Here is a 72,089-nt window from a genome sequence, read left to right on the forward strand (position 1 = left end):
GATTAAAAGATCACATAAACTTCGCTGAAAAACACGTAATATAAGATGTAACTGACTGAAATGGGAATTACATTTCCTTCTCAATGTGGCAATAATTTTACGTTACCTCTTCCCTCCCTTTGAAGGTAATGCAACTGACAGTAAGCTGAACATCAAAAGACTGTGTTGTTGTTTTTCTAGGTTCTATATCTATATACGTACGTATACTTTGTCGTATCTGTCCACGAGGTACCCTGCTGCTGTTGTACCATCATGAAAATTCGTATATGAAAGACGACATGTGAGAGCGTTAATGTCGTACAGGAAGATCCTACAGAACTGGTATTGGATACACTTGACATTGCACATCTTGATACCGATTCTACGGATCACTGGATGTTCCTTTGCTGCTGCACACATAAGGTAGGTCCAGCTAAGGAGAAGAGACAGGAAGAGTCGTTTCATTGTTGGGTACACCTCAGCGGTCCCAGCGTCATTCACTGTGTGTGATGCTCCTTTGGCAATGTTACAAGGTGGTTGGAAGTGACAACCTTATCTTAGTCATCTTTTATACGTATTTACGATGTCTCCTTTCTGGTACCTAGTCATATCATCACGTATCATTAGAACAGACAGGAAAGAAGCAACAATTCTGGCATGCAACTCTTGAAATATTCAGGCACTGCCCATCCTGAAAGCTCGCATCAAAGTTTATCTGACGCTGCCTTGATAAGATCACAATCACAATATGGAGCGAGGACAGAATCTAGGGTACACACACACACACACACACACACACACACACACACACACACACACACACACACACACACATATATATATATATGTACGAACATTACGCCTCCAAAGTGATATCCTCACATATCATAACTGATTATTTGTTACACAACCCATCTATCAGAAACTTTTGTCCCAATATTGTCAACATCCAGCAACTGTCGAGTCTAAATTCTCAGATCAAGTTGTGCGTAATATTCCCCAGACATCAATAATAAAATAATCTGGACTCAGTCATAATTCATGGAAGAAGTGATATCTCCGGAGATTATCTTTTAGTCGTATCACCAACATCATAAATGATGTTCTATTAAATCAGTTCATCATTACAAAAGTGATAATATTCATCAATATTTCAAATGGTAGTCATTATACATTATCAAAGCTTATTTTTGCGTCATCGGTGTCTGTCAGTGTGGGAGTTTTTGAGTGAGTTAAGATTTTAAGTCACATCGGTAGTATTTCAGCAACGTCTTGATGAGTAGTATATGTAATGAAATACTTCAGTACGAGAGATATGGGTTTCTAAATCGACTGTTTATATCAGGGCTTGGTGTAACTTGAAGCACCTGACTACGAGATACAATCGATAAGCCGCTATTGTTTCTACAGTTGTGTATTATGTTCGTCGTATTGTTCCCTAACCAAACACAGCACCGTGTAAAGGCGTCTGGGAACGTCCACTGACAGCTGCCACATCACATTACACTCATCAGCAAATCTTATAATGTTCCATATTACTGTAAAGCGAGCTCGTCCTCTTCGTGTTTTATTCATTTCAGAGTTTCTTGTTTCATGCTGTAAAACCCAAGTTGTGTGTGCTACTTAGGGCATATTTGAAGTCAGTATACGTGTATCACTTTAAGTCAGAATACCAGCATCATGTTAAGTCCTCTGGGGGGTATCCAATCGTGAGATGTCAGGCGTTGCTTAATGAATTAATTACTTAAGTTCTCTGTGTATATCAACAGTTACTGTTGCAGACCTGCTGTTCTGACAAAAGTTTTGAAACATGGGTTATAATCATGATTACCGCAAATATAGTGAATCTACACTGAATGGGCTGAGAGAAGACATAAAGTGTGGAACTCACCCATTCATTTGAGTGGCATTCTCATAAAAGAAATATATAATATTGTAACAGCAACACGATGAACCAGCAGAACACGTGAGTGTTATATTACTACATTAGAAGTGTATGAGACTGGGCTGTTAGTATCTGCCGATAGTTGCTTAGAGGAGTTGAGAGATTAACATCATGACATTATTGTACTGTATTATTCACAGTGTTCTGTGATGGTAAACTCAGATATCCAGAGTCAGTCCCGCACGCAGTAATATACCCGCCACAACACCTGCCACAAACACACAGGGTCTGATTTATTTCGTTTGTCATGTTTAAGTACCCTGGTCAGACGGTATCATATGACACGTATTTTAATATATTTCCTCCCCGATATCCAAATACAGTTCTTATGGATTGAAACACGTGTCAGGTGGTTGATACCATGCATATCCAGATATCTGGTTCAGTCACTTAGGCTGGTGTTTGAATGAATGTTCTGTTGTTCCAGCATGAAACTTAAAGGGGGAAAGAGGTTGGTCATTATTGTGATGGCGTTTGGAGTTGTGTTTCTGCGAGGCAGTATTAAGAACATGATGAAGACGTTCACGCCGTCCAAACTGGAACAGATTCAAGTGGTTCACCGACACATGTCACAACTGGTCACACGCATGCAGAGCGCCGAAGATCGAGTACCACCACACTTACAGATGCGACCCCGAGACCCATCCCGAACCTGGGGATACCATGATAGAGACATAGCATTCCGGAAAGCTGTGACCTATCTGACACGTGCTCGCTACAATAACACGTTATGGCGCGACCTTGACCCCATGGCGATGGTGAGTGATTACTGACCTTGCTTCCAACCGTTTTGTTCGTGGAGAGGTACAACGATTTGATATTAACTTATTAAAATGACACTGTGGCAAAAATGTCAACAGCTCACTGTAGTATTGCAAACCACTGAGTGTCTAATAACTCACAAAGCTTTGTCTCACTGAAACAGTAGAGGTGAGCGATCTCAGATGTTCCTTCTTACAGTATATTTTATTTACTGGAAGAGGTGACGGCAGTGCATTATTTTATACAGTTATTGCTGTGAGAGGTGACTGCATTACAATACTGCACACTTTCGACGCTGCAAGAGGTGACTGTAGTACTGTGCACGGACCCTGAGCTGATGATGAGCCTTACCAGCCTGACTGTCCCAGGATCACGCAAACCCCCTCGGGTTCCATTGATATTAATGGAAACAATGACATTTTATTTACCAAACCTTTTCGGTATCCAAATTCTGTAGATGGCTGAACATCATGAACGTCTAAGATAGTCATTATTAAGATGTTTAAATTGCCAGCACACATGCTAACATATAAGCTAACAACCATTTCAACAGCTAGATCGTTTTATTTGTCGCTGATGTTGTTTACTACACTCTACCGCATGAAGTGATTGATATGGTAATATTACCCCCAATTTCAACTCCAGAGTGTGCCACAGCCTTTGTCTGAGTTTACAAACCCATGCTGGTGGGTATACAATGTCCCACAGAACCACTGCCTTTGGGGGATGGATCAAAGCAGGAAATCTCTAGCCGAGATAGCCAGGAGAAGGAAGCGGGAAAACAAGAAGGTGCTGCGCTGTCTCCCGTACTTCTACATCATAGGGCAAGGCAAGAGTGGGACCACCGATCTGTTCAACAGGCTGACTAAACACCCCAACGTTGCTCCCCACGCCATGAAGGAGACGCAATGGGTGTGTCGAATCCGACTACGTAAGTCAAAGTGTAAACAGATTAGTGGGAAGACTGACGGGAACGAAGTTTAGTGAGAGTGTGTATTGACTGGATGATACTCACCGGTGTCCGCCATGCATATGCATAGCATACACATATAGGCACGTTGTGTGTAGGTTCTTCATTAGTTATCCAAACCTTAGATTCGGTGCAAGTCTTCGTTCTGTGTTAGGCAATCTGACAAGGTCCGTGAAGATCTGGATTCGAATTGGCCTCTAGTAACCCATGATTGTTGTAAGAGGGGACTAACGGATTTAGGTGTCAGGCTCGCTGAAATGGATGAAGCATGTCATAGTATCCCAGCTGCGTACACTGATGCTCATGTTGTTGATCAATGGATTGTCCAGGCTCGATTATTTACATACCTAGGATATTGCTGAGCCCAGCGTTGGATAACAAACCATCAGGATGAGTCGACAATGTAGCAACTAGCATACTTTACTCAGCTTCATGTTGGTCAGGTGCACGTAGACACGTGCATTACACGCAGTTTTAGGATCCAGGGTCTTCTTCTAATTGTTAAACATTAGGTCTGAGAAACGTTCTAGGTAGTTCTGATGATTCTTGATGTTTCAGTTATGGCAAAGAATGTGTATGGGTATGGTATTGTATTCATGATTTCTAAGGAGATGACCTTGGTAACCTGCCTCATTTCTGGCTATGTCAGTGTCATCCTTCTATCACGCTCTCATATGTCCGGAATGTCACTCTAAAGAACAGTTAACCTAAACTCACTTGGTGCTTGCGGGGTGAAATGATCACTGCAATTTGCTCCTATGTAATTGAATTACAAGATTTTAGTCAGAAGTAACTAGTGGATGTTTGTGAACCATTGAAAACATTTGTGAAAGGGGTAACTGACTGTATATATTGTACTGGTTATTACAAATATGACTCACGAACCGGTACCAGAGTTATTCATGTCATGAAGTCACTGGCACTCCCTATAATTTCAGGTGAATCCTGTTCCTCCTTCGAAACGTATCTGACTCTGCTGCAGAAGAGCGCCAACTTCATACAGAGAAACCACAATCAGAACACTGTTAGCCCATATATTGCAGGTGAGCTGGTAACGCAGAGTGGTGAGTGAGTTCATATTTCACATGACATCGGCAATTATTCAGCCATACCTTGACGAAAACATATTTAAAAATGAAATGGAAGATGTGTATGATCTAAAACCTGGCCAGTGAAACATCTAGACTGTTACAGTTACAATACAACTAGCATGTTAAATTGAAACTAACGTAGACAATACAATACAGACAAAGGTCGCCGACAATGAGTAAGTGAGTGGGCCACCTCGGTAAATTTTCAGCCATAGACTGTGTGTGATCAGCTCTTTATATGACAACCAACGCTGGTAGGGGTGAGGACGTTTTATGTCTCGAATCAGTTACGAATCCACATGGACTCCACCAACAAAACCCATCCTGCAATATGTGACAATATCAGTATTAACATCAAAATATTCTCGAAAATGTTGTATGACATGGATTAACATACAGGTTGCATAAATGAATTAAAATAGTCAGGTATTGCAAAACACTCGATTACAACATTCACACAATGCACTGAGAAAAATGAATTGTATATTTAAGAAAATAAACAAATAAACCCTACCCATCTGTGGAAAGGAATGACACTTTGATTTACCGTTTGGCACCTGCAAATAACATTTGCCAAATTCATACCACTGCAAGAAATACAATAACTGAAATACTTTAGGTACTTGTTATTCTGAAAAAATTTGCTTATTATTTGTAATGTTTCTTAAATTCCATTTAAACAGTGTAAATGATAACGTCTGTCTGAAGTGTATGAAAGAATATCAAATTGAAACTAACCTGTGGCAAGTAACAATGTTGTTTCTGTGCTGTTCTGTGTTGTTCTGATCTGCTGTACCAAGTACCATGTGCTTGGACACTCAGTGTATTAATATCCCAAAAAAGAAATTGTACCCAATCAGAGACTTAATCTCTGGTCACATTACACACAATAAGGAAACTGAGGCCAGAATGAACCACCTCACTTCCTTGGTGATATAAATGTTCCACAAAGGGGCATAATTTAGATGCACCTCAACCACAGAGAATTTTCTACCACACCCTCAACAAAACCTCTTATGAGTTTTGAACATCAAATTTCAAATAACCACAATGTTTATTAAATAGCCCTTCACCAAAGAAACTTTTAAACATGTTTTTGGAATTTAGCAGTTTATACTTTTTATTTGCATGATTTTATAACTACATGAAACACCCTCACCTGACAACAATAAAATCTGTCATGTCTCAATTGACATCACTTCCTGTTAAATGTGCATACAAAATAAATATAAGCTCTTAAATGATAAGTCATCAAAGGACTGTAAAATAATTAACGGTGTCATGTTAATTTAAAACTGTTATATTTATGAAGACAATAGAATATTTTTTCTATTTTGTTTAATCTCCAAGACATGCATGAGACACACACACACACACACACACACACACACACACACACACATACATACCAGATTTCACGTCACAGTCATCATGGAATTATACAGTAATCATCATATGAGTAGTGATAACATCAAATTAGAAACAGTACGCCTCATATGATTACTCCTTGCGGGACCACATACGGTCGGTTGATAAGCTTTTCGGTATCAAGAACCAAATTCCAGTCTCTACATAAAAATACTTTTTTCAATTTCACCATTTCACCTAGTATATTCTTCCAAGTATTCTTCCCAGTATATTGGCAGTATATTCTGATTTATCATTGTTTGGTCCATACATATTGATCAGTGAATAGGTAACTTCATTAATTTCAATTTTTAAGGCTATATAATTTCCCTCACACTTATCAGCATGTTTGTTCACCACTTTCAGCTCAAAATTATTGTTAAGAGGATAACAGAACCCCTAGCATTATTTCTACAGAAGCTGAAATAACCTTCCGTGCATCCCCACTGATGTTTACTTAATTCCTCGTGCTCTTGTACATCTTGAAGGCATACAAAAAATATTGACCTTTTCCCTCCTTAAAAACCTGAACACTTGGTTTCTCTTAACGCAGATATTTAGACCACGCCGGTTAAGAGATAACCTTTTAGCTTCTCCTTACTACCCGTACACTCGCCAGCAGCTGGAGGGACGATGTAAATCCACCTAGTGTTCATGCAGGTAGCAAAGGTACTGAAATTCCCCATGGTCCCTACTATGGTGATCTACCTTCAGTTGTTAGCGATCTATAGCCCGTGTTTTATATTGTAATATTACCAGAATGTTTTACTCTTCCATGCTAGTTTTATTCCCATGTCTGTGATACCCCAGTATTTTTAATGTCCATCGTGACAGGTTTCATTCTTCATAATGTTTTCATTTTTCTCATATAAATTGATTTCGTCACGATATGGCTGAAATATTGCCTATGTGACGTTAAATTTTAACTCGTTCATTACCTTTACTACCCATTACCTTTCTGAGTCACAGTCTGTTCACTATTTTCATGTACGAAACGCCTCTGAACAGCTAATATGTGATTGTATGCAGGTATATAGTTGATCTGTAATATATATCAGGTTTCTTCTCATGGACATTCACAAATAAAATACATATAAGGAGATTGGCTCTGACTCACCCTGTGCTTCTTGCACTTAACACAAGAACGCAGTACAGCATGAAAACAGGCTAAAAAGGTCGCCAAGAAATGAAGGTAGATCACGGCACTATTGACCATCAGAACTTGGATTTACACAATCCCTCCAGCCACTGACGATTGCGTTGAGATATAGCCGTAAGTCTAAACTGGCATTAGTACTACAATTAAAAATTGAGATATCAAAATGCATTTAAAAAGTTTGGGAACTACATTCCATCTGAGGAGGACAATATTTTTTACAATATTTTAACCGCCTTCGAGGATACAGCCACAAACAATCGCAGCTACTAATTTAATCTATCTGGTTTCAGATAACATTAATCTATTTCCGAAACATGTCTTCTAATAATTCTGTTTCTTTCTTTCTTATCCCCTCTGATGGAAATAGTCAATACAGTGAAGCTGGACATGCTTGACCGTGTTTCTCACATCAGAAAGGGAGTCATACGTTCGATTTCTCACGTGGGTACAATGCGCGACTCCCTGCCTTTATATCGCTAAATGCTGCAAATATATAAAGCCACTCGCTCACTCTCCTCTAAGCCTATGTTAGCAAATCCATTATAATCAATGAGTATAGCAGTATATGTGGTTGAGGCGTTCCCAGGTGTGTTCATAACATATAGTGAACCTGTTAACTGTATGTTCATGATGGTAACAAGAGTGGTGGAGAAGGTAGCCACGTGGTTAAAGTGTTGACCCGTGAGGACGAGGACAAGTGTTCAATTCCCTTAATGGCAACGAAGTAAGGAGCAAATTTCACATTTTACCCGCTTTGATGTTGCAGCGGTATTGATAAACAAAGTATAAAAACATTCACACCACTGTGGCAATACTGAGTTTGAGCGAGTTAAACCTTAGTGAGTGAGTCAGTGAGTTAATACTTAACGTCACATCGGCAAAATTTAAGCCATATCGTGACGAGGACATGTTTGATATTGAAATGAAATATGTATACATTGTAGAAAACTGTCGTCAAAGGACAGTAAAACAACTACAATATCAGTTGCAATTAAGGCTAGTGTGGATGGTTAAAACTAATATCACTATCTGGACAATGCAATATAAAATACGAGCTATAGATCGCCAACAACTGAATTAAACCTTAGTCATACCGGCAGCACTTGAGCCAAACCCCGACTAAAGTTAGTCATTAAACGTGACTTGAATCGAATGACATTTTCCATTGCTTTAAAGTAATTATTTTGTTAGTGAGAAAATATATCCAATAATTTAGTTAGGATCTGTTAGGTTAGCTATGGAAAAGTATGGTTAAGTACTATGTACTATGAATATTCAGAGCCCAGTATGCTCTGGGCACACCTTTAAATGTTTTGCCACGTCATGACGTAAGCGTAAAAGTGTGAATTTCCGGTTTAGACCGTCGGCCCATGCGGCCACATTGTGTGTAGAGAAAGAAAGAGTACAATGCTGGTGTTAGGAGGTTCACTCTTCTGGTAACTTCTGATTCATAGTTCAGATTGTATATCATCTTTATATTGTATGTGTAAATTCACATGGTAGTGTTTGTAAGGAGTAATATTTTCACTCTTTTCATATTGTCCCGACCTGAGTGAGTCTATTATTATTTATGAATGAGTCTGTTTTATGTGGGGTTTCTCTCCATGAAGCAAGTTTAATTTTGGTGTATTTCTCTCACCTAGAGCATGTGTCAGGTTTGAACTTATATTTTGCGGAGAGTTGTGGGTTTTTAGGTGTCACGCCTTTGTAGTTGGGATATATTACGAGCGCTTCACTCATTTTGTGTTTTAATCAGTACGCATCAGAGCCCGCAAGAGTTACTTCCCTTGAAGAGATACACGTTTGCGAACAAGACCAGTTGGCGGTGGTATATTGATCTATGGCAGTTTTACGGCAGTCGTTTTACTGTTTATACATTGTTAATATCTCGCTATTTTTACAGAGCTCTACAAGTAAAGGTGTTAGAAGAACTCTCAGCCTAGCTGTTTGACCCAGTTTAAACAAAAGTATTTTGACGAAGGAGAGTAAAACCAATTAGACCATCACAGAATCAAAGTCAGTCAGTCAAAGTCAAAAGGTTTATTGTACAAAAAGCCTCCGGCCCATATACAAGAGAGTATGTATATAACATAAAGTCACACACAGGGAGTAACACGTTCTTTAAGCAATTCTTTTCTTTTAACTAATGCATGTTTAATATATAGTGAAAGGTTTAAAATTTGAGATTCGTTCTTAGCAGTTAAAACATATATGAAATCTTGGGATGGTGGCATCTTTATCAAATGATCTTTAATATATTTCTTTCGAAGGTCACTATAAATTGGAAAGACGAACACAAAGTGAATTTCATTCTCTGTTTCTATATTGCATAACTGACAAATTCGTTGCGATTTTGCAATGGACACCTTTCTTCCCTTATTTTCGACAAGGTCTAATAAACCTAGTCGATATTTAATAAAATGGTTCCTTAACGTTTCCGTCGTGAGTATTGATAAATAAATTTCTGGTTGGAATAACGTCTTGAAAGTTCTGTAATAAGCGTAACGTGAGCTATCTTCTAAAGTTGAATGCCATTCCTAATAAAACATATTTGCAGACCGCGTTCTAAATTCCTTAAGAAACATGTCTACACTTCCAACTGATTGACATAACCATATGAAACCATAACCATGGGAAAATAGAAGATTCCTTTTATGCGTTACCCATGTAGTTTTCCCCATGCTATCTAAATGTAAAAGCATATTGTATGCTATTTTAGGAAGACGCTGTTCGTGCAAATGAAGAAGTTTGAACCAGTGTTTTAAACATCTAATTTGGGAATTAATATATATGGTGTATCTACCACATTCACCATATACCATACAATTTGGTGTAGAAGACCCAACACTAAGAAAATGTTTACATGCTAATAAATGGACCTTCTCCAAACATTCATACCGCTGGAATCCCCATACCTCTGAGCCTTATAGGCACCCGTGGCGAGCCACCTCCTCGTGGTGGGTGCTGGGTAATGCAAAGAGCTCGCCGACACCCCCGTAGTGGACCCGGGGTAATATTTGGTCCACCAACCCGTTTGCCGTGGGTTGCGGCCCTGTGTCGGCGGAGGAGGGAATCCTGGTGGTTGAGGGCAATGGGGACCTGTAACCGTGTTCCTGTTACTCAATACACCACTTTGGCCCTGACTTCGCCTAGACGGGCGGTCGAATGGGCCCGGTTCGACCAATCGGCTGGTCATGCCAAGCCCTGTGCATGGAGTATTTTTCATATTTATCAATGCACACATTTGAAAATTTGGACTTGGTTTTATTATCTAAAACATTTTTGATTTTGAAATATGTTGTTCTGTAATTTGCCTAGAGTCCTATGCCAGAAGGCGATGGCTCATGGGCCAATCTGGTGGAATTATTAATCTTTTAATTCTTCTGCTGGAGTATATCATCCGGGTATCCTTGGTGCTGCAAGCTGGAGGCCCGCTTGTTTTTAGCATTGTCCTTGTGATACTCCGTGGTGGGTGGGGAGCTCGGATGATGAACCATTTACACTAACCATGGCTTATGAAAACCCAACCAAAAAAACAAAACGTCCACTTGATATTGACCCTGTTGATAGTGACCACAGACCGTCTGCATCGATTGAGTATTGGCCGCGTTTCATCGTGATTGAGACTCCTGACAAGACACCGTTGAAGTTGAACCCCTTTGCTGTATCCAAGGGCATTCAGGGTATTGCAGGGGACGTGAAGAACATTAGACGCTTACGTTCAGGTGGCCTACTAGTAGAGTGCGGGAAAAAGCAACAATCAACTAATTTGCTGAACATCAAATCTTTCGTGGGCATTCAAGTCACGGTCTCTGCACACAGAACCTTGAACTCTAGCAAAGGTATCGTTAGAGATCGCGACCGATTGTTTGACGATATGTCGGAACTTGATATAGGTTCTGAAATGAAGGATCAAGGTGTACTCTACGTCAAGCGTTTTTCAACTCGCAGAAACAACGAAACCATCAAAACAAACACGTATCTGTTTACTTTTTCATGTCCTAATGCTCCCAAATCAGTGAAGGCAGGCTATTGTAATATTCCAGTTGATACCTACATCCCCAACCCGCTAAGATGTTTTAAATGTCAGAAATATGGACACGGTGTCAATACTTGCACATTGTCGGTTGTGTGTGCTCACTGTGGTGAGAAGACACACACAACTGAAGATTGTGACAGTGATTATAAAAAATGCACCAATTGCTCAGGCGATCATTCTTCATTTTCTAAACAGTGTCCAATTTGGAAAGAACAAATGGAGATCAATAAAATAAAATTCACACACAATATCTCTTTTTCGGAGGCCAAAAAACTGGTAAAGAGATCTGATCTTCCAGAAAGTTATGCTACAATAGCAAAAACATCATCCGGTTCTAGCTCTAAAACAACATCAACCACAGGCTGCCAAACTACCTTGACTTGGGTAAATTGTGATTCTCCACAGCCTTTGTACCCTGCTATATCATCACAGACTGAGGAATCACTTCCTAGTACCTCAAAGTCGTCTTCTGATCACAAATCATCATCATCTCAGTCACATTCAAAGTCTCAATCAACAGCTGATAATCAACAAACGGTGAAAAGTAAACCGAAGCCAAAGCCCGATGCTTCAAAACAACAAAGTGATAGACCTCCTAAAGGGTCACAAAATAAAGTTCAATTGTTTAATAAATACGGGTCTCTTGAAGACATGGGCGTATCTGAAAACGTCCATTCTAGGGCACATAGCTTGTCGCCCTCCAAAAGAGTGCGGGGTAGATCCCCAATAAATCCCCCCAAAAGATAGTTTATTCCAATAATATTGTACAGTGGAACTGCAGAGGATTGAGGACTAATTTACATGAATTACAGCTATTAGTCCAAGATTTCACACCTTCAGCGATATGTCTCCAAGAGACATATTTAAAGCAAACAGATACATTTGACCTTCGTCATTTTAATGCATATCATTCTTTTTCACCTCCGGGTGATAGAGCTACTGGCGGGTCATCCGTTTTAGTCAGACAAAACGTTATTCAAAGCCCTGTTTCACTTAAAACTAATATGCAGGCTGTTGCAGTGAGAATTACCTTACACGTAGCGTTTACGCTATGCTCTCTTTATATTTCGCCGTCTTCGACGTTCACTAAAACTGATCTTCAAGCTCTATATGACCAACTCCCGAAGCCCTGTATTATAATGGGAGATTTAAATGGGCACAACCCACACTGGGGTAGTGTAAATACAAACACTAGAGGTAAATTGTTGGAGGACTTTTGTTCTGACAATGACTTATGTATTTATAATGATGGTTCCAACACATATTTACACCCTGGCACAGGGACGTATTCTGCTCTCGACTTGTCATTGACAAATTCCGAACTATTAAATGAATTCGAATGGTCAGTCCACGATGACCTGTGTGGAAGTGACCATTTTCCCACTATATTAAAAGCTGTAACTCCATCTGATGTTCCTCCATCATCAAGACGAAATTTTAAAAAGGCTAACTGGGCTTTATATGAAACACTGTGTGCTGAAAAACTTAAACCTGAACGTTTTATTGACGTTTGTGATACTATCAAATCTTTTTCTGATGAACTGAATTCCATAGCTGATGAGTGTATACCAAAGTCCTCTGCAGTTCCACACATAAGAAAACCATGGTTCAACGATGAGTGCAAACAAGCTAGGAAGGCAAGGAAAAAAGCAGAACATTATTTCCGTCGCCATCCTATGGTGCATAATTTAAATAAATTTAAGATTTTAAATGCTAAAGCACGGCGTACTTTTAAACAGAACAAACGCCAATCTTGGCAAAATTATGTATCCAAAATAAATTCTCGGACACCCATGTCCAAGGTATGGAACATGGTCCAGAAAATCAAAGGTAAAGGTACTAAATCTACTGTCCATCATCTTAAACATGGAGATCAATTGCTTACTGATAAATCAGATATTGCTAATAAACTGGGTGAAACCCTTGCTAAACACTCTTCCTCTTCAAATTATGTACCTAAATTTCAGCAATATCAAAAACAAGAAGAAAAGAAAACTATTAATTTCAATTCTGATAATGGGGAAGATTATAATGAAACGTTTTCTATTCATGAACTCCATACTGCTCTTGATCAAGCTCATGACACTGCTACAGGAGCTGATAACATACATTATCAACTCCTGAAGCACTTACCAGAATCCTGCCTAGAAACGCTTCTCAATATTTTTGATGATATTTGGACATCGGGTAACTTTCCTCCGTCATGGCGTGACGCCATAGTAGTACCAATACCTAAACCTGGACGTGATCATACGGATCCGTCCAATTATCGACCTATTTCACTAACTAGCTGTGTTTGCAAGACCATGGAACGCATGATAAATAATCGACTTGTTTGGTACTTGGAAACAAATAATCTTATCACAGATGTACAGTGTGGTTTCCGTAAAAACAGAAGTACTGTCGATCACTTAGTGCGACTGGAGTCATTTGTTAAAAACGCACTAATTAATAAACAGCATGCTGTGTCTATCTTGTTTGATCTTGAAAAAGTATATGACACAACCTGGAAACATGGTATTTTGAGGGATTTACGTGACTTTGGTTTGCGAGGTCGTTTGCCTCAATTTATTGCCAACTTTTTAAATGACAGACAATTCCAGGTCCGTGTCGGTTCTACCCTGTCTGATCATTACAATCAGGATCAGGGTGTTCCACAAGGCAGTATTTTATCTGTCACTCTTTTTAGCATCAAGATCAACAGTTTGTCAAAAGTTTTAAACGATTCAATTGATAGATCGCTTTTCGTGGATGATTTTAATATTTCTTGCCGAGGTAAAAATATGCATACTATTGAACGGCAACTGCAGTTGTGTTTAAACAAAATAAATAAATGGTGCCTTGAAAACGGCTTCAAATTTTCGAAGTCCAAAACTAATTGTATACATTTTTGCAGAACATATAAGCCACATAAGGACCCTGAACTATCTCTAGATGGCACTCCCATCAAAGTTGTAAAGGAGGCCAAGTTCTTGGGATTAATTTTTGACTCGCATTTAACGTTCCTACCACATATCAAATCCCTCAAAACTAAATGCCTGAAGGCACTTGACTTGTTGAAAGTCGTTTCAAATTCTAAATGGGGAGGGGACCAAACTACCCTCCTGCAACTTTATCGATCACTGATCCGGTCAAAACTTGATTATGGCTCCATTGTATATGGTGGAGCCTGTAAAAGCAAGACTTTGTCTTGGCTCCTTTCGAACTTCACCTGTTGACAGCATGTACGTTGAGGCCGATGAGCCATCTCTTGAGCAGCGACGTATCAAATTAGCTTTACAGTATGTAACAAAATTATATTCCAGTGAGTCAAACCCTGCATATAACTGTGTTTTCAGTCCTTTGTGTGAGGACTTATACAATAAAAAATCTTCGCTTGTACCGCCTCTTGGTTTAAGAATTAAACCATTTCTTGCTGCTGCCGGCATTGAGCTGGAAAATATAGCTCCTTCCCGTCTTCTTTCTTCTTCTCCTTGGCAGTTAGTTAGGCCCCAAGTGGACCTAACATTGACCACATTTAAAAAATCGGAAACTAATGAATTACAGTATAAACAAGAATATAATCAATTGAAACATAAATATAGCAGTTATAAATCCTTATTTACTAGATGGGTCCAAGGACGGTGGCGCAGTAGCTTGTGCCACTGTCATTGGATCCAGAACAATATCTTCTAGATTACCAGACAACAGTTCTATTTTTACCGCTGAGGCTAACGCCATATTAACAGCTCTTAAATATATTCAAAGACGCCATAAACATATATAATCTATTCCGACTCTCTTTCTTGCCTTCAGGCGATTAAAAATCTTTCTTGTAAACATCCAGTTTTAATTGAAATTATTGAATTATATAATGATCTTGCTACTGGCCAATACGACATCGTCTTCTGTTGGTTACCCAGCCACGTTGGCATTTCCGGTAACGCAATGGCCGATCTTGCTGCTAAGGCAGCACTCAACAAATCTGTGACACCACTTCTTATTCCTTATTCTGACTACAAAGCTAGCATTAGAGCTTACACTCGTGATCTGATGCAGAAGAAGTGGGACACCCAAGTAGGTATAAATAAATTACATGAAATAAAACCCTACATTGGTTATACATACTTGGGTTGTCAGTCCAGATTTGAACAAGTCATTTTGCGACGATGTCGCATTGGCCATACAAGATACACTCACGCATACCTTTTAAAAGGTGAGGATCCTCCGTTTTGTATCCCTTGTGATGAGAGAGTCACGGTCAAGCATATCCTGCTTGACTGTGTTGAATTCTCCATCATAAGGGATAAGTATTTTTCTGTAAAAACTGTTAAGGATCTTTTTAACACAGTCAGCGCTCATTTAATTATTGGTTTTTTAAAAGGAAATTGATTTCTGGATTGAATTTTGAGTATATGTTCTGTATATAAATGTATTTTAATGATTGGTAGTTTAGATTAGGAACTAGAATTGTTAGTGGCTGTACCCTCAAAGGGGGTTGAAGTATTGTAAAATTATTGTCCTCCTGAGAGGGTACCTAAGTCCACAAACATTCGATGTAAATTTAAATCTACCAGGTTTTTAATCGTAGTATTCTTGTTGTTTTAATTTTGGTTAGCATTCTGTATACTCGCCAGCGGTTGAAGGGATGGTGTAAATCCAACTAGGGTCCATGCGGGTAGCAAAGGTACTGTAAGTCCCCATGGTCCCCAGTGTGGTGATCTACCTTCAGTTGTTGGCGATCTATAGCCTGATCTTATAGTGTATTGTCCTAATGGTGATGTTGTTTTTAACTTTCCATGCTAGTTTTAATTCCATTTGTGATATTCTAGTTGTTTTACTGTCCTTAGTTGACAGGTTTGTAGACATATAATTAATTTTGATATTAGATGTTCTCGTCACGATATGGCTGAGATATTGCCGATGTGACGTTAAATTTTAACTCACTCACTCACTCACTCTTGAAATGTGTCTTTGTTAAGGAGATGCAACACCAGGTTATTTCTCCTACATTGACTTTTGGGACATGTTGCCTGGCAACGAAGGATGTACGGAGCCATGTGTTACAAATGCAGACATCGTCCACCATATGAACCCTCATGCAAAGATCATCCTGTCTCTAAGGAACCCCACAGACAGGTACGGCTCAGTAACACATCCGGTATCCAGATTACGCCCGCACACGCACGATGTAAAAGTCAGTGATGTAACGGGGTACATTCCTCAGTTATCTCCCTTTACCACTTGGCCAATGTATGTCAATTACCCAGTCAGTATGTATACTTCCGGTATATTAATGCTGTTTAATGTTTACTGCAAGATCGCATTTATACATTGACCGTTCTGTTCGCATTACTCCTTTGGTCTAGTTCCTCATGCTTTCGGTCGTCATCAGTCAGCCCAACTTACAGGTTCCGCAAATCGTATTATAAGAACTGTAGAGAATAAGTAGGTTCAATGTTGATTTAGGATTAGGTTTGGCCGACAGGCCCATATTCGCAGCACTCAAAGCTCTCAGGCGGGCGCAACTCAAGAAATGTTCACCATTGCCGCCTTACTGAGCGCTTCCAGCTTGTACTAATAGATCTCATTTATACATTATAAAATCTGAAACAGGTCCCTACTGCCATTGCATAGTTGTCGACGTGTGGCCTAGATTTAATATTGCTAAATGGTTATCTTCATCGATCTGCGAAGTTGGGATACGATACCATGTGTCAAGCAAATCAGACCACCCGATCCCATTGGTCGCCACTGATGACAAGCGTGGGTTGCCGAATACCAATTTTACCCAAGGTCCTCTCTGATCTATAGACGAAACGATACGGGATAAAATATTTTTTTTCAAAAACAAAGGGACAGCGACAAACATACAGACACAATGTGAGAGATCTTCAGAAAATCGTTGTTTCAGACTCTACTCCTACTACTTTTTCAAGTCATCTGTATTAGGAAGGATGGTGTCAAAGCAGGACTTCCACGACCTCGTTAACAGGGAGATCTGGAAATTCAACAAGTGCCTTGTGTCGCAGTCCCTACGTGGATGTTGTTACAACTACACCATCGCCGATTCCCTGACAGAGGAGGTGCGTACTCTAAAATGAATCAGGACCACTCACAGTAGCACTGAGGATACCATGGAAGACCGCTTACAGTTGCACACAGATAGATATGGCATACGACCAGTCACAGTAGAGTGAGCGAGTGAGTTAAATATTTAACGACACACTGGCAATATCTCAGCCATATCGTGACGTGTCGGAAACGTTCAAATTCTGTTATTACGCAACGAGAGCAAGGTATACAAAACCACAAGTCAATATAATAATGCTGATTTACAAATACAATTCAAGAGAGACAAAATCTAAGTCAATGGGTCACAAAATACAATATAGCAAACTCACCAATGTCTTGGTGTGACAGATAATCAACTATGGCAGAATGTCAACACAGCGATGGTGCGACAACAGATAATGTAGAATCAGGCGTTGACGGGTAAGCGTGGCAGTAACTCCGGGAAATATGAATGAATGTGAGTGTGAGCGTCGCTTCAGCCTTTATATATATTTACTAAGTCATTTCCCGAAAGTTCGGGCACAAACGAACATCGTCAACACTGTTGAATGTCCCCTAATAAGTCTCCCGGAAGTAGACACATCGAAAACTAGGAGCAGATAAATTCCGGAAACCAGAATGCTAAAAGTGTTGACCAGCTATTACAACGAAATGTGACCCATCATATTTAATATTCAAAACACTAAATGTTGTGACCCAACAATAATCATTACCTAATTAATAACAAAAACATACATAAAATACATACTCGTAACAACTACAACTAAAAACTGGTAGTCTTAATTTTACATCAGATGTTTTGGGACTTACGTACAGTCACAGTAGATAGATGTAATATACGACCACTCACAGAAAAAACGCAGATAGATGTGATGTAATATACGACCGCTCACAGATGGACAAAAACAGCTTTACCTTAATTTTCCCGTCTTGACTATTGCAATGGCCTTCATAGCGGACACATGAGACATAAAACGGCTCCAGAAACTGCTCCGCAGTCAGAATTACTTTGTTATCTTCTAAATATGACCATACATCGCCTGTGCTAAAGTCTATACATTGGCATCATGTTCCATACCAGGTAGATTTCTAAGTCCTGTGCATCATCTGCAAGAGCCTCAACATTTTTTTGAAACAACCGATTCTTTCAAAAAAAAAACTCTTAAGACTCTTTTCTTCATTGAAGCTTTCCAGTGATTCTTCATTCTCATTGTACTCAGCGCCATGAGCATGCATTCGTGGGTGGACACTGACGCTTTAGAAATGTTCCTATGATGTGTTTCTTTACTATTATTAAGACACCTCACAGTAGTAGTACATTAGAGAGATGCAAAATAACACGTTCCGCAGTTATACACAGCTAGTCGTAATGTAACACTACTCTCATATGTTGAATGTGTTTCTTCAGCTCGATCTGCGGAGAGGGATCTACCACGTGTTCTTGTTGGACTGGATGAAAGTGTTCCCCAGAAACCAGATCTACGTTCAAACGTTCGAGGACTATGCGAATAATGAAACAAAACATCTATCAGAAATCTTCAGATTTCTAAAATTAAGTATGTTGTTGATCAACTTTCATCACATGTACTTTATATACCCGGACACTTGTCGACTTGATCAGGGATCAAGGTGATCAGGCGCAATGACATGACGCCATATCCCAATTGCGTTGATTGACACTAAGATAGTACCTGTTGGGACACTAAGATAGTACCTGTAGAGAATACTTTCAGAGGCAGCTTATGCTCAAAATTGAGACAACTAGTTTCACTAAACAACAAAACAAGAACAGTCTGTCAGTCTCCTCACATGACTGTATCTCTATTTCCAGAATCTCTATCCGATGCAGCTCTGAACAACATAACCGCTCTGGGGCATGGCTTTCCGAGGAAGTATGGTCTGTCAGTTGGGGCAATGTTGGCAGAGACACGTGTCATTCTGGACAAATTCTATAAGCCACATAACGAGCACCTTTCAAAGTTGATGGGCAAAGATTATTGGTAATTGCTGAAACGTGAAGAATGAAACTGCCTGGCAAAAGGAAGCAAGCATGTGAACACTGGATGAGGGCAATATATTACGAACGTTGCGACAATGTTACTAGGATAGACACAGTTGTCGACACACTGCAGATTCGAGGTCCAAGCACATCTGTCTTTACCCACAGGCAAACTCTTGCGTAGAGAATATGACCAGTCTTCATATATGCGAGCGAAGCGAGCAAAGGTTGGCAACACACTTCCCTCGCTTCGGTTCAAAAATTATTGTTCGTGCCAAAATAAAATATCGCCACCATCAAAGGTACACTCCAAATTCCTGACTAGGTTGTAATCTCCGATTTCCAACGCCACGTTTAACAATTACTCACGTGAAATATGTTTTATTCAACGTTTTAAGTGCCACTATCACAGTGTGGGGTCATTAAGAGACAACATTTCACCATTCGCCAAATAAAAAGAAGTTTGTTATGAGAAATAACTGTAAAGCTAAATGGCTATGGATGACACAACAGTAAATTTAAATGGACACAACGTTTAATACCAGCAATCAGACTATGAAACGACACCTTGTTGGGCAATCACAATTGCCCTGCCAGTAGAAAATAACGACGGAGTCATCATGTAACTCTTTCTTGGTACATAAATAAGGTCAGCTAATCATGTCTTCGATACGCAGACTTAACATACTTTGTTGTCGCCAATGAAACGATGCATTAAATACACTCGTTTTTATAGTTCACTTGTGTATAGTTTTATGCTTGCTGAAGATCCCTTTTTCAATACTTCTGCACATGGTCATTTGAACTGAATCTCAGAAAGACGCATGTCGTTATGATGTCCAGGCGTCACGATTTGCTATTGCGTGAGTGAGTGAGTGAGTCAGTGAGTAAGGTTATATTTAGCGTCACGTCGGCAAAATTTCAGTTATATATTGAGGAGAATGTGTTTGATATTGAAAATGAATATGTGTACATTATAAAAAGCTGACGCAAGAGGAAAGTAAAACGACTACGATGTCACACATCTACACAACATAAAACACGGGCTAAAGATCACCAACAACTGCAGGTAGAACAAAATACTAGGGGGACTTACATAATGTTTACTTTTGCTACCTGCACGGGCCCTAGCTGGACTTACACCACCCCTTCAGCAGTAGGCGATGGTAGGAAGCTTTAGTCAGAATATACAAGAACAAATATACTGCTATCAAAAGGTGTGGTAGAGAAAAATTGACTCTGAAAGTTTTCGGGACTTACGTACTATCTAATTTTACGCCACTTCAACCTGTAACAAAGTCAGGAAACGACAAAAAGGGTATGATGGAGTATTTCTTGTTTATCAACAGCGGCATTGAAGTCGGGTCAGTTGTCTGCCGCTGTCCTGTTCTCTATGGATGTCCTGGTTCGCCTAGGTCTTTCGGTTTAGTTTTATGTCGCACTCCGCAAAATTCCAGCTATATGGCGGCGGTTTGCAAATAATCGAGTCTAGACCAGACAATCCAGTGATCAAGAGCATGAACATCGAACTGATGACATGTGTCAATCAAGCTGGCAAACCTAACCTCCTGATCCCTCTTACGACAAGCATAGTCGCCTTTTATGGCAAGCATGGGTTGCTGAAGGCCTATTCTACCCCGGACACGGGTCAGTGAGTGAGCGAAGTTATGTCGCATTATTTCAGCCATAACGTGACTTCATTAAAGTTCCTATTACATGAGGCCCCCATGGGCCATCTCTTACACAACGTATTAAATTATGCTTACAATACATTGCTAAATTACACACTAAGGTATTTAACCCTGCATATAACTGTGTGTTCAATCCACTTTTGAGGATTTGTACGACAAGAAGTCTTCTCTTGTTCTACCTCTAGGGCACGGAATTAAACCCTTTTTTTCTTCGGACGGCATTGAGCTGGAAAACATAGCTCCCTCCCGTCTTCTGTCTTCTCCTCCTTGGCAGTTGGTTAGGCCACAAGTCGACCTAACATTAACTACAATTTAAAAATCAGAAACGAATGAATTACAGTATAAACAAGAGTATAATCATTTGAAACATGGCACCCGTGGCGAGCCACCTCCTCGTGGTGGGTGCTGGGTAACGCTAAGAGCTCGCCGACACCCCCGTAGTGGACCCGGGGGGATATTTGGTCCACCAACCCGTTTGCCGTGGGTTTCGACCCTGTGTCGGCGGAGGAGGGGATCCTGGTGGTTGAGGGCAATAGGGACCTGTAACCGTGTTCCTGTTACTCAATACACCACTTTGACCCTGACTTCGCCTAGACGGGTGGTCGAATGGGCCCGGTTCGACCAATCGGCTGGTCATGCCAAGCCCTCTGCGTGGATTATTTATGTAATAGCACAGATTTGATTTTGTACTGTTTCAATTTTGGCCTTGGCTTTTTCATTCACATAAAACTTTTAGATTTGAAAACTGATGTTATGACCTTTGCCTAGAGTCTTTTGCCCATGGCTCATGGGCCAATCTGGTGGATCGATTAATTTTGAATTAATCTTCTGCTGGAGTATACCATTCCAGTATCCTTGGTGCTGCCAGTCGGAGAGCCACTAGTATATAGCATTGTCCATGTGATAGTCGGTGGAGGATGGGGAGCTGGGATGGTGAAACTTCTATTATTAACCATGGCTCAACCCCAAAAACATAAACGAGCACTAGATGAGTGTTTGTCCTCTGACGAGGACAGTGCTACAAACAGATTACCGGATACATGGAGTAGATTTTTGGTTGTATCTTCTACTGACGGTGAACCTCTAAAACTCAATCCATTTGCCACATCAAAAGCAATTTATGGACTTGTTGGGGATGTCCAAGCTGTTACAAAAATTATATCTGGGTTTCTCCTCATAGAGTGTAAAACAGCGAAACAATCAGCTACCCTCATAGGTATAAAACAGCTTGCAAATACTGCAGCATCTGTTTCTCCACGTAAGTCTTTAAACAGCAGCAAAGGCATCTTGAGAGACAGAGACCGGTGGCTTGCCCACATGAGTGAAACAGAAATCGCCACTGAACTACAAAATCAAGGAGTCACTCATGTCAAACCATTCACTTTTAAGAAGAATGGAGAAACTTTCAATACAAATACTTATTTGATTTCTTTTTCACAACCGAAACACCCAAAGTATATCAAAGCTGGATATTGGTTATCGAAGTGGAGCAATATATTCCAAATCCACTTCGTTGTTACAAGTGTCAAAAGTTTGGTCACGGTGCCCAATCTTGCAGGAATCGTGCAACATGCTACAGATGTGGTGAAGAAGATCATGAAGGTTCTGACTGTTTGTCTTCTCCAAAATGTGTTAATTGTCTTGGAGACCATATGTCTTCATCAAAGTCATGTGAAATCTGGAAACGTGAATATGAAATTATCTGACACGTATTTGCATCCTGCAACGGGAACATATTCGTCTTTAGACCTGTCACTCACTGATTCAAACGTTTATAATGAGTTTGAATGGTCAGTCCATAATGATCTTTGTGGTAGTGACCATTTTCCTACAGTACTTACAGCAATTAACCCTCCGATGATCCGCCTGTAACAAGATGGAATTTTTCAAAGGCCAATTGGCCATTATTTCAGGCAACCTGCCTATGGAACTTACACCAGACCTTTTCATTGATGTAACTGATCCAATTAAAATGTTCGCAGACAAACTAAAACATATAGCTGATGAAACTATTCCTAAGTCCTCTGTAAATCCGCACATCCGTAAACCATGGTTTAATGATGAATGCAAACAGGCTAGGAAAAAGGGGAAGAAAGTAGAGAAATATTTTCGTCTTCATCCCACTGTTCATAGCTTAAATAATGTAAAAATCAGTTACGTTAAAGTTACACATTAAACGTCATACTTGGAAAAAATTCGTTTCCAAAATAAATTCCCGTAATCCTATGTCAAGGGTATGGAATATGATCCAAAAAATTAAAGGCAAGGGTTCCAAATCCAGTAGTATTCAACATCTCAAAAATGATAATAACATACTAACTCCAAAATCTGATATTGCAAACAAGTTGGGTGAAACTTTGGATAAACATTCGTCTTCCTCAAATTATCATCCAAAATTATAGACTTATCAAACACACCAAGAGAAGAAACCAGTGAATTTTATCTAATAATGGTGAAGTTTATAATGAGGTATTTTCATTACATACTGCTCTAGATGGATCACTATTTATGGATGATTTTAATGTTTCTTATAGAGATAGAAATATGCATACAATAGAAAGGCAATTACAAATTTGTGTCAATAAAATTGAAAAATGGTCACTTGAAAACGGGTTGAAATTCTCTATAACAAAAACAAATTGTTTGCATTTCTGCAGAAAGTACAAACCGCATATGGATCCAGAACTATTTTTAAATGGCACCCCCATCAAAGCAGTAAAGGAGGCCAAGTTCTTGGGTCATATTTTCGACTCACATCTAACTTTTCTACCCCACATTAAATCCCTTAAAACTAAATGCCTGAAGGCATTTGATCTGTTAAAAGTTGTTTCCAACTCAAAGTGGGGAGGAGACCAAACTACCCTACTCCACTTATACAGATCTCTCATCCGTTCGAAACTTGATTACGGCTCCATCGTTTATGGTGCAGCCTGTAACAGCAACCTCAAAGTACTTGATTCTATCCACCATCAAGGTCTAAGACTATGTTTTGGGTCATTTAGAACTTCTCCTATTGACAGTCTTTACGTCGAGGCCGATGAGCCACCTCTTACTCAACGACGTATAAAACTCTCCTTACAGTATATAACAAAACTATATTCTAATGAGGTCAACCCTGCATTGAACTGTGTTTTAATCCTCTTTATGATGATATATACAATAAAAAGTCTTCTCTTGTTCCGCCTCTGGAACCTTTTCTGTCTGCTTGCGGCATTGAGCTAGCCAATATATCTCTTTCCCGTCTAGTTTCGTCCCCACCTTGGCAGTTAGTTAGACCCGAAGTTGACCTAACACTGACAAGTTTTAAAAAATAAGAAACAAATGAATTACAATATCAACAAGAATATAATCAATTAAAAGTAACTATAATACATACAAATCTTTATTTACAGATGGGTCCAAGGATGATGGTGCAGTGGCTTGTGCCACTGTCATTGGATCCAGAACAATACCTTTCAGATTACCAGATACCAGTTGTATCTTCACAGCAGAAGCAAACGCTATATTAATGGTTCTTAAATATATTGAAAGACATCCTAGACATAAACAGTATATTATCTATTCTGATTCTCTTTCTTGCCTCCAGGCAATTAAAAACATGTTATGTAAACATCCACTTTTAATAGAAATAATTGAATTATATAATAATCTTGCGACTGACCAATACGACATCGTCTTTTGTTGGTTACCCAGCCATGTAGGCATTTCTGGCAACACAATGGCCGATCTTTCTGCCAAGGCAGCACTCAACAAATCCGTGACTTCACTTCTTATCCCATACTCTGATTATAAAGCTAGAGGTGGGACACCCACGTGGGTGTAAATAAATTACATGCAAAAAAACCTTATATTGGTTATACCCACTTGGGTTGTCAATCCAGATTTCAGGAGGTCATTATGCGGCGATGTCGTATTGGCCATACGAGATATACTCATGAATACCTTTTGAAAGGTGAGGATCCTCCGTTCTGCATCCCTTGTGATGAAAGAATCACAGTCAAGCATGTCTTGCTTGACTGTGTTGAGTATTCCTTCACAAGGGATCAGTATTTTAATTCACAAACTATGAAGGGTCTTTTTAGTAATATTAGCCCTCATTTAATTATTGCATTTTTAAAGGAATTAAATTTATTAACTGAACTGTAAATAGATAAATATTTTATAATTGGAAGATTAAATTAGTAACTCAAATCGTTAGTGGCTGTACCCTCAAAGGGGGTTGAAGTACCGTAAAATAATTGTCCTCCTGAGAGGGTACATAAGTCCAAAAACATCTGAAGTAAATTTAAGTAAGTTTTCCAGGTTTTTAGTCGTAGAATAAGTGTGTTTTTAGTTTATGGCTAGATTTGTCTAAATTGCTAACATGATGTAAATCCAACTAGGGTCCATGCAGGAAGCAAATGTACTGTAAGTCCCCATGGCCACTAGTATGGTGATCTACCTTCAGTTGTTGGCAATCTATAGCCCGTTATATATATTGTTTTGTAGAAATAGTGGTATTTTGTTTTTACTCTCCACACTAGTTTTAATTGTACCTGTGATATTCTAGTTGTTTTCCTGTCCTTTGACGACAGGTTTTTATAGTGTATGCATATTTGATTTCAGTATCAAAATGTTCACGTCACGATCTGGCTGAAATATTGCCGATGTGACGTTAAATATTAACTCACTCACTCACTCTTATACTTTGCGGCATAAACGTTTACACATGAATCAGTGCCACTACTACGTTACGATATTCATGTATTTTCACATATATTTACCGTCCGTTCTCGGATGAAGTCGGGATGTATGCCCGGACGAAAACAAATCTCAAGCTACAAACCAGCACCGAATAGCAGAGCGAGGCTCCGATTGGAGAGCGTTTTCTACTATTTCCACCCCTTTTAACGTGCAACTATAATATCCAATCAGGGACTCGCTTTACTATTTGGTGCGGGTCTGTACCTTGAGATTTGTCTTCTCCAGGTCATATGTCCTGACTTCGTCCGAGAATGGTCGGCAAACTCATTATCGACAACTTATGTCCCTGGGTTTGAGGGATATCAGAAACAACAGGAAAAGACGAAATTTAGGTTTGAATCAAATAATGCTGAACACTAAGATGACGTGTTTACACCGGACGTGATACATATTGCACTTGAGCAAGCTAATGAGGCTACGGCAACTGACGACAGCATTCATTATCAGCTACTACAACACTTGCCTGAACCATGTCTGGCGGTATTTTATTTTTGCATATTTGACAAAGTAAAGAGGGGAATCTTCGTCCCTCATCATGTTATGTCATTGTAGACCCTATATGCAAACTTCCCCGGAATCAAACAGATCCATCAAATTACAGACTGAAATCTCAAACAAGTTGTGTTTGTATAACTATGGAACTAATGGTAAATAATATATTAATTTGGCATCTCGAAACCAATAACCCAACTGCAAATATACAATGTAGTTTCCGCAAAGTTCGTTGTACCATAGGTGACCTGGTACGATTACAGTCCTCAAATGCCATTATAACTAAACAACATGCAGTATCAATATTCGTTGATTTTGGAAAAGCATATCATACAACTAGGAAGCATGCCATTGTAAAGGATCTACATAAGCTTGGTTTGAGAGGTTTATAAGAGCTAAACAAGTTCAAATCTTAGGAGAATCAACCCTGTCAGATCATTAGGTACAATCAGAACGAGGGTGTTCCAGATGCCACTGTGTGTGTTACCTTATTAAATATTTAAAGAGTTTAAGTGATTCAATCTCTAGATCATTTTCGTGAACGATTGTTTGTCGTGGGAAAAGATGCAGACCATGGAGAGACAGTTACAAATGTGCTTCAACAAAATTCATGGGCAGTGTCTTGAAACGTGTTTGAAATTTACAGACCCAATTGTTTACATAATTTTAGTGAGTGAGTGAGTGAGTGAGTTAATGTTTAACGTCACATCGGCAATATCTCAGCCATATCGTGACGAGAACATTTCAATTAAATATATGCATACCGAAAAATCTGTCAACGAAGGACAGTAAAACAACTAGCATATCACAATTTTAAGCAAAACTAGTATGGAAAGTTAAAACTAATAGCACTATTTAGACAATACATAATAAAAACAGACTATAGATCGCCAACAAGTGAAGGTAGATCACCACACTAGGGACCATGGGGACTTACAGTACCTTTGCTACCTGCATGGACCCTAGTTGGATTTACATCATCCCCTCAGCTGCTGGCGATTGTACGAAAGGTTAGCCAAAATTAAAACAACATGAATACTACGATTAAAAACCTGGTAGACTTAAATTTACTGTGAATGTTTGAGGGTACAGCCACCAACAATTCAAGTTACTAATTCAAACTACCAATCATTAAAATACATCTATTTACAGAAACATACTATTCAAAATTCACCCAAAAAATCAATTTCTTTTAAAAAACCTATAATAAAATGAGAATTAACGTTGGTAAAAAGATCCTTCATTGTTTTAACTGTAAAATATTCATCCCTTGTGATGGAGAATTCAACACAGTCAAGCAGAATATGCTTGACCGTGACTCTCTCATCACAAGGGATGCAAAATCGAGGATCCTCACCTTTCAACAGATATGCATGAGTATATCTAGTGTGGCCAATACGACATCGTCGTAGTATGACCTCTTCAAATCCGGACTGACAACCCAAGTGGGTATAACCAATGTAAGGTTTTATGTCATGTAATTTATTTATACCCACTTGGGTGTCCCACTTCTTTTGCATCAGATCACGGATATAAGATCTAATGGTGGCTTTATAATCATTGTAGGGAATAAGAAGCGGTGTCACAGATTTGTTTAGTGCTGCCTTGGCAGCAAGATCGGCCATTGTGTTCCCTGAAATGCCTACATGGCTGGCTAACCAACAGAAGACGATGTCGTATTGGCCAGTAGCAAGATTATTATACAATTCAATAATGTCAATTAAAAGTGGATGTTTACATGATAAATTTTTAATCGCCTGGAGACAAGAAAGAGAGTCTGAATAGATTATATATTGTTTACGTTTAGGGTGTCTTTGAATATATTTGAGAGCTGTTAATATGGCGTTAGCTTCAGCTGTAAAAATAGAACTACTATCTGTTAATCTAGAAGATATTGTTCTGGATCCAATGACAGTGGCACAAGCCACAGCGCCACCATCCTTGGACCCATCTGTAAATAAGGATTTATAATTGCTATATTTATGTTTTAATGGATTATATTTTTGCTTATATTGTAATTCAATAGTCTCTGATTTTTTAAATGTGGTCAATGTTAGGTCTACTTGAGGCTTGACCAACTGCCAGGGAGGAGAAGAAAGAAGACGGGAGGGAGCTATGTTTTCCAGCTGAATCCCAGCAGCAGAAAGAAAAGGTTTAATTCTATGTCCCAGAGGCGGGACAAGAGAAGACTTTTTGTTGTATAAATCCTCATAAAGGGAATTGAAAACACAGTTATATGCAGGGTTAGAATGATTAGAGTATAATTTAGTAATGTATTGTAAAGCTAACTTTATACGGCGCTGCTCAAGAGAAGGTTCATCAGCCTCAACATAGAGACTGTCAATAGGTGAAGTTCTAAAAGATCCAAGACAAAGTCTCAGACCTTGATGATGGACAGGATCAAGAAGTTTAAGATTGCTTTTGCCGGCTCCCCCGTAAACGATTGAACCATAATCAAGTTTAGAACGAACTAGTGATCGATAGAGATGGAGAAGGGTAGCTTGATCCCCTCCCCACTTTGAATTTGAAACAACTTTCAACAAGTCAAGTGCTTTCAGGCATTTAGTTTTAAGTGATTTAATATGTGGTAAAAAAGTTAAATGTGAATCAAAGATTAGACCCAAGAACTTGGCTTCCTTCACAACTTTAATGGGCGTCCCATCTAGAGACAGTTCAGGGTCTTTATAGGGTTTATATTTAGGACAAAAATGTATGCAGTTAGTTTTCGATTTAGAAAATTTAAAGTCGTTTTCAAGACACCATTTATTTATTTTGTTTAAACAAAGCTGCAGTTGCCGTTCAATTGTATCCATATTTTTCCCACGACAAGAAATATTAAAATCATCCACAAATATTGAATCGTTTAAAACTTTTGATAAACTATTTATCTTGATGCTAAAAAGTGTGACAGACAGAATACTGACTTGTGGAACACCCTGATCCTGATTGTAATGATCAGACGGGGTAGAACCCACTCGAACTTGAAACTGTCTGTTATTTAAAAAGTGGGCAATAAATTGAGGTAAACGACCTCGCAAGCCGAAGTCATGTAAGTCTTTTAAAATACCATATTTCCAGGTTGTGTCATATGCTTTTTCGAGATCAAAAAAGATAGAGACAGCATGTTGTTTATTAATTAGTGCGTTTTTAACAAATGATTCTAAACGCACTAAGTGATCGACAGTACTTCTGTTTTTACGGAAACCACACTGTATATCAGTTATAAGGTTATTTGTTTCCAAGTACCAAACAAGTCGTTTATTTATCATGCGTTCCGTGGTCTTGCAAACACAGCTAGTTGACGAAATCGGCCGATAGTTGGATGGATCGGTATGATCACGTCCAGGTTTAGGTATGGGTACTACTATGGCGTCACGCCATGATGAAGGAAAGTTACCCGATGTCCAAATACCATCAAAAATATTTAGGAGAGTTTCCTGACAGGATTCTGGTAAATGTTTCAGGAGTTGATAATGTATGTTATCAGCTCCTGTAGCAGTATCATGAGCTTGATCAAGAGCAGTATGGAGCTCATGAATAGAAAAAGTTTCATTATAATCTTCCCCATTATCTGAGTTGAAATTAATAGTTTTCTTTTCTTGTTGTTTTTGATACTGTTGGAATTTAGGTACATAATTAGAAGAGGAAGAGTGTTTAGCAAGGGTTTCACCCAGTTTATTTGCGATATCTGACTTATCAGTAAGTACTTGATCTCCATGTTTAAGATGATTGACACTAGATTTAGTACCCTTACCTTTAATTTTCAGGACCATATTCCATACCTTGGACATAGGTGTCAGAGAATTTATTTTGGATACATAATTTTGCCAAGATTGGCGTTTGTTCTGTTTAAAAGTACGCCGTGCTTTAGCATTAAAAAATTTGAATTTATTTAAATTATGCACCATAGGATGGCGACGGAAATAATGTTCTGCTTTTTTCCTTGCCTTCCTAGCTTGTTTGCACTCATCGTTGAACAATGCTTTTCTTACGTGTGGAACTACAGAGACATTTGGTATACACTCATCAGCTATGGAGTTCAGTTGATCAGAAAAAGATTTAATAGCATCTGGAACGTCAATAAAACGTTCAGGTTTAAGTTTTTCAGCACACAATGTTTCATATAAAGCCCAGTTAGCCTTTTTAAAATTTCGTCTTGAAGATAGAGGAACATCAGATGGAGTTATAGGTTTTAATACAGTAGGAAAATGGTCACTTCCACACAGGTCATCGTAGACTGACCATTGAAATTCATTTAGTAGTTCTGAATTTGTCAATGACATGTCAATAGCAGAATAGGACCCCGTACCAGGGTGTAAATATGTGCTGGAACCATCATGATAAATACACAAATCATTATCAGAACAAAAGTCCTCCAACAATTTACCTTTAGTGTTTATATTTACACTACCCCAGCGTGGGTTGTGGCCATTTAAATCTCCCATTATAATAATACAGGGCTTCGGGAGCTGATCATATAGAGCTTGAAGATCAGTTTTGGCAAACGCCAAAGACGGTGAAATATAAAGAGAACACAATGTAAACGCTACATGTAAAGTAATTCTCACTGCAACAGCCTGCAAATTAGTAATAAGTGGAACAGGGCTTTGAATAACGTTTTGTCTGACTAGAATGGATGATCCTCCAGTGGCCCTATCACCCGGAGGTGAAAAACAATGATATGCATTAAAATGACGAAGGTCACATGTATCTGCTTGTTTTAAATATGTCTCTTTGAGACATATCGCTGAAGGTGTAAAATCTTGGACTAATAGCTGTAATTCATGTAAATTAGTCCTCAATCCTCTACAGTTCCACTGTAGTATATTATTGGAATAAACTATCTTTTTGGTGGGTTAATAGGGGATCTACCCCTCACCTTTTTCGAGGGCGACAAGCTATGTGCCCTGGGATGGAAGTTTTCTGACACTTCCATGGCCTCAAGCGATCCGTATTTATTGAATAATTTTGCAGGATTTTCTGAACCCTTCTGAGGTCTGCCACTCTTTTTTGAAGATTCTGTTCTTGAGTCAGTTTTACTTTGAACAATATTCTTCGAGCTTGTTTTTGATCGTGATTTGTGAGTTTCTTGAGACAAAGATTGTTCTCCAGATAAGATGAAGTCTGACTACAGGACTGTGACCCGGCTTTAAATACCACCTGAGTGTTGACAGAAGATGTCAAGGTTTGCGTAGACTGCTCGGGTGCAACAAACTGAGCATTGTTTGTTTTAACCCACGTCAAATCTGTCTGGCAATGTATCGACGAGGTAATTACTTTTGGGGTATATTCAGGAGTTCTGACAATGGATGCAAATGATTGAGTATGTGCTGCAGATTCCACAAGTTTTTTGGCGTCAGAAAAGCTGACGTTCTGGATGAATTTAATTTTATTGATTTCCATTTGTTTTTTCCAGGTTGGACACTCTTTGGCGAAAGACGAATGATTTCCCGAACAATTTGTACACTTTTTATGGTCACTGTTACAGTCTTCTGTGACATGAGTATTCTCACTGCAGTGGGCGCATGCTATGGGCTTGGTACAAGTGTTAACACCGTGCCCATACCTTTGACATCTAAAACATCTCAAAGGATTTGGGATGTACACGTCAACTGAAATACTACAGTAACCTGCTTTAACGGACTTTGGAGGATTTGGCGATGAGAAGGAGAACAGATAAGTATTTGTTTGGACCGTTTCATTGTTTCTGCGGATCGTGAATCTTTTAACACAAATCACTCCCTGATCTTTCATCTCAGAAGCAATATCCAACTCAGACATATCAGCAAATAATCCATCTCTGTCTCTGATTATGCCTTTACTGGTATTCAGAGTCCTGTGGGCAGTGATAGAGACGGGAATTCCAACAAATAATTCTGTTGACATGAGGTACTTTGCTTGCTGTTTTCTGCTGCATTCAACCAACAGAGAGCCTGAACGCAAGCGTCTAACGTTTTTAACCTCACCTGCAATGCCATGTATACCCTTGGAAATGGCAAAAGGGTTAAGTTTCAGTGGCGTCTTGTCTACAGTTTCTAAAACTAAAAATCGTGGCCAATAGTCGATTGAGTTGGAAGGTCGTTGGTCGTCATCATCGTTGTCAAGTTGACGTTTATTTCGTTTTTTGGGGTTTGGTATTCTATAGGTAGTATATATGTTTCATCATCCGAGCTCCCTACCCACCACGGAGTATCACAAAAGACAATGCTAAACACAAGCGGGTCTCCAACTTGCAGCACCAAGGATACTCAGATGATATACTCCAGCAGAAAAAACCAAAAGATTAATTCTTCCACCAGATTGGCCCATGAGCCACCGCTTTCTGGGCATAGGACTCTAGGCAGAATTCATGTAAACAAAATTCAAGTCAAATAATATTCTGAGCAAAGGGTGCCAAGACTAAAGTTTAAACAATTCCAAAACAAATTTGTGCAATTACATATTATCTATGCACAGGGCTTGGCATGACCAGCCGATTGGTTGAACCGGGCCCATTCAACCACCCGTCTAGGTGAAGTCAGAGCCAAAGTGGTGTATTGGGCATTAGGAACACTGGTCCTGCTCCCATGCCCTCAACCACCAGGATCCCCTCCTCCACCGACACAGGGCCGCAACCCACGGCAAACGGGTTGGTGGACCAAAATTAATATCCCCCACTACGGGGGTTTCGGCGAGCTCTTCGCGTTACCCAGCACCCACCACGAGGAGGTGGCTCGCCACGGGTGCCACATATTTTTAGTAAGTACAAACCCCATAAAAGGCCCTGAATTGCTCATCAAAGGTGTAAAGGAAGATAAATATTCTTCCCTCGCATTTAACCTTTCTGCCAAATATTAAACAGATAAAAGCCAAGTGCCTGAAGGCACTCGATCGTAGAAAGTCGTTTCAATTTCATGTGAGTAACGGACTACATTGCCCTCCTACTCTTACACAGATCGCTGGTCCGATCGAAACTTGATTATGACTTCAAAGTATATAGCAGAGCCAGTAAAAGTAACAACTAAATCTAGTCTGAGAGAACCTCTCCCGTTGACAGTCTTTCCGTCGAGGCTGATGAGTCACCTTTTAAACTCCACAGTATCAAATTGTCTTTATAATATAATATTACGACAAAGCTATGTTCTAGAAAACCCAGTCCTGCTCACGTAGGCGTTTTAATCCTCCTTATGGCAATCCGTATGAGTACATATCTCCCCTTGTTCCACCTCTTGAGATAAGAATTAAACCATTCATTTCTGCTGCTGATATTGAGTTGGAAAGATATCTCCTTCTTTTTCCTTCTCCTCCTTGGCAAATGGTGAGGCGGCCTTTTAATCACATTTAATAAGAAACAAATGAGTTACAGGAAAAAGTAGAATTTAGTCAATTAAAAATTAAATATATCCCGATAAGTAAACTACTGATAAGTGGCAACTCCGGATAAGTAAACCTTTTTCTCTGGTCATGGCCATAGCCGTTATTATGTGTCATTATTTCATGCTGGATAAGGTCCTTAGTTTGGTGTCCCACCTTCAGTTGTTGGCGATCATTTCATATTATGTTATTCACTTACAGGTTCACTATTTTATATGCTCCTTAACTAGTTTTAAACAAACCAAATTGTTGTTGTACTGTTCTTTGCTTTGAATACATTTCATAATTTTTACTTTTTTCTAATGTTTTCTCGTGACGACATGGGTGAAATATTGCCGATGTGGCGATAACTAAGTACACCTTTCTCAGCGGTGAGTTCAGACATTTTACATCAGAAATGTCATCCAATAAGTGGCAATACACGGAGCAGTCCTTGTGGATTCACTCAGCCATAAATAAAGTGTCTTACGTCATTTGCGTTCACGAGCCGACTAATTATTTTTTATCCTGCATGCTGTATCTTGTCATAAATAATCCTAACTGGTGTCAAGTGTGGCATATACTGTGGATGGTAGATAGGAGAAGAGTGGCAGATGAAACAGAGCGATGCCCTTGATTAACTTACAAAAATTTGGAGTAGCGTTTTATATGAAGTAGGATTTACCAGTGGTGTCTATAATATGCACATTTATCAATTTTGTTGCCTTAACTGTTCCTTAACTGTTCTAACAGTAAAATATGTAGCCCTTGTGATTGAGAATTCAACACAGTCAAACAGTATATGCTTGACCGTGACTCTCTCATCACAAGGGATACAGAACGGAGGATCTTCACCTTTTAACAAGTATTTGTGAGTATATCTAGTATGGCCAATGCGACATCGTCGCATGATGACCTCTTCAGATCTGGACTGACAACCCAAGTAGGTGTAACCAATGTAGGGTTTTATTTCATGTAATTTAACGATACCTACTTGAGTGTCCCACCTCTTCTGCATCAGATCACGTATGTAAGTTCCAATGCTAGCTTTGTAATCCGAGTAAGGAACAAGAAGTGGTGTCACAGATTTGTTGAGTGCTGCCTTGGTAGCAAGACCGGCCATTGTGTTACCAGAAATGTCTACGTGGCTGGGGAACCAACAAAAGACGATGTCGTATTGGGCAGTAGCAAGACCATTATATAGTTCAATGATTTCTATACACGATACGTTTTTAATAGCCTGAAGGCAAGAAAGAGAGTCTGAATAATTCATAGACTGGTTATATGTTTAGGGTGTCATTCAATATGTATAAGAGCTGTTAATATGGCATTTGCTTCAGCTGTGAAAATAGAGGCATTGTCCGGTATTCTCGACGATATTGTTGTAGAACCAGTGACAGTGACACAACCACAGCGCCACCGCCCTTGGACCCGTCTGTGAACAAGGATTTGTAATTGCTATATTTACTTTTTAACTGATTATATCCTAGTCTGTATTGTAATTCATTAGTTTCGGATTTCTTAAACATTGTCAGGATGAGGTCAACCTCTAGCCTAACCAATTGCCAAGGAGGAGAAGAAAGATGACGGAAAGGAGCTATATTTTATAGCTTAATGCCAGCAGTATAAAGGAAAGGTTTAATTCGTATTCCAAGAGGCGTGTTAAGAGAAGGTTTTTCCCATACAAATCTTCGTACAGAGGATTAAAAACGCAGCTGGATTCATTAGAAAACAGTTTTGTAACATACTGCAAAGACAGCTTAATATGCCGATGGTTCAAAGAAGGTTCATCGGCTTCAACATAAAGACTGTCAACGGGAGAAGTTCGAAAGGATTCAAGACAAAGTCCTAGACCGTGGTGGTGGATAGAATCTAAAAGTTTAAGGTTGGTTTTTGCAGGCTCCACCATATACCGTACCGTAATCAAGTTTGGATCGTATAAGAGCTTGGTATAGTTGGAGGGGGGGATTTCTGATCTGCACCCCACTTTGTACTAGATACAACCTTCAGCAAATCGAGGGCTTCAGGCATTTATTTTTTAAATATTTAATGTGTGGTCGAAATGTTAAATCTTCTTAAAAAACTATACCCAAGAATTTTGCTTCTTTATCACCTGTAATAGGTTTGTTATCTAAATATAGTTCTGGGTCTTTGAGAGGTTTATACGTTCGACAAAAGTGGATGCAATTAGTTTTGGATTTTGAAAATTTAAATCCATTTTCCATACACCATTTATCAATCTTATTAAAGCAAAGCTGTAGTTAACAATAAAGATTTTTATGTATATCAACCTCTTTGTATGAGAACACAACGTTTCGGAGTTAATGCTTAGTCCTTCATCAGGTGACTGAGAATGGGATACAGAGTTATATTATGTATGTACAGGTAAAACAATAAGAAAGTAACAAGTGGAATGAATTAACGAAAGCTGGATGCCAGTATAAACAAGCAGTGATAGGAAGCCGACAGTTATGATAACCATGATGGAAGCCAAAGGAAATACATACAGATGATAGAATATGTTTATAAGGACGATGTACATGATTGGGGATAAGGATGGAAGCCAATGGTGATACATTACGCATGATAGGATGATGTTTACATAACACGTGAGTGGGGATTAAGGATGATGTACATGATTTACATGAGGGTTGATGAGCATGTTTACATGAGGGTGATGATGTAGAAAGTAGAAAAAGGATGTACACGGGTAGACTGGCTATACATGAATTACATAGATAGAATGTACACAGATAGATGAGATTAAATTTATCAATAAGTCAGGCACTTGGTAGGTACACTCCTTGGTCACGGTTGATTGCTGGTTTTTGTCTCCGGATCTCGATGGCCTCTTGCAGTTTCCTTTGGCGCCAGTTGGTGTTGTTGGTAGATAGTATCCTAGTGTCCTCCCATCGAATTGAATGTCCAGGGTTCTTGAGAATGTGCTCAGAGATAGCCGATTTCTGGTCGAGTTTGCTGACGGAGGTCTGGTGTTCCTTCATTCTGGCGTTGATAGGTCTCAGCGTTTCTCCAACGTATAGGCGGCCACAGTTGCATTACCTTTGGCTTCCATCATTGTTATCATAACTGTTGGTTTCCTATCATTGCTTGTTTATACTGGCTTCCAGCTTTCGTTAATTCTTTCCACTCGTTACTTTGTTGTTGTTTTACCTGTACATATATAATATAGCTCTGTACCCCATTCTCAGTCACCTGATGAAGGACTAAGCATTAACTCCGAAACGTTGTTTTCTCATACAAAGAAGTTGGTATCCTTACAAATCTTCATTCTTATGTATTTCGCTTCTAAATGTCCTTCAAAGACTTAAAGCTGTAGTTTTCTTTCAGTTGTGTGCATGTTTTTCCCACGACAAGAAATATTAAAATCATCCACGAAAAGTGATCCATCAATTGAATCATTTAAAACCTTTGCTAAACTGTTGGTTTTAATGCTAAATAAAGTGACAGACAAAATACTGCCTTGTGGGACATCCTGATCTTGAGTATAATAATCAGGCAAGGTAGAACCCACGCGGACTTGAAATTGCCTGTCAGCTAAAATTTCGGATATAAATTGAGGCAGACGGCCTCGCAATCCAGTCATGAATATCTTTTGAAATACCGTGCTTCCATGTAGTGTCATAAGCCTTTTCTAAATCGAAAAAAGATTGACATTGCATGCTGTTTGGATACAATGGCATTCTGAACGAATGATTCCAATCGAACCAAATGGTCAATGGTACTTCGATTTTTGCGAAAACCACATTGGATATCTGTGATTAAGTTGTGTGTTTCTAAGTACCATATTAATCTGTAATTGACCATGCGTTTCGTGGTTTTGCAAACGCAGCTAGACAGTGAAATAGGTCTATAATTAGATGGATCAGTATGATCACGTCCAGGTTTAGGTATGAGAATAACTATGGCATCACGCCAGGATGAAGGAAATTTACCTGACGTCCAAATTTCATCAAATATATTCAACAGAGTCTCTAAACATAATCCGGGTAAGTGTTTCAGGAGTTGACAATGTATACCATCAGCTCCTGTAGCGGTATTATGAGCTTGTTCAAGAGCATTATAAAGCTCATGGATAAAAAAGAGTTCCTTATTATCTTCCCCGTTGTCCGAATGAAAATCGATAGGTTTTTTCTCCTGTTGTTCTTGGTATTTTTGAAATTTTGGAACATAATTGAACGAGGAAGAGTGTTTTACAAGCACCCAGTTTATTTGCGATATCGGATCGATAAGTTAACAACTGATCTCCAGATTTTAGATGGTGGATGCTTGATTTGGTCCCTTACCTTTGCTTTTCTGGATCATGTTCCAAACCTTTGACATTGGCGTCCTTGAAGTTATCCTTGACACATAATTTTGCCAAGACTTGCGTTTATTTTGTTTAAAAATACACCGGGGTTTAGCATTTAGTATTCTATATTTCTTATAAGTTATGGACCATGGGATGGAGACGGAAATAGTGTTCAGCCTTCTTCCGTTTGCAGTCAGCTGTAAACCATGGTTTACGTATGTGAGCATTTGGAGAGGACTTTGGAATACAATCTTCAGCTATTTTGAAAAGTTCAGCAGAGAAACATTCTATAGGATCTGCAGCGGCTGTAAAAGCATCGGGTGTTAGTTTACTAGTACAAAGAGTTGCATACAAATTCCAGTCAGCCTTAGTGAAATTACATCTGGATGAGGGAGGAACATCAGATGGACACACAGCTGTTAGAACAGTAGGGAAATGGTCACTATCGTACAGGTCATCGTGAACTGACCACTCGAATTCACCCAGTAAATTGGAATCCACTATTGACAAGTCTAGACAAGATTAAGTGCCTGTTCCAGGATGAAGGTAAGTGTAAGAACTATCATTAAAAATACATAAATCATTGTTTGAGAAAAACTCCTCTAAGATTTTACCGTTTGTATTGATATTAGTACTACCCCAAAGAGGGTTATGACCATATAAATCTCCCAGGATGACACAGGGCTTCGGTAGCTAGTCATATAATGCTTGAAGATCAACCTGTTGAAGACAAAACGAAGGTGGAATATATAAAGAACAAACAGTAAAAACAATATTCAGGGTTACACGTGCAGCGACAGCCTGGAGAGGGGTATTAAGAGGAACAGGACTGTGAATGACACCCTGCCTCACCATAGCAGAAGATCCCCCAGTAGCTTTATAACCTGGAGGAGAAAAGTGATAGTAAGAATTATAAGATCTCAAGTCAAAATTATCAGTAGCTTTAAGATAAGATTCCTCTAAGGAAAAGGCTGATGGTTTTAGATCTTGTATTAATAGCTGAAGATCATTAAAATTATTACGAAGTCCTCTACAATTCCATTAAAATAAAGTAGCGGAAGAAGTCATGGTGGTTCAATTGGAGATCGAGCACGTGGAGAAGGTCTTCGCTGATCTGATAGCGATGGTGTTGTGAACCTCTACAGGAACAGTTAAAGGAAGAGGCACTTCTATGTGGTTAAGTGCCCTAGTTTCTTTCTTTTTGAGTTGTTTCTGTTGTTTGTTCGTAAGACGTTTAGGTTTGTTTACCGATGCTGGCTGTACTTCAGGGTCTGAAAGAACTTCAGGTGCTGGCGATGTAGTGGTGGTTAATGGTGTGGGAAGCATACGGTAAGCTTATGTCTCTGTCTGAGTGGCAGCACCATTTCTGGCTCCAGAAACACTGTACAAACCAGTTGACCCAGGTGATTGCAGTTTGACAGCCCTGATCAACCTTTGGACAAGGAGTAGAAACAGCTACTGCGTACGTTTTTGTAGACGACATGTGACTTGTAACTGGTAAAAGTTTCTTTGCTTCATTGAAGGAAATATTGTTGGTGTGCTTCAATTTCAAAATTTGTGTTTGTCTTTCATATGCATGCTGGACATGATTTGGAAAATGACATATGGTTACCATTGCAGTTCGCACATTTGATTTCATTTGTGCAGTTAACATTTTCATGTTTCCCACTACAACGGGAGCAAACTGGGGAGCTGTGACATGACTTAGCTCCATGTCCAAACTGTTGACATTTGAAACATCGAAGCAGATTTGGAATATACACTTCCACTTCAATGTTAAAATATCCAGCTTTTATTGGTTTCGGTAATGATGGGAGACAGAATGTAAACAGGTATGTATTCTTCCCAATGATATCATCACCTATTTTCCTAGTGAATCTCTTGACAGAGGTGACACCCTGGGACTTCAGTTCAGAAGCAATTTCGCCTTCTGACATGTCAGCAAGACATTTTGCTCGATCACGTATGATGCCTCTGCACGAATTAAGAGTTTTATGAACTGAAACAGTGATCCCAGTATTTGCAAACTGAAGAGCTGCGAGCAAATTAACAGATTGTTGTCTCTTTGGACATTCCACTAAGAGAGAACCTGTCCTGAGACGTGTTACATTTCTCACTTCACCATATATTCCAGCAATGACTTTTGATATGGCAAGCTTCAAGGGTTGTCTATCAATTCCGTCCACAACCAAAAAAAGTGGCCAGGATTCACTTCTGACCGCAGTAGGATCATCATCAGAAGATGATAAAAATCTGTTTCAACATGTTGCCTTTTAGATTTTGATCGAGAACCGGTTAGATTTGGGGTAGCCATAATGAAGAAAGGATATTCGACAACCCTGCTCCCCAACCACCATGGAGTGTTAACAAGGACGGTGTCAAAGTGGAAACCGACTCCAAAACACCTGGGTTACAGTGTTGTTATACTCTAGCAGTACAGACACAGGTAGCTAAAAGTATTGCCAGATTGGCTCATGAGCCACCGCCTTCTGGCATAGGACTCTACTGACCGCAGTAGGATCATCATCAGAAGATGATAAAAATCTGTTTCAACATGTTGCCTTTTAGATTTTGATCGAGAACCGGTTAGATTTGGGGTAGCCATAATGAAGAAAGGATATTCGACAACCCTGCTCCCCAACCACCATGGAGTGTTAACAAGGACGGTGTCAAAGTGGAAACCGACTCCAAAACACCTGGGTTACAGTGTTGTTATACTCTAGCAGTACAGACACAGGTAGCTAAAAGTATTGCCAGATTGGCTCATGAGCCACCGCCTTCTGGCATAGGACTCTAGGCATAGTGGCAATTTTCAAACGTGAGAGTAACACAAAAATATTTCGTGGAAAAGATACAAAGATATACAGAGTCCACACTTGATGTCGACAATGCACTGGGCATGACATGACCAGCCGATTGGTAGAACCGGGCCAAGGCCAAAGTGGTGTGTTGAGCAATAGGTACACTTTGCGGGCCCCTATTGCCCTCAACCACCAGGATCCCTTCCTCCACCGACACAGGGCCGCAACCCACGGCAAACGGGTTGGTGGACCAAATATCCCCCCTGGTCCAGAACGGGGGTGTCGGCGAGCTCTTAGCGTTACCCAGCACCCACCACGAGGAGGTGGCTCGCCACGGGTGCCCAGTGTAACCAGATAATGATGTTACATGTGCATGTATATGAAATGGTTTTTAATGATGAAATTTGATACTGAAAATTAATCGAATGTGTATGCATCTATTTATGTTCTTTTAGTTATGTTGGCAAACAATACATGGTATTGTCTGACTTTCTTTCCAGCTTGTGAAATTGCCTCCTCAACGTCCGCTTTTAACCTAAATGACCTGCTTCTGCTTCTTCGTCATCTGTCCACTACCAATGAATTTCTGGTAACACAATGACTCGTGTCGATACTGGGACAGGTCTCAAGAAATTTGACTCCAATCATTCCATACTCTGGTTACTAAGCTATCATTATATCGTACATCCGTGATCTGATGCCCATGTACCGGGACGTCCAAGTGGGTGTCAATAAATTACATGATATAAAGCCGAATATCGGTCACACTGATGAAAGACCCATGGCCAAGCTTGTCATGCTTAATTGCATTAGTTTATGCATGTCTAGGATCATTTAATTGTTGCTCCTTTTAAAAAATAAATATGGTTTTTACATAAATGTTGATGTGTTTTGTAAATAGATATATATTTTATCACGGACACTGTCTTTTTAACCGCAGTATATTTGTCATGTGAGTTAGGTTGTCTAAATTTGATAGTGGCCGAAAGGATAACATAAATCCAGCTAAGGCCCATGCAGGAAGCAAATGAACTGTAAGTCTTATGCTCCCTAGTATGGTTATCTACCTTCAGTTGTTGGCGATCTTTGGTGGCGGGGGACACCAGAAAATTGGCGTCATGTGACGAGCGTACGCTTTAACCACCACCCTTCGTAGAAACGTAAGTATATTATGTAAACTTGATAATGTATGTATTTATAAATACACTAACTTTCTCATTGACGGACGGGAAAGGGTGGTCAGACTCGCGAACTCATCGATTCCCAATTGCGCAGATCGATGCTCATGCTGTTGGTCACTGGATTGTCTGGTCCAGACTCGATTATTTGCAGACCGCCGCCATATAGCTTGGAATATTGCTGATTGCGGCGTAAAACTAAACTCACTCACAATGTGGCTAAAATACAGCATATGTGACCTTAAATTTGAACTGACTCTTGATGATGCAATGAAATGAATATCCACCACCTGCGATACAAATGTGGATACTACAAAGTTTTGCTTAACATCCACCACAGACGTTTTCTAAAGTTTAGCAAACTGATTACACGGTTGATGTAGTCACTCTATCATTGCTAGTCTCATACACATATAATTATTCCTGATAATCTATCACAGCAGATCTGATTCTTTTAAGAAGGCCGTGCATCTGATTTGTTCAACGTAAAGCTGTTATCTTAACTGGGTCTTTTGCAATATTACTAAAGGTTAGCAAATAGATCCGATGTATTAAGTATAAATGTCTGGTTCTGAGATGTACGTAGAAATAATACCAGCGGGTTTTCCAAGCAAATTTGAGAAGACAGTTTGCTGAATCCACAAAAAACCGCCCCCGGCAAGCTTTATCTGGATCGTCCAAGGACGTTTGATACATTACGAAACTTGTATAAACGTTGGCAGTGGCTGTGTCTTGAACGTTCGAATCGCCAGAAGATGGAACTACTATTCCTTACATACATGCTCCTTCAACATGGACACGCAGGGGAACAGCATGCAGTGTATGGTATTGGATTCAAGCTATGCAACCTGAAATGCATTCAAAGAGGCTCCTGTATGAGTTTTGCATATAACGTTGAAAAACTAGCGTGCCGTCTTTCTCATGAAACGAAACTGCTTAAGGAGGGGTATATCATTTATCGAAAGAAAGGAAATGAAGTAAGTACTTAATAATCAATGTATGAACATGAATGGCAGTTATGGTATCTAAAGTACTCGTAAATACTCAGGGTGACTTTGAGGGTAGATTTGTAAATCTCCCAGTACAATGCACATGCTTGCTAATGAGATTATTAATGATTATTTTCATGGTCTTTAGATTGTTAACGTCGCTCACAGCAATATTCCAGCTATATGGCGGCGATCTGTAAATGATCTAGTCACGACCTCGACAATCCAGTGACTAACAACATGAACATCGATCCATGAATATAGGATATTTTTCATGTATCGGCGAGCCTCACTACCGAATCCGGTTGATTCCATGTACAGCGTGGGTTGCTAAAGATCCAATCCAACATACCTTCACCAGACTGCTTATAAGCTGATTATAAATATCGATAGTGTACAGATTGCATACTCGGTTGTTGTGTGCTTTCAAATTTGTGCTTTTTAAAACTTTTTCATGTGTGTTCTCAATAATGTGGCTCCATCATATTCAGAAAGTTATCAATCAATTGTCGAATGATTTCACAGCACATTTCATTGGCCAACGTTCATCTTGTTTAGAGTCTGCCAAATAAAACATTTTAGATGAAGGTACAAAGTATCCTTAAAATGATTATATGAAGGCGGTGGATATTCCGTTGCACTTGCCACGGTAAAGTAAATCTGTGACAGAAGGTTTACAGATTTCATTGCTCAAAGGTGGAAGGCATCCACTGTTTATTTATTCAGTGGTCATTCAAGTCACAGAAATACCAGACCCGTAAGGTCCCGGAGTAGAATAGGCCTTCAGCAACCGATGCTTCTGATAAAAGGCGACTCTGCTTTTCGTTAGAGGCGACTAACTCGATCGAGTGGTCAGGCTGTCTGACTTGGTTGACACGTCATCGCTTCCCAATGCACAGATCGATGCCAATGAGCTTGATCACTGGATTGTCTGGACAGACCGCGGCCATAAAGCTGGAATATTGCTGAGTGCGGCGTAAACCTAAACTCAATCACTCATTCCCTTACAGAAGGGCACCCGTGGCGAGCCACCTCCTCGTGGTGGGTGCTGGGTAACGCTAAGAGATCGCCAACCCCCCGTGTGGATCCGGGGGCATATTTGGTCCACCAACCCGTTTGCCGTGGGTTGCGGCCCTGTGTCGGTGGAGAAAGGGATTCTGGTGATCGAGAGCATGGGAACAGGACCATTGTTCCTTTTGCTCAACACACCACTTTGGCCCTGACTTCACCTAGACGGGTGGTTGAATGGTCCCGGTTCTGCCAATCGGCTGGTCATGCCAAGCCCTGTGCATGAAAAATAATATTAATCATGTTTAATGCTGTAAACTGTTTCGCATTTATGAATGTGACTGTTATTATCTAAAATTTACTTCTGTTTGTTTGCCTAGAGTACAATGCCAGAAGGCGGTGGCTCATGGGCGAATCTGGTGAGGTTGACCTCTGAAATCTGTAGGTTTCTGATTACTTGTAATGGGCCGGACCAGCCAGACATTTAATTTGGTATACCGCTTCATCATTTCATATCATACTTGCTGGAGTATAACATCCTTGTATCCTTGGTGTTTGCATCCTGGATGCAATGTAACATTGTCCTTGTTGACACTCTGTGGCGGGTGAGGAGCAAGGATGTTGAATTAATATCTTTCACAAAGTCACAAGACTATTCTGGTTCCACTAGATATGAGAAAAAGACACGTTTGGAACACGATGGTTTCAACGAAAGTATTTAAAAAATGTAGAATCGCGGTCTCGGTTCTTGCTGATTGAAGCCTCTGGTCATGCACCTATCAAATTAAATCCATTTGCTGTGTCCAAAGCTGTTTCTGGGATCTGAGGAGATGTGAAAAATGTAACTCGTCTTCGAAATGGCTCACTTCTTGTGGAATGTGAGAAAAAGCAACAATCTCTCAATGTTCTATCGGTCACTCAGCTTGCCAATATTGAGGTGGTAGTACCCTCTCATAGAACGCTTAACTCATGTCGAGACATTGTTCGAGACAGAGATCGATGCCTGTCAAGTCAAGTCAAGTGAAATTTATTGTATTCAAGGCCTCCGGCCCATATACAAGGAATGACGTACATATACATATTTATAATATATAATGCAGTGACAATTATGAAGTTACATGGATAACACATTATTTCTCATGACAGCAGCGTGTTTCACAAACAAAGAAAGGTTACGTATGACAGTTTCATTTCTGGAAGTGAGAATGGAAACAAAGGATAATGTTGGGTGTTTTGATAGATAATTACCTGGTATATATTTTCTTCTAAGAATATCATAATATGGACATACAAATATCAAATGGATTTCATCTTCAATAGCCGAAATGCAAAGTGGGCAAATTCTCAAATTTCTTTCAATGGACAATCTTCTTCCTTTATTAATGCTTAAATCTAATAAACCTAGTCTGAACTGAACAAATGTACGTCTGATATTTCTTGATGTCAAAACAGACAAATATATTTCTGGTTGTATAAGGCTTTTAAAAGATCAATATAGATCATACCTTGAACTATTTTCTAAAGTCGAACGCCATTCTTGATGAAACATATTGATTGACTGCTCTCGGAAACGTTTAAGAAAAAGAGTTGCATTACCTACTGTCTGATTTAACCATGCAAATCCAAAGCCATGAGAAAATAAAAGATTTCTAATATGTGACGCCCAAGTTGTCTTACCCATATTATCGAGGTGAACAAGCATATTATAAGCTATTTTAGGTATTCGCTGTTCGTGCATTTCCAGAATCTTAAGCCAATACTTTAAACATCTGATTTGTGAATTTATACAAATTGGGTATCTCCCACATTCTCCATAAACCATACAATTCGGTGTTGCTTCTCCAACATTTAGAAATGTTTTACAAGCTAAGAGATGAATCTTCTCAAGACAATCTTGACGCTGAAAACCCCACACTTCTGACCCATAAAGCATAATCGGTTGAATTTGCGAATCGAACAGTTTGAAAAATATCTTCGGAGTGAAGATACCTATCTTCTGAGAAACGGACATAATATTTATGAAAGCCTTTTTTGCGCGTGATTGCAAATCAAGGACACTTTTTCTAAAATTCATCGTGTGAGAAAACATAAGACCAAGGTAAGTATAATGGTTAGCGATAGTCAGTAATTTGCCATTTGAGAAACCATTTCTCCTTTGCAGCGACGGGACCGCCTCTTCTGAAGATTATTATATTGGTTTTCTCGAAATTAACCGAGAGCTTCCAATTGTTTGTGCAACATTCTACGATATTGAGTTGGTTTTGTAAGCCAGTAATTGTATCGGACACCAAGATCACATCATCAGCAAATAGGAGGATGAAAATTTCGAGCATATCAGGGAACATTTGAACACCGTGTTTACCAGAGAGTGTGATATCATAATACAGTTCACTTATAAAGAAAGAAAACAACATTGGACTTAGAATACAGCCTTGTCGTAACCCAATGGGGCAGTCAAAAAAGTCTGTTACATCATCACCACAACGTACACATGATTTTATGTTTGAATACATCGACCTTGTAAACCAGCTTTTCGTAAGCAATACCACAGTTTGGGACGATCTACAGAGTCAAACGCTTTCTTGAAATCAACAAAAGCAACATATAATTTGCGCTTACTTCGTGAGAGGCATTTTTGTATTATAGCATATAATGTGAAAATATGATCTGCAGTTGAATATTCTTTTCTAAAACCGGCTTGGCATTCAGGAATCAAGTTTCTCATACTTGACCAATTTGAAATTCTGTTGTTTAATATGGCTGTAAATATCTTGCCTAAAATACTCATTAACGATATACCTCTATAGTTATCCGGGTTGTCTAAAGTTCCCTTTTTGTGTAACGGAACAATAATTGAGCGAGACCACTTGTTTGGAAATACACCTCTGTCGAATATTAGATTGAAAGATTTCCGTAGGAAGGGCATTAACTCAACCTGAGAGTATTTTATCATTTCTATCACAACGTTGTCAGGTCCAGCTGCCTTACCACACTCTAAATGATTAATCGCGTTTTTAATTTCATCATCAGAAATTTGTGTTTCTAAAATCAATTTATCGATACTTTCGTATTCCATTTCAAGGTTCATATCACGAATGTCATCATCAAAAGCAAACGTATCATTCTGAAAAATACAATCATTTGAAAATATTCTTTTAACTCATTAAGCCCTGGAGCCGCTCCACTGCCCAACACCTGGCACCCCTCGCTGACTGCCTGATTGCTGCGACGAGGCTAATTAGTGCTAATCATGCCTGATTTCCCTGGCAGGTCTCGGATATGACAGGAAACTGTCTAGTCTCACAAACAAGTACTGATTATTTAATTGTGTCGTAAAGATGGAAAAGAGGCCGATGTGAATACATATATTACAGCATTTCATGTAATTTATTGTCCCTTATACCCCTTTGCCAGTGTGTGCTGTATTTTTATCAACACCTACGCGGTCTTTGTACGTACGAGATGAACAAATATACAAATTCCTCCTGTCTCTCTCGTCGTATTGACTGAATTATAATATATTATTTATAAAAGAGTTTAAAAAGAGGGGGAACTTGCATTATAATCGTCTACATTTTTTGCCAATACATTGCTCGTGCTTACTGACTATTTCAAGGAAAGTATCAAGAGGTGTGTAAGAACATGGAGCATATAGAAATTTATAGTTTGTCACTTTGTTCATCTTAACTTAACGCTGTAAACATACATCACCATTCATACACATACATACTGCATGATACATTTATCATTACTCGATGCTAAAACAAATCTTCCCGTCATGTGATGGGATAAAACATCACGGATGTAACGCATTATATCTCACTTATTCATTATATTGGCTGATACCTTGACCAATCGTATCGTGAGAACCTGTCACATAGGAAGGGCAAGGTGATGGGGCGTGGCCTAAATTTCTGAAGGGCACGTTTGGTCACTCAGATTGGATACATTGATTTTTTATTGTATTGTTGACCAGTGGATATGTTGTGTTTTGGTTGTATATTCTAACTATCATGTAACAATTTGTGTATTGTCTGATATCGTATCGCTATCAACGTTCACCAGACTGCACCCATGTGTGCATATACAGTACAGAGAATGAAGCGTACGTAGCACCATCAAGTGGGTTGTACGACAAAATAACAAGACATGTTTATTTTACGCTTGTCCCGGGGCAGTCCGTTCAATAAGGGAGTAGGGGCGTGGCTACGTATAAATTCTACCGGAGACTGTTGTTTCAAGACCAAAAGTAGCGCTAAATAATCTTATTACTGTAGTCTGAATGATGATACGCAAGGGTATCAATACCATGACTAATATGCTATCCTGCTTTTACTGATGATGGATCAACGGAATTAGTTGCTACATGTGATAATTACAAAGAAGTGTCAAGAAACTTTCAATAGCACATAAAGTAAGTATGTAAGTGTGCCTTTCTTCACACATGTTTGGAATCTTTGTATTAAACCAAATATACTTAAACCAAATTATGTTCAAAACATCTATGTCAATGGCAGTAAAGACGAATTTACGCACATGCATAATAATCTATGAAAGAAGCATTTTCGCTGATACATTGCTAGTGTATACTGAATATTTTAAAATGAATCAACCACTCAGATTTAGAAATATTTATTTTGAGATTACTTCGATTTTTAAAGGAACGGATTTGTTTCCAAAATTTAGCGGGATTATGCACACACTCATTAAGCCTTCTTAGATTTTGGTTTCGCTGCTTATTTTTATGCACTCTACATGAAGTCTTGTATTAATTTCTCATTTTGCTCTCAGTACGTCTATCCCGAAAACTCCTCAGTGCTTTGCGAGCATCTCTTTTTGCAGCTTTACAATCATTATTTAAAGTTAGCTTACTGCTCTCTTTGTTGAAATTAAATGTTTTCTTCATAGATACTGCTGATTCTAGTACAACGTGAACAAAATCATCTAAGGCACCGTTCAGATCAAAATCAAGTTTTGACAAGAGATGTTCGTAACATGAAGTAATATTGTTCTGTAAATTATCCGAATATATCTTACTAAAAGACTCGTTCCAGATATATCTTTCTGTGGAACATACATCTTGGCAACCGTCACAAATACTTATCATATCTGGTAATTGACAGGTCAATTCTAACGGTGAATGGTCAGAGTCCACACTTTCACCAATATTTAACATATGTATATATGGAAAAAAGTCAGATGAGCGCACAAAATAATCGTTAACACTGGATCCATGCTGGCCATTGTAAGTATATTCGCCTTGTTCATCTCCGTACACTCTACCATTCACTATGAACAGTTTGAAAGCATAACACAGGTCTAACAACACTCTACCAAAACCGTTAACAACATTGTCATGGGAGTTACGATCTTCAATAGGGTAGTCATCATCATCCATATCATGGAGTACATTATTCACATTATCGTCATTTGACAAGATCGGATTATTTTCTTTACCTGTACGTGCGTTGAAGTCGCCACAGATAAGGGTATGACACTCAATCATGCTATGAAGATTATCTGGAAGATAGTGTTCTAATTGTTCAATATTAGAAGTATAAGCCCTATGTTTGTAGTAAGTTGATCCTGTCGGAGGGATGTATGTACATATCAGGTTGACATCTTTATCTAGAGAAAGCAGTTCCTGAGCAAGTCTGAAACATAAAAAGTTATCGAGATCAGTTGTTATTAATTTGCATACATTTCTAAGACCATGGTGGATGCAAATACAAACACCGCCGGAACGTCTGCCATAGTCTGATAGTTTGACTGCAGGGTTATAAAATACATCATAACCTTCAAGCCAGTTATAATTCATGCTTTCCACAAATGTTTCAAATAAACATATTATGGTGAAATTGCGCAGGTATTTCAAGAAATCGATATCATCAACCTTATCTCTCAGGCCATTTATATTCCAACTCAAGATACTGAGTTTCCCAGTGACAGTTCGTGAATGGCGAGCGTGTTCACTACCGGTGTCAGCCGAAGAGTGGCCCTGTGGTAAAAATTCCGGGCCTCGGCCGGGCTCCTATGCAGTCGTGTTGTTTGACGGCGCTTCCCTGGCTTGCGTCAATCTAGGCTGGGGGTGTAACGATGTATGGACGTTAACATTAGGGATCGTTACAAGTTTTCCGTTCTTGAAGTAGCCAAACTTGCCTGTTTCCTTAAGGGCTTGCAGCTGCTGACGTTGGCGTGTGGTTAGATCACTGGATATACCATATCCATATTCCTTTAAAACAGGCCTGGCTTTCAGTGCTCGGACCTTATCGTCAGACACTTGCATTTTGACAATGATGGGGCGTGGTTTGGCTGAGTCTGGACGCTTACGTCCAAGGCGGTGGGCACGGATAACGTCGGATGGTTGCCAAGTTTTATACGTCAAATGGGTGGAGAATAGAGAGAGAATAGTTTCCTTACATGTCATTGACTTCTCTCCTTCTGCTTCCGGAACGCCGTGGATAAGAACGTTATCACGACGACTGAAGGATTCCAGCTTGTCCAACTCATCATTTACCATTGCCAGACGTTCATCAATAGCGTCAACTCTCTCCACGACTGCGTCAACATCATCGTGTATGATATCACAACTTTGATTTGTTCTGTCAATATCTGACTTAATCTTAGTCACAGATTCTTCTAGTTGGTCACATCTAGAACCGATTGTTCTCACATCAGTTTTCAAGGCACTAATTTGAGCAGACAAATCCGATTTGACCTCGCGAATTTCAGCTAAAATAACATCTCTCACTTGTTCAAGAGAAACAGGGCCTGGGTTGGTTTCAATATCGTTTGCACACATTAGAATGTGAGTAACAACACCCACGGGTGGCATGTTACCACCGAGAAAACACATCCCACGTGCAAATGGAGCACATTGCATGTACATAGACAAAACTGGGTCACCAGTGACGTCACATGTTTGACACATGTAGGTGTTCTCTTTGGGCAAAAAATGCTCAAACTTTGTATTTTCTATCCAATCGATCACGGCGTATGATGAGATCAGATGTATAGACATGAGAAATGTACATATAAGTAACCTGAAGTGGACATCTGAGCCTGACACGATCGTCGAGTGCTCACTCTCTTTGTGTAGCCTCACTTGCCGTGTCCCTTTAGGCTGAGAAAAAACTGCCGATCCTCGCTCGGTAAATATCAATCGACACCATTTTGTCCTCCCAGTTCGTTCCCTGTATCGCCAAGAACTTGCACAACCAAAGATAGCACAGACAACAGCTCTATTACTCCATATTTTCACCAAAATATGTCTCCGGTAATCAATGTGTCATTTGCCTTTCGACCATCAACCACGTGATCAGAACATGAAATTCAATCTGAATTAGCAGATAATGCATGTGTAACATCCATTAAACGTTTCACCAAAAAGGTTGATGGCATTATTAAAAGCACAAACGCATACCTTGTGACATTTGCATGTGTGTCTGTTCCATGATCAATTTAGGCTGGTTATTTGAATATCGGGGTTGAGGTGTATATCCCCACTCCACTCAGATGCTATAACTGTCAAAAATTTGGCCGTGACTCTGATTGTGCCAAAGACATTAAATGTGCAAACTGCGGAGGAAGTCATGTTGCTTCTTGAAAGTCATGTCTTGAGTGGCAAAAACAGTCCGAAATAATCAAAATCCAATGCAAAAATAAACATTCTTTTTTTGAAGTCAAAAAACTGTACGCAAGCCACACAAAATCCTACCACCTCGTCGTACTCTGCTGCAGGTACCCGGTCTGCACCGACCTCCTCTATCATGTGTCAGACTGAGTTAACCTGGGTACATTCTGGTCAGCCTCTCAGTCTTAGTTCAAACATTCAACCAAAAAGTGCATCTTCAGAAACACAAACTACTCAGACTGCCGTTCACACAGAGCAACAGGTTGGCAAATCAGACATTCGGAAAGACAAGAAAAAGCAAAACAAACTGTTGAAAGTTGGAAATCTTCCTTCTGCGGACATCACTACTGAAAACATATTTCCTCCTTTGGATATGGAGTTGACTCCATCTCAGGAGAGAGGAAGAAACGTTTCTTCCTCACGTTCCCGAAACAGGTCCCCAATTGAGCCTCCATGACTTAATCTGTAAATCTCATCCAGTGGAATTGCAGAGGACTTAGAAATAATATCAACGAAGCACAGTTATTTATTTCAAGATTATAGACCATCAGCACTATGTCTCCAAGAGACGTATCATAAACCTACTGACAGACTTGACTTAACACAATACAATTCTCGTCATTTCTTTTCTCCACCAGGAAATAAGGCGTCTGGAGGAGATTCTGTTTTTATACGACAGGGAGTCATTAATAGCCCTGTTCCTCTTAATACAAATCTTCAATCTGTTGCTTTCCCATCTTTGTGGCGTAATGCCATTGTTGTCCCTATTCCTAAGCCTGGCCGGGATCATACTGATCCTTCAAATTACAGACCAATCTTTTTAACGAGTTGTGTATGCCAGACCATGGAGCGAATGATAAATAACAGACTAATATGGTATCTTGAAACCAATAACCTTATATCAAATCTTCAATGTGGTTTCAGGAAAAATCGTAGTACTATGGTCCACTTAATACGATAGGAATCCTTTGTTAAAAATGCCATAGTAGATAAACAACATGCATCATCGGTATTCTTTGATCTCGAGAATCGTACGATACTACCTGGAAGCATAGCATGTTAAAGGATGTATATGATTTTGATTTGAGGGTTCGTTTGCCTCTTTTTATATCACGGTTTTTGAGCGATAGACAGTTTCAGGTCCGAGTGGGTTCAACCCTGTCTGACCATTATAATCAGGATCAGGGTGTCCCTCAAGGCAGTATTTTGTGTGTCACCTTATTTAGTATCAAAATCAACACTTTATCCAAGGTTTTAAATGATTCAATCGATGGATCACTTTTTGTGGATGATTTTAATATTTACTGTCGTGGTAAAAATATGCAGACTATTGAACGGCAACTACAATTGTGTCTTGAAAACGGCTTTAGATTTTCTAAGTCTAAAACTAACTGTATACACTTCTGTAGAAAATACAAGCCACATAAGGACCCAGAACTATTTTTAAATGGCACTCCCATCAAAGTTGTCAAGGGGGCCAAGTTCTTGGGTTTAATTTTTGATTCTCATTTAACCTTCTTACTCCATATCAAATCCCTTAAAGCTAAATGCCTGAAGGCACTAGATTTGTTGAAGGTTGTTTCCAACTCAAAGTGGGGAGGGGATCCAACTACCGTCTTTCACCTAGATCGATCACTGGTCCGTTCAAAACTTGATTATCGTATATGGAGCCTGCAAAAGCAACCTTAAACGTCATGATTCTGTCCACCACCAAGGTTTAAGATTTTGTCTTGGATCTTTCCAAACTTCACCTATTGACAGTCTTTACGTTGAGGCAGATGAACCATCACTTACACAACGTTGTATAAAATTGTCTTTACAATACACTACTAAATTATACTCTAATAATTCTAACCGTGCCTATACCTGTGTGTTCAATCCCCTTCATGAGGATTTGTACGACAAGAGGTCTTCTCAGGTTCCCCCTTTAGAGTTACTGTTCTTTCTTCGGCCGGCATTAAGCTGCAAAACATAGCTCCCTTCCATCTTCTTTCTTCTCCTCCGTGGCAGTCGGTTAGGCCACAAGCCGACCTAACACTAACTTCATTTACAAAATCTGAAACTAATTACAATATAAACAAGAATATAATGAATTAAATATAAATACAGCAATTACTAACCCTTATTTACAGGTGGAACCAAGGGCTGTGGTGCAGTAGCTTGTGCCACTGTCATTGGATCGAGAACAATATCTTCTAGAATTGCAGATAACAGCTCCATTTTTACTGCATAAGTAAATGCCATATTAACGGCTCTTAAATATATTGAAAGACACCCTGAACGTAAACAATATATAATCTATTCGGACTGTCTTTCTTGCCTTCAGGCTATTAAAAATATTTCTTGTAAACATCCACTTTTAATTGAAATTATTGAATTGTATAATGGTATTGCTACTGGCCAATACGACATCGTCTTTTGTTGGTTACCAACCACGTGAGCATTTCTGGTAACACAATGGCTGACCTTGCTGCTAAGGCAGCACTTAACACATCTGTGACACCACTTCTTATTCCACACACTGAATATAAAGCTACGATTAGGTCTTACATCCGTGATCTGATGCAGAAGAGGTGGGACACTCAAGTAGGTATCAACAAATTACATGAAATAAAACCCTACAGTGGTTACACCTACTTGGGTTGTCAGTGCAGATTTGAAGAGGTCATCATGCGGCGATGTCGTATTGGCCACACACGATAGAAACATGAATATTTGCTTAAAGGTGAAGATCCTCCATTTTGTATCCCTTGAGATGACCATGGGGACTTACAGTACTTTTGCTACCTGATGGAGATTAATAGAGTGACTCCGTGAGTGAGTCGACAATATTTCAGTGCCTACAGTGTCTAAACAAGACATACTTCCATAAAACATGCAACGATAGAATACTCTATAGACGGCAAGTTGATTTTTCTATAGAATAATGTAATTTCTTACTTGATAAGGGTATAAGAATGTATAGCGAATGAGTACGAAGGTATACTAGGCACATAAGGAAACTGTGCATTGGTAACATGTTATACCAGTTGATAAGTACGATAACACTGTCGAATGTACATATAATCTTGAATGGAGGGATCATAAGACTATGAAAAGTCGGGAGAATTTCTATTGAAAAGTCAATCACAATGATGTTACCAGTCCACAAGAGGGCCATGTTGTCAAAAGACCATGTCACAAGCTCAATAACTGGTATGTCTACCATCGACATTGAGAACAGCAGCGCATCGACGACGCATAGAGCCTATCAAACATGCAAATAAGGCTTGTTGGATGTCACACCAGTTTCTCTCAAGCTCTGTTGCAAGGTAAAGGACGTTATCTGGCAGATAAAGAAGACGACGTTGACGTCGATCCATCTCGTCACAAACATGCTGTATCGGGGAGAGATCTGGTGAATTTGCAGGCCAAGGCAGTAAGTCAGCGTTATGGTGTTGCAAGAAATCCACAGCAATTATACGTGTCGTATAAGAGTGGCCATTGTCATGTAGGGCCATCACTACAAAAATGACTTGGTTTCCAGAAACCTGGAAACCATCCGTAATGTGGGTAATTGCGGAATCCAGTTGGTTTCCATTCCCTGAAACTCACTAACTGAGTTTCCAACTAGATTCCATTTTGGAAATGAGATTTTGGTATTTCTGTAAATGGAATCCAAAATGAAACTAAGTTCGGGGGTTTCTGGTTGGTTTCCATACCTGGAATTTGCAACTCTCAGATCTCACTAAATGGAAACCAACATAAAAGTAGAAAATGTAGTTTTTTAAATGTTTGTGTGTACAGTCTCTTTGCGTGCCTAGTGTAAAGAGGGTTCTCATCAGTAACCTATCCTACAGATCGAAGAGATCGTAGAGTAAGGTTGTAAGTTCTCTCGACGAAGGAAAGTAAAATAACTACATTATGACGGAACAAAATAATAACACTAGCATATGACTTTAAAGGTATTGACTCTAGATTTATTTACACCATCCCCTCAGTCAACGGCGAAAATAACGATAATTAATGTACTTTCATAGCCATCATATTTGCACTATAGATGATATACTGCTTATGTGACTCTAGATAGTAACTTATTCACTCGGCCATAATATTTTTACCAGTGTCCTATGTAAAAGGCGTGGCAGCCAAACTCCTCTCATGACAAAGGAAAAAAATGTGAATGTGCCGCAAACAGATGTCATTGGGCGTAAAGAGACAAAAGAGTCTTTTTTGAAAATCACTGATGATCCGATGTATTCGTGAAAAACGTGAGTGAACTATATGGTGGTAGTTTGTATATAATCGTGTGTGGACCAGATAATTCAGGGATACCCAGCATAGGGAACCGATGACGTGTCAACCAAGTCGGCGAGCGTGGCCACCGATCCCGTTTAAAACGTTAAACTTTCCCACTGCACCAGTATCCCCCTCCACTAACGTACTAAATTACATTTCTCGGAGATAAAGCTGAACCTGAAATTGCTCACTAGGAAAACAATTCAATGAAACCAGTTTCTTCACATGTCATCACAACGTGTAGCGTGACAATTTGAAACCCTACTTACTGTGTTGATTTTCTTGCGATGTCTAGGTTTCAGGTTCTTGCTCCCTCATAAACTGCAGACCTTACACTCGATGTGTGGAGAGACATAATGGTGACACTGTGTGTGTTAAGGGTAAGAGTCTTTATTTGACCAAGCCACAAAATGCTTTGTTTTACGTTACATTCAAAGTGAATGAGAAGTGTAATATGAAACTGTCACTTTGCTTATGCATATATCGGAACATAAAAAAGGTGCTCAACGTGGATAGACGTTTTGATGTTCATACGTGGATTTGTAGACCCCGTATACCGGCAATAGTGGTTTTCTTGCTTCCCATTATGCAGGTGTGATGCCTGAAGATATAGGGAGAAACATAGCGCTTGGAAAGCCTACAATTCAGTCAAGCACCCGTGACAAACGCGGGGAGTCTAAAGGTGCAGTGGATGGTGACCGCAACCCTCTCTTCACTGATGGCAAGTGTACTCATACGAACATGAAATATCAGCAGTGGTGGATCGTTGATCTCAGCCGTGTATACACAATAAACGTAATCGTGATATACAACAGAGAAAAACTGAGAGGTAAGCGCATATGTTGTTTTTGGAGTCAGTCCTATTCAGCAACAAATGGTAAGTATATTTTTTTTCAAGAGCCATCAGTGGTGGTACAGTAGAGGTACAGTACAGGAAAATGCATACAACAATTCATAAACGGACGGTAAAATGGTAATATCTTTAGCCTAAGTTATATGCCCTTAGTATGGTGGTCTACCTTTATTTGTTAGTGATTAATAGCCCATTTTACAAGGTATTGTCTAAAATAGTTTTCTGCTTTTTAAGAATACATGCTAGCTAGGTTTCATTTTTGATACTCTAGTTATTTTACAGTCCGTCACTGACTGATTCTTTAATTATTTGTATTTATTGTGAATGTACAACATTTCTTGTCACTATATGGCTGCAATGTGACGTTAAATTTTAACACACCCACTCACGCCCGAGATATTGTAAATTACTTATAGTGACATACATGACTGACAGACACGTTATTTGGCATAGATGCATCACTCTCATGTGGTGTCTTATTTCCGCTATCGCCTGGTGTGATTTATCGTGTAGGAGACATATGGAGAGATCTCTGTTAATGCATGAGCGGTTTGTAAGGTCAGTTTACGACACGCTGGAATGTGAAACACGCTGAAACACGGAGTCCGGGTAAATAGAAGCGGTTGGGTGGGTTAGAGTGGGTTGTATATCCAGGATTTCAGGAGGCTGGTCTTAAATCTCATGAAAATCCGATGTCTTACTGATGATGATCTGAGGACACATTCAAACTGAGTTAGGGAGTCACTCACTGAGTGAGTGAGTGAGTGAGTGAACAGGCAAGCAAATGTAGGTAACATCTTCCTGAGTGTTCACTTTCTGGCATTACATGAAAGCAATACAAAACAGATTTCTTTCACGAATAAAACATTGCCATGTTTGAACCCATCGTCTTTATCATTACATATGCATATCCACAGTACAATGACTGACTATTTATTGTATTTAACGAGGTTTTATCTTAGCTATGTAAAGTTGCCTATGACGTAGACTGTTTTGGCTGAACAAATATGTATTCAGAAGGCTATTCCTAGTAAAAGTGATCTATCTTAACTCAGTGATTTTGGATGTGCTTCACCAGAGGGCCAGTTGTGACTCTCGCGTCAAAGAATATATTCAACATGTCTCTTAGGTTATTGTATTGCAATATATCAACCGCTTAATGTTTTGCATTCAAATACTCAATGTTAGCATAAGTTAGTACGTTAACAATGTTGCAGCCAACAGCTGCTTCCACTCTCTTTTCCTTCAATAAAGTCACTTATGTAAATGCTACAGATACTTAAATCCTGACATTTGTTTTGCGCAGATAAGACTTAGGTTGAAAATATCATTCATTATTATAAAGACAACGTTCTTTTTAAAACACATAAATAGTGTATTGCAATGCACTGGCTGGAGAATCACACAGAGTTCTATTCTCTTGGGATAGGCTCCGCCATCTACCTGTTTCTGCAGGAAAAGAAGCGATTTGGTTTTAATTTCAAACGCGGGAGACATATTGATTTTTCGAGAAGTACAAATTGTAGAAAGACGGGTTATCTTTAACCAGTTCGTAATTAATTCCTACAGAATCATAATATTGAATCTCTTAAGGTGATTTCTACTTGTGATGAAACTATTTAATATCTATAGTCCCTCGCCTGGCAGTCCTGTCAGCTGCTCTCAGTCCCCTTAACTGGATTACAGGTTAGTTTGTGAGGTTAGATGTTGGTTGTGAAAAAGTGACTACCGGTACTTAAAAAATCATAGTTCACTGACCACTGCAAATATGGGCCCACAACCAACAACCGTGTGGAAGGGTAACACGCGAGTCTGAAGGAGAGGGCCAGTAAACCACAACCGAACATACTTGCGCAGATTATCAGTAAAAGTGATCATCTACCGATGAATAATGACCACTAAGCCATGATTCTATTACTGGTAGTCACCTACTTACAACCAACACCTGACCTAATGCGTTCATTAATCATGTTAATAGTAGCATTTAACCAAGTTAACAGCTTACAGAACAGCCAGGCGGAGGCTAGAGGGATGGAGTCCATGAAATCAATTTCGGAGAATTTATGCATTTCTGCGTGAGTTAAAATTTTACGTCACATCGGCAATATCTCAGCCATATCGTGACGAGAACATTTAACAGTGGAAGGAACTATATGTATAAAACGTGCCGACGAAGGACAGTAAAACAACTAGAATATCACAATTCGAAGCAAAACTAGCGTGGAAAGCTAAAATAAATATCACTATCTGGACAAAACAATACAAAGACAGGCTATAGATCTCCAACAACCGAAGGTCGATCACCATACTAGGGACCATGGAGACTTACAGTACCTTTACTACCTGCACGGACCCTAGTTGGATTTACATCATCCCCTCAGCTGCTGGAGAGTGCATGAAATGCTTCCCAAAATTAAAACAACATGAATACTACGATTAAAATCCTGGTAGACTTACATCAAATTTACATCGAATTTACATCAAATGTTTTGTGGACTTACGTACCCTCTCAAGGGGGCAATACTTTTACAATACTTCAACCCCATTTGGTACAGCCACTAACGATTTTAGTTACTAATTCAATCTTCGAATTATAAAATATTTACCTATTTACAATTCATTTAACAGATCTAATTCCTTTAAAAATGCAATAATGAAACGAGGACTACTATTGCTAAAAAGATCCTTCATGGTTCGTGAATTAAAATACTCATCCCTTGTGATGGAATACTCAACACAAGCAGGGTATGCTTGACTGTGATTCTTTCATCACAAAGGATGCAGAACGGAGGATCCTCACCTTTCAATGGGTATTCATGAGTATATCTGGTATGGCCAATACGACATCGCCGCAAAATGACCTCTTCAAATCTGGACTGACAACCCAAGTGGGTATACCCAATATAAGGTTATTGCATGTAATTTATTTAAACCCACTTGTGTGTCCCACTTCTTTTGCATCAGATCACGGATATACGATCTAATTGTAGCTTTATAATCAGAGTATGAAACAGAGGTGGTGTCACAGATTTATTGAGTGCTGCTTTTGCAGCGAGATCAACAATTGCGTTACCGGATATGCCTACGTGGCTAGGTAACCAACAGAAGACGATGTCGTATTAGCCCGTAGCAAGACCATTATACAATTCAATTATTTCTATTAAAAGTGGGCACCCGTGGCGAGCCACTTCCTCGTGGTGGGTGCTGGGTAACGCCAAGAGCTCGCCGACACCCCCGTAGTGGACCCGGGGGGATATTTGGTCCACCAACCCGTTTGCCGTGGGTTGCGGCCCTGTGTCGGTGGAGGAAGGGATCCTGGTGGTTGAGAGCATGGGAGCAGGACTATTGCTCCTATTGCTCAACACACCACTTTGGCCCTGACTTCACCTAGACGGGTGGTTGAATGGGCCCGGTTCAACCAATCGGCTGGTCATGCTAAGCCCTGTACATGTAAATGTTGTTCACAAATTTGAGAAAATATGTAATTTTTTGTCTTGGCTTCATGATGATTCATTTGTATTTCGATTGTACAATTCAAATTTCGTAACTTGCCTAGAGTCCTATGTCCAGAAGGCAGTGGCTCATGGGCCAATCAAGTGGAATAAATACTTTTGTGTTATTCTGCTTGAGTATACCATCCGGGTATCCTTGGTGCTGCAGGCAGGAAACCCGCCTGCTTTTAGCATTGTCCTTGTGATACTCCGTGGCGGGTGGGGAGCTCGGATGATGAAACAATATAAACTTACCATGGCTTACGAAACTCCCCTCAAAAAAACAAAACGTCCTCTTGATACTACTGATCCTGATGTTGAAGACCAAGGACTGTCCACATCCATTGACTACTGGCCACGGTTTATTGTAATTGAGACCACTGACAACACTCCGTTAAAGCTGAACCCTTTTGCGGTATCAAAAGGCATACAGGGCATTGCAGGTGATGTTAGAAACGTTTGACGTTTACGAACAGGTTCTTTGCTTGTTGAGTGTAATAGGAGGCAACAGGCAACCAATCTCCTTTCAACAAAATCATTTGTAGGCATTCCAGTGTCAGTCTCTCCTCACCGTACTCTTAACACTAGTAAGGGTATTGTGAGAGACCGTGATAGACTATTTGCGGATATGCTGGAAATTGACATCGCTGCAGAGATGAAGGACCAAGGTGTGTTATTTGTGAAACGTTTCACAACCCGAAGAAACAACCAGATCCAACAAACCAACACCTATTTATTTTCATTTTCCACTCCAACGGCTCCAAAATCAATAAAGGCCGGCTACTGTCACATCAAAGTGGAAACGTTTATTCCTAATCCACTCAGATGTTTCAAGTGTCAAAAGTATGGTCACGGTGTAAATTCCTGCACATTGTCTGTTGTGTGTGCTCACTACGGTGAGAAGACCCACACAACAGAAGATTGTGACAGTAATTACAAGAAATGCACCAATTGTTCAGGAGACCATTCGTCTTTCTCAAAAGATTGTCCGATTTGGAAGTACCAGATGGAAATAAACAAACTAAAATTTACTCAAAATATCAGCTTTGCTGAAGCGAAACAACTTGTTCAAAGATGCGATCCACAAGAAACGTATGCTTCTAAAACAAAACCATCATCTGAACCATCCTCTAAGGCTTCTACGTCTTCTTCAGCTGCTCAAACAAACTTGACTTGGGTGCACACTGATTCCCCAGAGGTTTTTTCACCCGCTATTTCTACTCAGACCGCTGAGCTACTTCCTCGCATGTCACAAAGTCAATCAGGGCCAGCTTCGGATTCATCATCACAGCCACCTGCAAGGTCTCAATCTTTGTCAAATGTCCAACAAATTCCTAAAGGAAAAACTAAACCTATGCCTGATTCTTCAAAAAAGCAAAGTGGCAGAGCCCCAAAAGGGTCTGAAAACAGAATTAAGCTTTATAATAAATACGGATCACTTGAGGACATGGACGTGTCCGAAATCGTCCAATCAAGGGCACACAGCTTGTCGACCTCAAAAAAAGTACGGGGTAGATCCCCAATCAACCCGCCCAAACGATAATCCATTGCAAAAATATTGTACAGTGGAACTGTAGAGGCCTAAGGACCAATTTCAACGAGTTACAGCTACTTGTCCAGGATTTTGCACCATCCGCTTTCTGTCTCCAGGAAACCTATCTGAAGGAGACAGACGCTTTTGATCTACGTCAGTTCACTTCATATAATTGTTTTTCACCTCCAGGTGATAGGGCCACTGGAGGGTCTTCAATTCTTGTAAAACAGGATGTTATCCATAGTCCTGTAACACTCACAACTAGTCTCCAAGCTGTTGCAGTGAGACTAACTCTTCACGTTACCTTTACACTATGCTCTTTATATATTTCACCTTCTTCAGCACTCCAGCAGTCTGATCTTCAAGCTCTCTATGACCAACTTCCTAAACCTTGTATTTTAATGGGTGATCTCAATGGACACAACCCGATTTGGGGTGGTACAAACACAAACTCTAAAGGTAAAATACTGGAAGATTTCATAGCCAATAATGACTTGTGTATATACAATGATGATTCAAGCACTTATCTGCACCCTGCAACTGGCACCTACTCTTCTCTGGATCTGTCTCTTGCAGACCCTTCTCTACTAAATGAATTTGAGTGGTCAGTCCACAATGACCTCTGTGGAAGTGACCACTTTCCAACTATCTTAACAGCAACTAATCCATCTGATTCTCCATCTTATACAAGATGGAATTTTTCCAAGGCAGACTGGTCCTTATTTAAAACGTTATGCACATCTAAACTACGGCCGCAGTGTTTCAGTGAAGTAACTGATCCTATTCGGCTTTTTTCTGACACTTTAAATGAAATAGCTGATGAGTGTATACCTAGGTCTTCTACTGCTCCACATGTACGGAAACCATGGTTCAATTCCGATTGTAGGCAAGCCAGAAAAGCGAGGAAAAAGGCGGAAAATTATTTCCGCTATCATCCAACTGTCCACAACTTGAATAAGTTTAAAATTCTCAATGCGAAAGCCCGTCGTACCTTCAAACACAACAAACGGCAATCTTGGAGGAACTACGTTTCCAGGATTAATTCGCGCACGCCAATGTCCAAGGTATGGAACATGGTTCAAAGAATTAAAGGTAAAGGTTCTAAATCTTCAGTTCACCATCTCAAAGATGGTGATAATTTAATTACTGACAAGTCTCATATTGCAAATAAAATTGGCGAAACACTTGCCAAAAATTCTTCATCGGCAAATTATGTCCCTGAGTTTCAGAGATATCAGAAACAACAGGAAAAGAAAAAACTTAATTTCGAATCAAATAATGGTGAAGATTATAATGAAGTTTTCTCATTACATGAGTTATATACAGCTCTTGACCAAGCTCATGACACTGCAGCAGGTGATGACAATATTCATTATCAGCTACTGAAACATTTGCCTGAACCATGTCTGGTCACACTTTTAGATATATTTGACAAAATATGGACGTCTGGAGCATTTCCTCCTTCGTGGCGTAATGCCATTGTAGTCCCAATACCAAAACCTGGCAGGGATCATACAGATCCGTCGAATTACAGACCGATATCTCTCACTAGCTGTGTCTGTAAAACCATGGAACGTATGGTGAATAATAGATTAGTTTGGTATCTTGAAACCAATAATCTCATTACAAATATTCAGTGTGGTTTCAGGAAAAATCGCAGTACCATTGATCATTTGGTACGCTTAGAATCCTTCGTGAAAAATGCAATCGTAAATAAACAACATGCTGTATCAATTTTCTTTGATCTTGAGAAAGCTTATGATACGACCTGGAAGCATGGTATTTTGAGTGATTTACATGAATTTGGATTGAGAGGTCGTTTGCCTCTTTTTATATCAGAGTTTTTTAAAAGACAGGCAATTTCAAGTCCGAGTAGATTCTACCCTGTCTGATCATTATAATCAGGATCAGGGTGTCCCTCAAGGTAGTATTTTGTCTGTCACTTTGTTTAGTATTAAGATCAACAGTTTATCCAAGGTTTTAAATGATTCAATTGATGGATCATTATTTGTGGATGATTTTAATATTTCTTGTCGTGGTAAAAATATGCACACTATTGAAAGACAACTGCAGTTATGTTTGAACAAAATAAATAAATGGTGCCTTGAAAATGGCTTCAAATTTTCTAAATCCAAAACTAATTGCATACATTTTTGTAGAAAATATAAGCCGCATAAGGACCCTGAACTATCTTTAAATGGCACTCCCATCAAGGTTGTAAAGGAGGCCAAGTTCCTGGGTTTAATTTTCGATTCTCATTTAACCTTCTTGCCACACATTAAATCCCTTAAAGCTAAATGTCTGAAGGCACTACATTTGTTAAAGGTTGTTTCAAATTCAAAGTGGGGAGGGGATCAAGTTACCCTCCTTCACTTATACAGATCATTGGTACGATCTAAACTTGTTTATGGCTCCATTGTGTATGGTGGAGCCTGTAAAAGCAACCTCAAACTATTAGATTCTGTCCATCACCAAGGTCTAAGACTTTGTCTTGGATCTTTTAGAACCTCACCTGTTGCCAGTCTCTATGTTGAGGCTGATGAATCATCTCTTTCACAACGCCGTATAAAATTGTCTTTACAATACATTACTAAACTATATTCTAATAAATCTAACCCAGCCTATGACTGTGTGTTCAATCCGCTTTATGAAAATTTGTATGACAAGAGGTCCTCTCTTGTTCCACCTCTAGGACACAGAATTAAACCCTTTCTTTATTCGGCCAGAATTGAGTTGGAAAACATAGCTCCCTCCCGTCTCCTTTCTTCTCCTCCTTGGCAGTTGGTCAGGCCACAAGTTGACCTAACATTAACTTCATTTAAAAAATCAGAAACTAATGAATTACAATATAAACAAGAATATAATCAATTAAAACATAAATATAGCAATTACAAACCCTTATTTACAGATGGATCCAAGGACGGTGGTGCAGTAGCTTGTGCCACTGTCATTGGATCGAGAACAATATCTTCTAGACTTCCCGATAACAGCTCTATTTTTACTGCAGAAGCAAACGCCATATTAACTGCTCTTCAATATATTCAAAGACACCCTAAACATAAACAGTATATAATCTATTCAGACTCTCTCTCTTGCCTTCAGGCTATTAAAAATATTTCTTGTAAACATCCACTTTTGATAGAAATTATTGAATTGTACAATAATCTTGCTACTGGCCAGTGCGACATTGTTCTTTGTTGGTTACCTAGTCACGTTGGCATTTCTGGTAACACAATGGCCGATCTTGCTGCTAAAGCAGCACTCAGCAAATCTGTGACACCACTTCTTATTCCATACTCAGATTATAAAGCTGCAATAAGATCTTATATCCGTGATCTGATGCAGAAGAAGTGGGACACCCAAGTGGGTATAAATAAATTACATGAAATAAAACCTTATATCGGTTATACTTACTTGGGTTGTCAGTCCAGATTTGAGGAGGTCATTATGCGACGATGTCGCATTGGCCATACGAGGTATACTCACGAGTATTTATTAAAAGGCGAATATCCTCCGTTTTGTATCGCTTGTGATGAAAGAATCACAGTCAAGCATGTCCTGCTTGACTGTGTTGAATACTCCATCACAAGGGATAAATATTTTAATTCACGAACTTTGAAGGATCTTTTTAATTCTGTTAGTTGTCATTTAATTATTGCATTTTTAAAAGAATTAGATTTGCTAAATGAATTGTAAATAGATGAATATTTTATGCTTGGAAGTTTGAATTAGTAACTTAGAGTGTTAGTGGCTGTATCCTCGAGGGGGGTTAAAGCACTGTAAAATTATTGTCCTCCTGAGAGGATACGTAAGTCCCAAAACATTTGAAGTCAAATTTGATCTTCCATTTTGTCTTAGCCGTAGAATATGTGTCATTTTAATTTGTGGCTAATCTTGCTTACAATCACCATCAACTGAGGGGATGATGTAAATCCAGCTAGGGTCCATGCAGGTAGCAGAAGTACTGTAAGTCCCCATGGACCCTAGTATGGTGATCTACCTTCAGTTGTTGGTGATCTATATAGCCTGTTTTTATATTGTATTGTCAGAATAGGAATATTAGTTTTAACTTTTCACGCTAGTTTTATTTCTTATTGTGATATTCTAGTTGTTTTACTGTCCTTCGTCGACAGGTTCTTATCATATACATAGATTCCTTTTTTAAGAATGCTCTCGTCACGATATGGCTGCAATACTGCCGATGTGACGTTAAATGTTAACTCACTCACTCACTATTAAAAGTGGATGTTTACAAGAAATATTTTTAATAGCTTGAAACCAAGAAAGAGAGTCTGAATAGATTATATACTGTTTATGTTTAGGGTGTCTGAATATATTTAAGAGCTGTTAGTATGGCGTTAGCTTCAGCTGTAAAAATAGAACTGTTGTCTGGTAATCTAGAAGATATGCATTTCTGAACACATAACACCGCATCTAATCAATATATCCTCTACATTGTTAAGCCAAACGTTTTCGCCACCGTTTTGGCCCTTACCATACATCCACATTTTTTTAATACCGATTAAAGTGTTATGCCCAAAGATGATGGTTCTCTTTGCTATTCTAATGTTTCAAATGAGAATTGTTCCTGTCACCAATTTATCCTATCACCTCTATTTACCTTACTAAAGTTTGATTGATGTGTGACTACTTGCCGCAGTACCTTATCATCTGAACGTTTATGGTTTCACAGAGAGACTTGACAATACAATGGTGGAGGGGTTTCTTCACTACCCAGGCACGTGCAACAACACAACCGCCAGTTCGTCCGTCTTGCATGGACGTCCTTCAGAAGCTGTAGTCATTGTGTCTTTCGCCGAAAGCACAGAGGCTCAGTTTATCCGAATTTCAAGAAGGGGGCCTCTTACCCTTTGTGAAGTCGAAGTCTATGGTGCAGTTACAAATGATCAAGGTTGGTCACGAAATTTAGGTTCTTAATTATGGAAGAGTCCAAGACGGCAACGTGTTTAACAAATCGGTTGGTGCATAGGGCAAAGAGGACTCAACAATTTGTGCAGTAGTCTTCTAACTGTATTCCCATCATCCTCTTGCTTAGGGTAACAGGAAATAATAGTTGATGGCTGAATACCTTGGACGTTCTGAAATTAAGGGTGAATTGCTAATGCCACGAATCTCTCTCATTTAACATGAAAATATACATAAAGTCATAAACCATCCTGTATTTTATCATTAACTATAAAATAAGTCATTGTATTAAATTATGAACAGCCCTTTGAACCTATATCAAGTGTATCTGGAAAAGACTAAAAATGTAGTGAATGAATTTCACGCCGCTTTCAACATCAGGCAACTACCACGGCAGACTAAGAAACAATGAAGAGTTCAGAAAACCATGTATATCCAGAGTGCTCAAGAGCACAGAATTAAATTCTCAACACCGGTAACAAATGAAACACATGATAATGGATCAGTTCAAACTTACAACAACCACCATATGTCCAAGCAGTGCGTGAATATCCACACGACAAGTATTTCATATGAGAAACAAAAACAATGTTTACTAAATGTTTGGCACCCGTGAACGACCACCTCCTCTTGGTGGGTGCTGGGTAACACCAAGAGCCGTTCACCCCCGTTGTGAACGCGGGGGGATATTTGGTCCACCAACCCGTTTGCCGTGGCCCTGTGTCGGTGGAGGAAGGGATCCTGGTGGTTGAGGGCATGGGAGCAGGACCAATGTTCCCATTGCTCAACACACCACTTCGGCCCTTACTTCACCTAGACGGGTGGTTGAATGGGCACGGTTCAACCAATTGGCTGGTCATGCCAAGCATGTGCATGGAGTATAATTAAATTTATATTTTGCATACATATCATTTGGAATTGGTGCAACTTTGGTCTTGGCTTGATTGTCTAAAACATTTTTGATTTTGAAATATATGGTCCTGAACTTTGCCTAGAGTCCTGTGCCAGAAGGGAATGGCTCATGGGCCAATCTGGTGGAATTATTCATCTGCGGGAGTATATCATTCGGGTTATCCTTGGTGCTTCAAGCTGCAGGCCCGCTTGCTTTACCATTGTCCTTGTGATACTCCGTGGTGGGTGGGGAGCTCGGATGACGAACCATATTACACTAACCATGGTTCAAGAAAACAAAACGCCCACTTGCAAATGACCCTGTTGATACTGACAACAGACCGTCAGTAATGATTGAGACTCATGACAAGACAATATTAGACTACGTTCGGGTGCGCTGTTAGTTGGATGCGGGAAAAAGCAACAATCTACAAACGTGATGAACATTAAATCTTTTGTGGGCAATCCGGTCATGGTCTCTCCGCACAAAACCTTGAACACGAGTAAAGGTATCGTTAGACATCGGGATCAATTGTTTGCTGATATCTCGGACCTTGATATAGGATCTGAAATGAAGGATCAAGGTGTGATCTATGTCAAGTGCTTTTCAACTCGGAGAAACAACGAAACCATCAAAACGAATACGTACCTCTTTACTTTTTCAAGTCCTAATGCACCCAAATCAGGGAAGGCAGGCTACTGTACCATTCCCGTTGATACCTACATCCCCAACCCGCTCAGGTGTTTTAAATGCCAGAAATATGGACGAGGTGTAAATACTTGCACATTGTCTGTTGTGTGTGCACATTGTGGTGAGAAGACACACACAACAGAAGATTGTGACAGCGATTATAAAAAAATGCACCAATTCTTCAGGCGACCATTCTTCATTTTCTAAACAGTGTTCTATTTTGAAAGAGGAAATGGAGATCAATAAAATTAAATTCACTCAAAATATCTCTTATTCTGAGGAATCACTACCTAGTACCTCAAAGTCTTCTTCTGAGCAGAAATCATCCTCTCAGTCAAACTCAAAGTCTCAATAGACAGCTGATAGTCAACAAACGGTAAAAAGTAAACCTAAGCCTAAGCCTGATGCTTCAAAACAACAAAGTGGCAGAGCTCCTAAAGGGTCACAAAATAAAATTCAATTGTTCAATAAATATGGGTGTCCTGAAGACATGGACGTTTCTGAAAATGTCTGTTCTAGGGCACATAGCTGGTCGCCCTACAAGGAGTGCGGGATAGATCCCCAATACATTCCCCCAAAAAGATAGTTTATTCCAATAATATTGTACAGTGGAACTGCAGAGGATTGAGGACTAAGTTACATGAAGTACAGCTATTAGTTCAAGATTTTACACCTTCAGCGATATGTCTCCAAGAGACATATCTAAAACAGATACATTTGACCTAATGGATATCATTGTTTTTCCCCTCCGAGTTATAGGGCCACTGGCGGGCCATCCATTCTAGTCAGACAAAACGTTATTCAAAGCCCTGTTTCACTTATTACTAATATGAAAGCTGTTGCAGTGAGAATTACTTTACATGTAGCGTTTACACTATGCTCTCTTTATATTTCGCCGTCTTCGACGTTTGCCAAAACTGAACGTCAAGCTCTATATGACCAACTCCCGAAGCACTGTATTATATTTGGATTTTTAAATGGGCACATCTCACTCTGGGGTAGTGTAACTACAAACGCTAAAGGTAAATTGTTGGAGGACTTTTGTTCTGACAATGATTTATGTATTTATGATGATGGTTCCAACACATATTTACATCCTGGTACACGTACTTATTCTGCGCTCGACTTGTCACTCACAAATTCAGAACTACTAAATGAATTTGAATGGTCAGTCCAAAATGACCTTTGTGGAAGTGACCATTTTCCTACCATACTAAAATCTGTAACTCCATCTGATGTTCCTCCAGCATCAAGCCGGAATTTTAAAAAGGCTAACTGGGCTTTATATGAAACAGTGTGTGCTGCAAAGCTTACACCTGAACGTTTTATTGACGTTCCTGATGCTATTAAATGCTTTTCTGATGAACTGAATTCCATAGCTGATGAGTGTATACCAAATTCCTCCCCATTTCCAAATATATGAGAACCATGGTTCAACGATGACAGCAAACAAGCTAGAAAGGCAAGGAAAAAAGCAGAACATTATTTCCGTCGCCATCCTATGGTGCATAATTTAAATAAATTTAAAATTTTAAATGCTAAAGCACGGCGTACTTTTAAACAGAATAAACGCCAATCTTGGCAAAATTATGTGTCCAAAAAAAATTCTCGGACACCCATGTCCAAGGTATGGAACATGGTCCAGAAAATCAAAGGTAAAGGTACTAAATGTACTGTCCATCATCTTAAACATGGAGATCAATTACTTACTGATAAATGAGATATTGTGAATAAACTGGGCGAAACTCTCGCTAAACATTCTTCCTCTTCGAATTATACACCTAAATTTCAGCAATATCAAAAACAAGAAGAAAAGAAAACTATTAATTTCAATTCTTATAATGGGGAAGATTATAATGAAACGTTTTCTATTCATGAACTCCATGCTGCTCTTGATCAAGCTCATGACACTGCTACTGGAGCTGATAACATCCATTATCAGCTCCTGAAGCACTTACCAGAATCCTGTTTAGAGACGCTCTTGTCAATTTTTGATGATATTTGGACTTCCGGTAAATTTCCTTCTTCATGGCGTGATGCTATAGTAGTACCAATACCTAAAAATGGACGTGATCATACGGATCCATCCAATTATCGTCCGATTTCATTAACCAGCTGTGTTTGCAAGACCATGGAACGCATGATAAATAATCGACTTGTTTGGTACTTGGAAACAAATAACCTTATCACAGATATACAGTGTGGTTTCCGTAAAAACAGAAGTACTGTCGATCATTTAGTGCGTTTAGAATCATTTGTGAAAAACGCGCTGATTAATAAACAACATGCTTTGTCTATCTTTTTTGATGTTCAGAAGGCATATGACACAACCTGGAAGTATGGCATTCTGAGAGATTTACATGATTTCGGTTTGCCAGGTCGTTTGCCTGAATTCATAGGCAAATTTTTAAATAACAGACAATTTCAAGTCCGAGTGGGTTCTACCCTGTCTGATCATTACAATCAGGATCAGGGTGTTCCACAAGGCAGTATTTTGTCAGTAACACTTTTTAGTATAAAGATAAATAGTTTATCCAAAGTTTTAAACGATTCAATTGATGGATCGTTATTTGTGGATGATTTTAATATTTCTTGTCGTGGTAAAAATATGCATACCATTGAACGACAACTACAGTTGTGTTTAAACAAAATTAATAAATGGTGCCTTGAAAACGGCTTTAAATTTTCTAAATCGAAAACTAACTGTATACATTTTTGTCGTAAATATAAACCACATAAAGACCCTGAACTATCTCTAGATGGCACACCAATTGACGTTGTGAAGGAAGCTAAGTTCTTGGGTCTCATTTTTGACTCACACTTAACGTTTGTACCGCATGTTAAATCACTTAAAACTAAATGCCTGAAAGCACTTGACTTAAAATTAGCTTTACAGTATGTAACAAAACTATATTCAAATGAGTCTAACCCTGCATATAACTGTGTTTTCAATCCCCTGTATGAGGATTTATACAATAAGAAATCTTCTCTTGTTCCGCCTCTTGGTTTAAGAATAAAGCCACTTATTTCTGCTGCCAGCATTGAGCTGGAAAACATAGCTCCCTCCCGTCTTCTTTCTTCTCCTCCTTGGCAGATGGTTAGGCCACAAGTTGACCTAACATTAACATCATTTAAAAAATCAGAAACGAATGAATTACAGTATAAACAAGAATATAATCAACTGAAATATAAATATAACAATTATAAATCCTTATTTACAGATGGGTCCAAGGACGGTGGCGCTGTGGCTTGTGCCACTGTCATCGGATCCAGAACAATATCGTCTAGATTACCAGATAACAGTTCTATTTTTACAGCAGAAGCTAACGCCATACTAACAGCTCTTAAATATATTCAAAGACACCCGAAACGTAAACAGTATATAATATATTCCAACTCTCTTTCTTGTCTTCAGGCTATTTAAAATATCTCTTGCAAACATCCACTTTTAATTGAAATTATTGAATTGTGTAATAAGCTTGCCACTGGCCAATACGACATCGTCTTTTGTTGGTTACCCAGCCATGTAGGGATCTCTGGTAACACAATGGCTGATCTTGCTGCTAAAGCAGCACTCAACAAATCTGTGATTCCACTTCTTATTCCATACTCTGATTATAAAGCTAGCATTAGAACTTACATCCGTGATCTGATGCAGAAGAAGTGGGACACCCAAGTAGGTATAAATAAATTACATGAAATGAAACCGTATATTGGTTACACCTACTTGGGTTGTCAGTCCAGATTTGAAGAGGTTATTTTACGACGATGTCGTATTGGCCATACTAGATATACTCATGTGCACCTGTTAAAAGGTGAGGATCCTCCGTTTTGTATCCCTTGT

General features: G+C 39.3%; 1 protein-coding gene across 1 annotated transcript; it reads left to right on the forward strand.

Moving 5' to 3' along the window:
* Positions 1-2,289: 2,289 nt before the first annotated feature.
* On the forward strand, positions 2,290-19,706 carry LOC137278678 (carbohydrate sulfotransferase 15-like). Its single transcript, XM_067811187.1, has 7 exons — positions 2,290-2,682; positions 3,332-3,617; positions 4,595-4,699; positions 16,314-16,470; positions 17,246-17,417; positions 18,815-18,962; positions 19,238-19,706. The coding sequence occupies exons 1-7, from the start codon at positions 2,335-2,337 to the stop codon at positions 19,408-19,410; spliced, it is 1,389 nt and encodes a 462-aa protein (XP_067667288.1). The 5' UTR covers positions 2,290-2,334; the 3' UTR covers positions 19,411-19,706.
* Positions 19,707-72,089: the final 52,383 nt, after the last annotated feature.

The sequence above is a fragment of the Haliotis asinina genome, chromosome 1, assembly GCF_037392515.1.
Source record: "Haliotis asinina isolate JCU_RB_2024 chromosome 1, JCU_Hal_asi_v2, whole genome shotgun sequence".
Classification (NCBI taxonomy): domain Eukaryota; kingdom Metazoa; phylum Mollusca; class Gastropoda; order Lepetellida; family Haliotidae; genus Haliotis; species Haliotis asinina.

What these genes read in the sequence shown, in the direction of transcription:
- LOC137278678 (XM_067811187.1), top strand. Translation starts at nt 2,335, where the DNA reads ATGTTCTGTTGTTCCAGCATGAAACTTAAAGGGGGAAAGAGGTTGGTC. An exon ending in TGTTAGCCCATATATTGCAG is followed by an intron (nt 4,700 to 16,313) that starts GTGAGCTGGTAA and finishes GTCTTTGTTAAG; the next exon opens with GAGATGCAACACCAGGTTAT. An exon ending in CTAAGGAACCCCACAGACAG is followed by an intron (nt 16,471 to 17,245) that starts GTACGGCTCAGT and finishes TCGTTGTTTCAG; the next exon opens with ACTCTACTCCTACTACTTTT.